The 72,089-nt window shown below is 38.7% G+C and overlaps 2 protein-coding genes, 1 long non-coding RNA gene and 2 pseudogenes across 3 annotated transcripts; 2 read left to right on the forward strand and 3 right to left on the reverse strand.

Moving 5' to 3' along the window:
- Positions 1 to 3,820: 3,820 nt before the first annotated feature.
- LOC125777592 (uncharacterized) lies at positions 3,821 to 8,820 on the reverse strand. The gene is made up of 3 exons (XM_049452682.1): positions 5,616 to 8,820; positions 3,949 to 4,016; positions 3,821 to 3,904 (listed from the first exon to the last, which is right to left on the reverse strand). The coding sequence occupies exons 1-3, from the start codon at positions 8,818 to 8,820 to the stop codon at positions 3,821 to 3,823; spliced, it is 3,357 nt and encodes a 1,118-aa protein (XP_049308639.1).
- Positions 8,821 to 12,442: 3,622 nt separating this feature from the next.
- On the forward strand, positions 12,443 to 12,572 carry LOC125777937 (small nucleolar RNA U3; annotated as a pseudogene).
- Positions 12,573 to 28,813: 16,241 nt separating this feature from the next.
- LOC125777162 (putative nuclease HARBI1) lies at positions 28,814 to 29,856 on the forward strand. The gene is made up of 2 exons (XM_049451422.1): positions 28,814 to 29,234; positions 29,329 to 29,856. The coding sequence occupies exons 1-2, from the start codon at positions 28,980 to 28,982 to the stop codon at positions 29,854 to 29,856; spliced, it is 783 nt and encodes a 260-aa protein (XP_049307379.1). The 5' UTR covers positions 28,814 to 28,979.
- A 447-nt stretch (positions 29,857 to 30,303) lies between these two features.
- LOC125777214 (uncharacterized) lies at positions 30,304 to 33,140 on the reverse strand. Its single transcript, XR_007422171.1, has 4 exons — positions 32,978 to 33,140; positions 30,878 to 32,920; positions 30,637 to 30,817; positions 30,304 to 30,581 (listed from the first exon to the last, which is right to left on the reverse strand). It is a non-coding gene; the product is annotated as an uncharacterized LOC125777214 (long non-coding RNA).
- Positions 33,141 to 43,068: 9,928 nt separating this feature from the next.
- Positions 43,069 to 43,198, reverse strand: LOC125777926 (small nucleolar RNA U3; annotated as a pseudogene).
- Between the last annotated feature and the right edge of the window lie 28,891 nt (positions 43,199 to 72,089).

Consider the following 72,089-nt stretch of genomic DNA (forward strand, 5'->3'; position numbering starts at 1 on the left):
CTTGTGGCATTTACTACAGTGGCCATATAAAGGAGCGCATGTTTGATGTGGGATTCGTGGTGGGAGAGAGACTCCGCCGCCGAGTACTATCATTCACTCCGGTGAATGAACGTCTAGCCACAATCCGCATCAAAACGAGGTTCTTCAACATATCGCTGATTTGCGCCCACGCCCCGACGGAAGAGAAGGACGATGTGACCAAAGATGCCTTTTATGAGTGCTTGAGCGCACTTATGAGAGATGCCCCCGCCACGATGTCAAAATCGTGCTTGGCGACTTTAACGCCAGGGTGGGCAAAGAAGGTATCTTTGGCACTACGGTCGGTAAATTCAGCCTCCACGAGGAAACATCCCTAAATGGGTTGAGGCTGATTGACTTCGCCGGGGCCCGAAATATGGTTATCTGTAGTACTATATTCCAGCATAAGAAAATTCATCAAGCTACCTGGCTGCCTCCGGATCGAAAAACTACCAACCAGATCGATCATGTTGTGATAGACGCAAGACACGTCTCCAGTTTTTTAGATGTGCGTGCGCTCCGAGGTCCAAACATCGACTCGGACCACTATATTGTTGCAGCCAAGATTCGCACCCGCTTCTGTACATCAAAAAACGCACGCCAACAAACACAAGGAAGGTTCAACGTCGAGAAGCTGCAATCACAACAGACAGCCGAACGATTTTTTACTCGACTTGCACTCCTGCTCTCTGAGAGCACTCGTCAACAACTCGGTATAAGGGAACTGTGGGACGGCATTTCAAACTCCTTACGTACAGCTGCAACCGAAACCATTGGTTTTCGGAAAGTGCAAAAGAACAGCTGGTACGACGAGGAGTGCCATGTCGCAGCGGAGAGAAAACAGGCTGCCTACCTCGCAACGTTACGATCGACCACAACACGTGAGGGATGGGATAGATACCGAGAGTTGAAGAGGGAAGCAAGACGCATCTGCAGACAGTAAAAGAAAGATGCCGAAATGAGTGAGTACGAAGAGCTTGATAAGCTGGCCGACAGGGGTAATGCTCGAAAATTCTACGAAAAAATGCGGCGGCTTACAGAAGGTTTCAAGACCGGAGCATTATTTTGTAGAACGCCCAAAGGTGATCTAGTCACCGATGCCCAGAGTATACTTAAATTATGGAGGGAACACTTCTCCAGCCTGCTGAATGGCAGTGAACGCACAACGCCAGGAGACGGCGAACCCGATACCCCAATCGATGACGATAGAGCAGACGTTCGATTACCCGACCATGAAGAAGTTCGAATAGCAATTGCCCGCCTGAAGAACAACAAAGCGGCAGGGGCCGACGGATTGCCGGCCGAGCTATTCAAACACGGCGGCGAAGAACTGATACGGAGCATGCATCAGCTTCTTTGTAAAATATGGTCGGACGAAAGTATGCCCAACGATTGGAATTTAAGTGTGCTATGCCCAATCCATAAAAAAGGAGACCCCATAATCTGCGCCAACTTCCGTGGGATTAGCCTCCTCAACATCGCATATAAGGTTCTGTCGAGCGTATTGTGTGAAAGATTAAAGCCCACCGTCAACAAACTGATTGGATATTATCAGTGTGGATTTAGACCTCGTAAATCAACAACCGACCAGATATTCACCATGCGACAAATCTTGGAAAAGTCCCGTAAAAAGAGAATCGACACACACCACCTCTTCGTCGATTTCAAAGCTGCTTTCGACAGCACGAAAAGGAGCTGCCTTTATGCCGCAATGTCTGAATTTGGTATCCCCGCAAAACTAATACGGCTGTGTAAGCTGACGTTGAGCAATACCAAAAGCTCCGTCAGAATCGGGAAGGACCTCTCCGAGCCGTTCGATACCAAATGAGGTTTCAGACATGGTGATTCCCTATCGTGCGACTTTTTCAACCTGCTCCTCGAGAAAATAGTTCGAGCTGCAGAACTAAATAGAGAAGGTACCATCCTCTATAAGAGTGTACAACTTCTGGCGTATGCCGATGATATTGATATTATCGGCCTCAACACCCGCGCCGTTAGTTCTGCTTTCCCCAGACTGAATAAGGAAGCAAAGCAAATGGGTCTGGCAGTGAACGAGGGCAAGACGAAATATCTCCTGTCATCAAACAAACAGTCGTCGCACTCGCGACTTGGCACTCAGACCACTGTTGACAGTCAAAACTTTGAAGTTGTAGATAATTTCGTCTATTTAGGAACCAGTATTAACACCACCAACAATGTCAGCCTAGAAATCCAACGCAGGATATCTCTTGCCAACAGGTGCTGCTTCGGAATGAGTAGGCAATTGGGAAGCAAAGTCCTCTCTCGACGAACAAAAACCAAACTCTATAAGTCACTCATAATTCCCGTCCTGCTATATGGTGCAGAGGCTTTGGCGATGTCAACAACGGATGAGTCGACGTTGCGAGTTTTCGAGAGAAAAGTTCTGCGAAAGATTTATGGTCCTTTGCGCGTTGGCCACGGCGAATATCGCAGTCGATGGAACGATGAGCTGTACGAGATATACGACGACATTGATATAGTTCAGCGAATTAAAAGACAGCGGCTACGCTGGCTAGGTCATGTTGTCCGGATGGACGAAAACACTCCAGCTCTGCAAGTATTCCTAATTATAATCAATCTCAATACGAAACTGATGAGGAAGAATTATGTAGCTATGGAAATAGACTGGATTTTAAAGAGCGTAAGACCGAAGTTTCACCAGAAGTGATCTTAAAAGAAAATACTTTTTCATCGAACGGTGAAAACCACACAGTTAAATATGAAAAACCGAAATATGAACCGCGGCCTCCACATATTATGATTTCGAATATCTGTAATTATAAAGAACTAAATAATAATTAATTAAAGATAATACTAAAAGCTTATTTGTATTTAAACTATTAAATAACGACATTCATAAAATAAAAGTTACATCAAGTGATGACTACAGATAAGTGACAAAAATGTTGTCTGCGTCGAGAGCTTCATAGTATTCCTTTGAAGACAAAAAAAAACGCGCCCAATAAAGGCTATTGTTTGGAGGACAATAAGCTTTTTTATTGACCGTGTAAATGATTCGAACGAAAAGAAAAACGAATTTAATTACTTTAGTTAAAACGATTTATTACGATTTAATTTTGTTGCCGATCGCGCTTATTTTATATAATATTTAACAATGATTAATTGCTTGCGCTTGCGCTTGCGGTTATCGCGACATTCTAATGCGACAGACTAAATTAACAGCTGTAACAAGTTGATTAACCTACAGCCTTTCTCCTAATTCATACGGTGGCTACGGTATAAAGATCAGCTGAGATAGTGGTACATGTTCTAATTCTATGCATTTACACTAATGTAGGTATGTATGCTTGCCTAAGCAAGTATGATAAGAGTGCGTTATCAAAGTCACTCAAATAGCCAAAACCGGTTTAGCGATTGCCGGCGCTCAGACTTAAAGCAAGCATATCTTTAGTTTAAACTATGTTGTTGTATACAATTAAGTGCTAAGAATGTTGGCACATAACATATGTATAAAAGTAGCAGTGATGATTTCTACTACTAAATTCGCAAATATAAACTATGTATCTATTTCTTAACATACTCCGCCCGTTGAAAGGTTTAGGCTATCAAGATATTATCATCGATTGGTAGGAGACACAGCTTGGAAACAGCTCGCTTGTACACGCCATTTGGTGTCTTTAGAACTGCGACTCGCACCACCTGGTCCTTTCCGGAAATGGTTTCGATGACTCTAGCCAAAGGCCACTTTAGCGGGGGATTGTTCTCGTCCTTTATCAAAACCACGTCCCCGAGCTTGAGATTCAACGAAGATGAGTGCCATTTATGGCGTTGTTGTAGAAGAGTTAGATATTCTGACTGCCATTTCTTCCAGAATTGTTGTTGCAGGTAGCACACTCGCTGCCATCTGCTAAGATGATTAATATTGAGAGGAGTGATGTCAGGCTCTACCACGGATGTGAAGGGTGCGCCAATGAGAAAGTGCGCAGGGGTAAGCACCTCGAGATCGTCAGGACTCTCTGTAATGGGACATAAAGGTCGTGAGTTTATAATCGCGGATATTTGGCACACAAGTGTGCGAAGCTCATCAAAGCTTAATTTAGAAAGGCCCACAACTCTATAAAAATGATATTTGGCCATTTTGACTGCTGCCTCCCACAAACCGCCAAAGTGGGGAGAGCGAGGGGGTATCACCTTCCATTCAATTTGATCGCTCGCACACTGCTCGTGAATCACTTTCGAATGCTCTTGGCTCAAAAATAGTTTTTTCAGTTCCGATAGCTCATTTTTAGCTCCAACAAAATTGGTGGCATTGTCTGACCATATAGTTTGAGGTCTGCCGCGCGTACAAATAAATCTCTTAAGGGCTGCGAGGAATGATGAGGTTGCCAAATCTTTTACCAGCTCCAAATGAACGGCCTTGGTGGCGAAACAAATAAAGATGCAAATGTAGCATTTAATTGGAGCTCTATTGCGTACGTCCGATTTGTAGAAAAATGGCCCACAAAAGTCCCATCCGGTAGTTAGGAATGCTCGATTGCATTTAACTCTTTCCGATGGTAAATTTCCCATTAAATGTTCCATAAGCTTAGGCTTGACATGAAAACAACGAACGCATTTGTTAATAATTCGACTTACGGTTTTACGCCCGCCAATAGGCCAATACTGTAGACGAATAGATGCTAATAGCGATTGAGGTCCAGCGTGTAAAAGTTTCCTATGAAAACTGCTGATGATTGCGTCAGTCACCGGGTGACGTTTTGGCAAAATAATTGGGTGTTTCGATGAAAAATCCAAATTTGAATGCTGAAGTCTTCCACCAACTCGAAGTAAACCGCGCTCGTCGAGAAAGGGAACGAGCGAACGAATTTCAGATGAAGACTTTATCGCTTCTTTGGATTCGAGTGCTTTGTATTCATCTCGAAGATGTGCCTTTTGAATCATTCGTATAAGTATAAAGGTTCCTTCCTGTAATTCCTTTACTTTGAGTGGTCCAGAAAATCTCATTCCAGCTCTTCTGGAAAACCGATAAATATATGCATATACTCTCTGTAATTGTTCAAATGAGTTAACAAATTTGCAACTTAAAGATATGTCTGAAGTAGAAACAAATACAAATGCACGCTTTCGGCCCTCAGGCAGGTCCTTTGTTGGTAGGAGAGGAGATTTAGGCCAGTTAGATTGATCGCCACCCAGATAAGAGGGACCGTATTTCCATAAATTCATGTTTAATAGTTCCTTGGGGCTAGCTCCTCTTGAAAGAACGTCCGCTGGGTTGGAATCTGTTGGAACATGGCTCCAAACCATACCTGTTGTGAGAGTTTGAATGCTGTTAATGCGATTTGCGACAAAAACGTTGAAATTAGCTGGTTCACTACGCAACCACGATAGCACTGTTGTGGAGTCAGACCAACAAAATACTCCTTTTGCTTTGAAATGCGCAGAATTGATTGCCTTTGCGATTAATTCTGCTAACAGTAATGCACCACTTAGCTCAAGCCTCGGTACCGTTAAAGGTTTTAGTGGAGCTACGCGAGATTTGGAGCAGAGAAGGTTGGTTCGGATGTGTCCGCCTCTTTCAGCGCGTATGTATATGCAGGCCCCATAGGCAGCCTCACTTGCATCACAAAATCCATGTAGTTGTACTTCAGCTTCTGGCATCAGCAAGTATCGATCAAAACTAAAACGAGTTATTAGTTTGTATTGATTGCATATTTCTAGCCATTCTGTTTGAATTCCTTGAGGTGGGCTTTCGTCCCAATGTAGCTTCTCTTTCCACAAATGCTGCAAGAATATTTTGGCTTTGGCCACCACAGGTCCGATCAGACCAAGGGGGTCGTAAAGCCTAGCTATAGCCGAAAGGATTGTGCGTTTAGTTACCTTAGCCGATGTTCCGAAGGGTGAAAAGGAAAATATGAATACGTCCAACTTTGGGTCCCAAACCAATCCAAGTGTCTTTGTTATGCTTGTACCGTCGTCGAAGGTTAGGAAGTCCTGTTTGTCATTATCTTCAATATCAATCAAGACTCGATCATCATTCGAACACCATTTCCTCAAGTGAAAGTTTCCGAGAGACAAACACTTTTTAGTCTCATTTAATATCACCTTTGCCTCACCCACCGAGTCTGCACCGGTAATCATGTCATCCACGTAAAATCCATGGTGTATCGTTTCGGCTCCAACGGGATAAACATGAGCTTCATCACGGCCAAGCTGCTGCATTGAACGAATGGCCAGAAAAGAAGCTGGCTTCGTTCCATAGGTGACTGTATCCAACTTAAAAATGCGAAAATCTTCATTAGGTTTGTCCCTCCATATTATACACTGCAGGAAGTTGTCTGGATTAGCTATCCTTACACAGCGATACATTTTACAAATATCTGCAGTAAGAGCAATTTTGAAAGTGCGAAATCGAAGCAAAATATCAAAAAGTGGAGGTTGAATGGTTGGTCCTTTCATCAGAATCGAATTCAACGAAAGTCCATTGCTGGTTGGCGCAGAGCCATCAAAAACCACACGTAGTTTTGTTGTTGTGCTATCAGCCTTTAAAACACAGTGATGTGGCATAAAATTCATTGGAATTTGCTTTGGTATAGTGTCAACGACTGACATATGGTTCAAATCAAAGTACTCCCTAATGAATGACGAATATTGTTGTTTTAGTTCAGCATTGCGCTGAAATTTCCGCTCTAAAGCCTTGAATCGATTGATAGCCTGCTGATACGACTCTCCTAGTTCGCAAGAAGGTGATTTTGTTGGTAATCGAACCGAAAACTCACCAGATTCTAATCGCTTATGGGTTTTTATAAAGTGCTCTTCACACAAATCCTCCTCTATTGTAGTCTTTTGTGTGAAGTCAATACAATTCTCTATTTCCCAAAAGCGTTGAACTAGGTTATGTAAGTCGTCATCTGTGTCATTTGCTAGAGCCGTGTCGATGGCTGCTAAGCAAGATAGCTTCGAAATGTTGTATGTTGTTGCGCCTGATACAACCCACCCTAGCTTTGTCTTTTGTAAAAGCGGTAAATTTTCAGCCAGGCGTATCTGGCCGACGCATAGCAGGTCAAAGAATAAACTAGCTCCAATGAGCATATCAACGCGTTGCGGTTCGAAAAAGTATGGATCTGCTAAGCGTATGTTTTGTGGTATATTCCAATTAATACCCTTTAAAGAACGAGATGGTTGAACATCGGTTATGGTGGGGGTGATAACCGCAGACAATTTGGCAATGTAATCGTTACTGCGCGAATGCAGGTCGAAATTAACGATATGATTAGCAACGAAATCATTTTGGCCTATACCAGAAATGAATTGTGAAGATTTGATCTTCTTCAATTGTAGTTGATTAGCGAGTCGATTCGTTATAAAGTTCAATTGTGATGCAGAATCTAGCAGAGCCCTACAGGGAATGAGGGAGCCAGATCGATTTTTTACATAAATTATGGCGGTTGCTAAGAGAACGAAATCTCTGTCAGCAACGCTAGCCTGAACTTCAGATGCGACGAGTGCAGAGGCTGAAGGACCGAAAGATGAAGAAGAAAGCGAATACGGGTTGAACGAACTAGATGTAGTTGGTTGTGATAGCTGCGTTGGTTTATCAGAAACCATTGGTTGTGAAATTGTAGGAAAAGAATTTGTGTCTTGATGAAGCAGACTGTGATGCTTCGACGTGCAATGTCTACAGTGTCCGGACTTGCAGTCTTTAAGTGAATGCCCGACTCGAAGGCAATTCAAGCATAAGTTTAATCGTTTTGCTTCTTTATAGCGCATGGTGGGCGAAAGGCTTAGAAACTGCTTGCACTTTGCGATTTTGTGTTCACTAGAACTGCACAATATGCATCCAGCTACAGCTGCCGTTAACAGAACCTTACGACTAAGGTGATTTGACAATTTCTTGCCTACCTGTTTTTCCGGAAGTCCAAGGACATACTCTACATTTTCCAGTTGCTGACAGCGTTGTTCCAAAAATCTAGCCATTGAATTCCATGTAGGTATTTCGCTTACAGGTGTTTGCTCCTCCCATTTCGCGCGAGATTTGACGTCCAAATTTTGGGACACTAGTTGAATGAGTAAACAGTCAGCAATCTGTTCCTTGGTTCCCATAGTTTGCAATGCCCGCAAGTGAGCGTTTACGATGTCGCTGAGTTCTCGAAGTTTGGCAACCTTATCACCCTCTACCCTCTTGAGCTGAAAAATATCTCTGATATGAGCCTGGAAATTTAAGCGTTTATTATCAAATCTAGCCTTTAGCAAATCAATAGCCTTATCATAATTTTGTTCATTTATCTCTAATGAACGAATGGTGTCCAACGCTGCATCATGTAGACTTGACCGAAGGTGCTGGAATTTCTCAATTCTTGTTAAGTCTACGTCCTGATGTACAACGGTGTTGAACATCGAGAAGAAATCTGGCCATTCCGAATATTTACCGTTGAACGTTGGAATTTGCAGGACCGGTAACCTCTGCTTTGGCTGAGAAACAATAATTGACGTTTGATCGCCAGCAAATGGCCGCGTCGTAGAGCTGTGAGCTTCGGAAGCCCCGCAAGCGTGCCGCTGACGTGTCAGTTTGGGTTTTACCTCAATGTAGTGGTTGGTAAATTCCGCTAAAAGATCATCAGTGTCGTTGTCCTCTAGTTGCGTGTAGAGAGCATCAAACCTTTTTTCCAGCCTATCCACTTGCTCGATACGTACCTCCACGGCAGCTTCGTCGAATTCACGCAAGACATCGAAAGTCAACGTGTTGTTGAGTACGGTGACTTGTTGGATAAATGAATTCAGCTTCTTCTGGGCTTCAGCTGATTCCATTTTCTTGGGTGCCATTTTTTGCGTCAACGACCGAAAGTTTTAAATAAATTTGCGAAAAATTACGAAATTATTATTATGTTAATTCCGCGATCACGTCGGGGTCACCAAAATGTTTGGAGGACAATAAGCTTTTTTATTGACCGTGTAAATGATTCGAACGAAAAGAAAAACGAATTTAATTATTTTAGTTAAAACGATTTATTACGATTTAATTTTGTTGCCGATCGCGCTTATTTTATATAATATTTAACAATGATTAATTGCTTGCGCTTGCGCTTGCGGTTATCGCGACATTCTAATGCGACAGACTAAATTAACAGCTGTAACAAGTTGATTAACCTACAGCCTTTCTCCTAATTCATACGGTGGCTACGGTATAAAGATCAGCTGAGATAGTGGTACATGTTCTAATTCTATGCATTTACACTAATGTAGGTATGTATGCTTGCCTAAGCAAGTATGATAAGAGTGCGTTATCAAAGTCACTCAAATAGCCAAAACCGGTTTAGCGATTGCCGGCGCTCAGACTTAAAGCAAGCATATCTTTAGTTTAAACAATGTTGTTGTATACAATTAAGTGCTAAGAATGTTGGCACATAACAAAATATGTATAAAAGTAGCAGTGATGATTTCTACTACTAAATTCGCAAATATAAACTAGGTATCTATTTCTTAACAGCTATGATTAAAAATCTCCACCATTCGTGTAGCATTAATGATATTATCGCTGATTTAAGGGAGAACCCTTAAACATGTTTTTAGCTACTTTTGATTCTAATGAAGACATCAAGAATATTTATGAAATCAAACACATTCCCCACACCGTTGTTCTCATCGAGCCTATTAGGAATTCTAAACTTATTCCACAATGTAAAAATTGCCAGGCATTCGGACACACCAAGAACTTCTGTGACAAAATGTCAAAGTGCGTTAAATGCGGTGGTAAGCACAAAACCATCGAGTGCCAAAAACCAAACTCAGAAAAACCAAAATGCTGTAACTGTGGCGAAAGCCATCCAGCAAACTCAAGAATGATAGAATACAAGATTACGACAACCGCCATTATGAAACGTCATAGTTGCGTGTTGAGAAGAACAAGAGTGAAAAACTGTCAAATGGCTTGCAAATTGTAAACAGAAAAGTGAACACTTTTGTAAATTCGCAAAATATTATTAATTCTTTCGATTTTAATGAAAAGTTTTAGTGATGCGATTGAATATTGTTGAGTGAAAAGATTTGAATCATTTCTAAAGAAATATATCGGCCTATTGATAATAAAATTGTCTATTAAGTTGTGATTCAAATGGAGAAGACGTTTCTTGTGTTGTATATAAATATATACATATATTATAAGTTCAGATGTATCAGATGTATGAAATTATGATAAGAGAATTGTGAATATATCATTTATTTTGCAAAATAACACCCATTTTTTGGCAACTTTTAAATCGGCCGAAAAACTGAAAAAACTCGTTTTCGATCCTTTAATTGCATAATAATTATTACAACAAGCCACTGCACATTTCATTTTAAAAAATTAATATATTTATGCTTAGAAATTTAAATAAATACAAGAGTACACTTTCACTGGTTTTCTTCATTTGAACAATTTCCACACATGCTACTCTATTTATTGTGGATGTGCCTAAAACTACTTATATATATCTTTTCTCGCAACAATAATCTAAACATTCCACTGAAATTTTTTCTACAAAGACGAATGAATTAATATTATTTTGGGGATTTCCAAAAGTGTTTACTTTTCTGTTTACAATTTGTATGCATTTCTATGCTTGTTCTTCTCAACGCAAGAGTGTGACGTCACGAAATTGTTGCACAATGTATTTGTTTTTGTAAGAATTGTCAAGAGCTAAACCGAAAAAAACTAACGGTAAACTAGTGTCGTAATCAGAGGATGTATTGTTGCCAAGGAGCTTCAAAGCATTCATAACAAAGCCTTGAAGCAACAAAAAGTATCCACAAATTTGCCCAGTACATCAAATAATCCACCCATTGGTAGTAAAAGTACTGTCAACAAGCAGAATCGTGTACAGACGAGTAAGCTCACTTTTTCTGAAGTACTGAAAAGCAACTCAAACGTGGTAAACGAAAAAAAACACAAAGATGATCCTTGAGATGTTAAAAACAAGAAAAATTCAATAACGATCTGTGCAGCCGTTTAAATAACCTCGAAAAAAATAAAACAAAATCTAAGGCATGAATGTTGCTCTCCGAATTATGACATGGAATGCAATTGGACTATTAAAGCACCAAGAAGAGCTTCTACTTATTTTACAAAAAGAGAAAATAAATGTATGTCTAATATCCGAAACTCATTTTACGAGACACAGCCATATAATTTTCAAAAACTACGATATCTATCATACAATCCACCCTAGTAATTGTGCGAGGGGAGGCACTGCTGTTATTGTTAAAAACAGCATTAAACATTATGAGGATAGAAAAATCAGTACGCACAATATTCAAACCACAACTATTACATTTAAAGCAATGAACCAACCCTTGTCAATTACTGCAATATATTGCCCGTCGAGATACAAAATCCTCGTTGAAGAATATAAAGAACTTCTCAATATGCACAAAGACAAATTTATAGTAGGGGAGCCCAAGAGGGGATTTTTGCAGTTACTTAAGCGTGCCAGAAAACTTTATGGGGAGAAACATTGCACCTTTTTATGTACCCCTACCAAATATGAGCCCTTAATATGGAGGCGTGCGTTGGGGGGAGTTCGTCAGATTAGAGAAAAAAAATCGATCCTTCGGGAAACTCGAGCGCGTAAGATTAAGAGATGGTAAATTAAATGCATGAAGATGAGTGTATATTTCAATATTCTGACAGTTTGAGGATGGCTTAGAGAAATAGCAGGGTGACAAATCTGTAAAAAAAAACGTCACATTGAAATACTCGAGCGCGATAGATTTTTTTTTTCATTTTAAAGGTAATTCTGTCAGAATCACGAAAATCATATAATCTGACAGTTTCCGTGGGGCGATACAGGTAAAATCGTCGAAAAAAGGTCAAGCGTACTGATCACCATACCGCGGTTGTTGTTAGTAAACGCTTGACACTTTTGTTTGCTTCGTTCGTTTACAGCGATCAGTTTTACATCCATTGTAAAAATGAGTGACGTTAGTCTCAAATGTGTTTACTGTAGCGAAGAAACGTATGAAAAAAAGTTTATTCCACAAACTCTAAATTTTTTTAAATTTTTTTGAAGTTATACTTCTTATATGACGCCGGAAAAGGTTGCGATAGATTCTGGTTGCGAAACCTTCCATATAAAAGTAACGCAAAGTTGCGCAACCTCGCTCCATCCATATGAATGTAACGCAACCTTGTCTGCGAAGATGTGCGAGCAGCAAGCGAAGCGGTGACAATCGGCGATCGTTTGTTCGTTTCTTTCGGCACAGCTCGGCCGACACGACAACACAACACAATGTTCCATGCTTATGCTGTTGTTGTTTTTGTAGAACAATGTTTCAATTTTTGGTTGGTGACATATTCACATGTGTGCGCATTGAAGTTATACTTCTTTTTCTTTCGTTTGTCTTTCATTTCTGCGAATTCTCAACTATTTTACGTATGTTTTGGTTGAAATACTCTGCGTTGGCCTTTCAGAATCACACAGAATCATTTCTGTGGTTTTTGAAACTGACCCACGAGGACGAGGTATATGGTTTTATCTGGGAGCGTGGCATTTAAGAAAATCGCTCGCTTACAAGGGATAAAACGACTTCTGAGTGGCTATTTTAATGAATAAATTCACAGAATCATTTCTGTGCTTTTGGAAATCTATGCTGATAAATATTTTTTTCTTACTAATAGAAAATAAATTTATCACAGCAATATACATATACATAATATTGCTGTGATAAATTTAATTTCTATTAGTAAGCAAAAAATTAAAAATAAATTTGTTAAGACTATACTTCTCAGGGCATCATAACAATGTTATGTATATGTATATACATATTATGTAAATGTATATTGCTGTGATAAATTTATTGCGAAAGCAAATGTTCTACAAAGTAGGTATATTCTATACTTAAACAAAATTATTAGAACCCATCGTATGTTTCTTGCATTCATAACCAAATCATACTTAAGTCAGCGCAACGTAATTATCAATGGTGGTGTTGGTGGTAAGCGATTGGAAGGTCAAGATGCTAACACAGGTCCCAGGTTCGAATCTGGACAGAATAAATTTTTAATTTTTTGCTTTTAACATCGTATACTATAAGAATATATATTTTTCTTTATTTTAATTTCTATTAGTAAGAAAAATATTTATTTGTATAGTATACGATGTTAAAAGGCATACATCTTCTATCCTATCTTGTGTATCTTCACATGCTCATATGAGTGTATGTATACGCATGTGCGCGCATTGACTTGCATGTTCATACATTCATATATACTTATATGTACATATATTTGCATACATTGCCGAACAAATAAATCACAAGCATACAAACATACATATGCGTACACATATGAATATGTCACCAACAAAAAATTGATCTTCACAAGTCAATCCGGCAGCCAAATTGGCGAAGAACAAAAGAGAGATGATTACGCTGCATATTCTCTTCCGCAACGAAGAGACGGAACTACTTTCTGAGTCAAAATTCATTCATTTAGACTTTGCTTTATTCTTCATATGCATTTCTGAATATCACTAAGAAGTATAACTTCATCCGCGCGTAGGGACTCCACGCACCTTTTTTTTTTTAATACATATAATATTGTATATGTATACACTGTTTTTATTACATCCTGTAACAAAAACAAGAACCAAACAGAATTCTTCCACTTTTAAATCGTCAGATTAACGATATGCCTCTATATAATTGTCAGATTATCTTTTGGGAAGACTCTGACATCAAGTTCATCCGCCTGTATAAAAATCTGACGCGCTCGAGTATCTCAAGGTCACCTTTTTTTTTACAAGTTTTAAAATCAATAAATTACTTTTGTCCACGTCGAAATTGTCAGAAATTGAAATGGTACACTTTTTAGAGGTTCATTAACATTCGCTTAGAAAATCTGACACGCTCGAATAACTTATTTTTTTTTTTGAACCTGTCATTACGGACTTCAACCCTGACTTGATTGTCAGATTAATATATATCGACTATCAGAAATACAATGCGCGTATATACCATAAATAACTGAGGCGCTTGAGTATTTTCATGTGACTGTTTTTTTTACATTTTTGAAACCAATTACCCGCTCTTCTCCCCACTAAAATGGAAAACTTCACCTAGACTTTCTTTTTTTTTAAACGTTATCTTGACAATCTAGTAAGTCTCCATGACGCTCCAGTAACTGCAAATTTAGCACTCCGGGCTCCCCTACTATTATTATGAGAGGCGACTTTAACGCTAAGCATATTTACTGGGGATCTCTCCTAATGACAGGTAAAGGGCGAGACTTAAGATAACCAGGAAGATGTCTTAGATCTAAGCTCTGATCACTCCCCATTATTATTTAACAGTAAGTGAAGCAGTCATTAAAAGAGATCTTAGTCTGAAGCCCCCTCACCACTCGACAAAACCAACCTTAATAAGGCAACAGCAGAATTAAACCGAGAAATTGCTCATATTAAGAATTAGTCAATTAATAAATATTTATCTCAACTATCCTCTGACAAAAAAGATGAAAAAGTACAAAGTATCTGAAACGTCCAACAAGTCACGTTGCACTACTAAAAGTTGCTTCCAATACATGGGATAGAAGTGATTGTGCTAAAGCTAATGCATTTGCAAAACACCTAGCTGAAACCTTTCATCCAAACGAGGATAGTGAAATCGTGTTCCTCAGTGGTATTCAACAGGATCATGTAACAATCTCAGCAATCACCATTTGTGAACTTAAAAGAGAAATGAAAAAGCTTAAAGTTAAGAAAGCAGCTGGTTTCGACTTAATTACAGCTGAAGTGTTAAAGCAGTTACCATACAAATGTTTACGGAAGCTCACCTATTTTTTCAATACAGCAATCCGTCTGACATATTTTCCAAGCTTTTGGAAAGTTGCCGAAGTTGTTATGGTTCCTAAGCCAGGAAAGGATCCTCACGTAGTCTTGTCATATAGACCAATTTCTCTACTTCCACATATCTCAAAACTTTTTGAAAAATTAATTTATCTAAGATTAAAGTCTATAATCGACGAAAAGCAGTTAATCCCATCGCATCAGTTAGGTTTTAGAAATAAGCATTCAACAATAGAGCAAATTCACAGATAACATCAGAAATAGAAAAATCCCTGGAGGAGGGAAACGCATGCTCAGCTGTATTCCTTGACGTAGCACAAGCGTTTGACAAGGTATGGCACGAATGCCTTATGCAAAAACTAAAATCATGTCTTCCGGCTGAGTATTGTGCTTTTTTAGAATCGTATATTACCATGAGATTTTTCCGTGTAAAACAAGGAATGAATTCTCCAAACTAAAAGAAATTGAAGCAGGAGTTCCTCAGGAAAGTACATTAGGTCCACTTTTATATTAGGTTGTCAAAAACGTCTTGCGGTATTTTTATTGAATCAATTCGTGTGGCACCCATAAATCGAGCTTCATAGTGACTCCAAGCATCTTCAAATGGTTTATAACGGTTTGATGACTGCTATGCCGGTCTCTTTCGACCAATTCAGCGATTTTATCGCAATTTTCGACGACAGGCTTTCCGGAGCCGTGGCGCATCTTCGACCACCTCTACTACAGAACGAAAACGTTGAAACCATCGTTGTGCGGTGGAAATGGAAACTGTATCGAGTCCATAAACTGCTCAAATTTTATTGGCGGCTTGAGATGCATTTTTGCCTTTATCGTAGTAGTACTGTAAAATATGCCGTATTTTCTCTTTATTTTGCTCCATGTTTGCGATCAATCAAACACGTGTTAGCGCGTGAAATTAGCTTTCCAAAAAGGTATAGCATGACCCGATGCGATGAATAAAACTAGAACTACGCGCTTTCAGCGCCAACTAGCGAAAATATCGGAAAACTTTTTGACAACCTAAAATATTCTGTATACAAAAGACTTACCGTTAGTACCAAACAGTATGACTTCCACTTTTGCTGATGTCACCGCAATACTATGCGTCGAAAAAACAGCAGAAAAAGCTGCGCTAAACCTGCAACATGCAATCAACTCTGTAGTAAGTTGGGCTAAAAAATAGAGAATAAAACTAAGCGGTGGCAAATCGGTTCATGTAAATTTTACAAACAAAAGAATCCCTTAACAACCAATAAGTATTCTAGATGTCTGCATACCATACGCAAATACAGCTAAATATCTTGGAATCACGCTCGATGCTAGATTACGTTGGAAAGAACATATTAAAATAAAAAGGATTGAACTTAATCTGAAATTGTCGAAAATGAAATGGCTAATTGGGCGAAGGTCAAACCTGTCCATACACAACAAATTACTTCTTTATAAACAAATAATCAAGCCGGTATGGTCATATGGTGCGCAACTGTGGGGATGTGCCAATGATGGCAGTATTAATATTATACAACGTTTTCAAAACAAGGGGCAGAAATGTCGCCGAAGAAATAAGGAGTCAGGCAGATGCCCACTACAAAAGGCTTAATGTACATGTGAACGAGGAGGCTAGAAATCTTATTTTAGACACATCCCGCTCTAGTCGATTATGTTGAAAAAAACCACATAGCTTAGTTGTAAGCTAAAATATAAAAGAATTATATATACCATATATGTATGAATATTACTATTAATTTCTATGTAATTTGTTTTCAAGTTTTTCAAATCAAACTGCTCGTTAGTTTTTGAACCTAGTTGTAGTGATATCAAACATTGTTAAATGTTTATAATAAAATAAAAAAATATACATTATACGGTCTGGATCTTTTAATGTTCTATTCTCCAGGGCCGAACTGCGGTTTCATAGGAGTGATTGAGTAATTTACATACAGTAGCGAGTATGAATTGAAAAATGTTTGATCCTTTTATACTTATCCGTTCTAAAGAATCAATTTCAACCAAAGAGAAAACATAAATTATAGTAATAAAAAATTAAATGCAAGGATTGTATTGCTAAAATATTGTACTGTACTGCATGCATTCAATTTTGCGCGTGTGAATAGTATACATTTATTAAGCAAATTTAGAGAAGAGAAGGAGAGAGAGGCAGTAGCGGTGTTAGGGTAGGGCGCGGTTGGGCGACCGCGCAGGGCGCCGGTCAAAAGGCTCGTGCTCATAGTTCGAGGTCTGCTTAGTCGTAAATTCCTTCAATTAAGCGGATTTTTTTATGTTAGCAACACTTGAATGGAACGCACTATCTGTTCAATGGGAGTTCATTTTACGGGGAATCCCCAATCATAGAAAAACACATTGTCTATCTCCTTTTAACTTTTTGGTTAAAAAGAGCTAGCGTTGTTTAAGCGAAGCGTAACAAACTCAGCTCATTTGCATTCATAAAATCGGTGCACATACAAAACAATTATTTTAAAACAAACAGACGCGAAGTAGTAACCAGACGGTCCATGTTCCATTGCGATGCTATGTTCGTCACTATCCGTTTCTACTATCGAGTGACATTAGTTTTATCTAAAAAGTTGTATGGTGTAAAAGAATATACTTAAAGAATATACTTATTTGTTTTTTTTTTGTCGGATTATTTAATTAGGTAAGTACTTTTATCTATCTATAATTATTATAATAAAGAGGTAACATTTGTTTGTTTAAATGTTTGGCGTGGGGTGGCGGAGAAATAAGTGGCTTCTAAAAAATGTAATATTGGTTATACATATTATTATAATTGCAATACCTATAATTTTTTTTAGAAAATCCATTATTTTATTTTACATTTTCTACGGAAATATCTCAGAAAGTATAGCATTTACATCTTGTCAACAAATATTTGTTGTTTGTAATTATGTATATTATTTGTCGATTGACGTAGGTTTTACGTACACCTATGTGTACACCAAAATATGACATTTCAGGTACTTAAAATTTTAGCCTATGCCAAGCTCCATAAAAAAAGTTCGAAGTCTTTTGAAAAAAAAAAACGAATAATAACTCAATTATTTTTGCATAAAAAACCTAATACACGATTTAAATTTGTTTAAAGTTGATTGATTTGTAAATTTTATTGTATTTATCTATTTTTAGAAATTATTGGACCTAAAGGTTTAATTTGTTGCAGATTTTATTGATTTACAAAAATTGATTAGTACAAAATGTCTGAAAACGTTGAGAAAAAAAAGAAACCATCTGGGTCAGAATATAGAAAACGGAAAGCAGAAAAAGAGAAGGAATTTCAGAGAACAAAAAAGTTCATGAATATAGATAAATATATCATAACAAAAAATTAAGACCTGAATATGCCATCTACATCTGGAATAGAAATTAATGTATCGGTAGTGGAGCCTCAATCAGACAAGTCAAATCAGATAACTGAAGATTGTGGACAAAGTTTCCCAAAGTGAGATGATAAGCTGTCGTACAATTACAAATGCTGCTCCGGATGACTCCATTGGTGATGTACAACCAATACAAATTCTAGATGACGTTAGTACTGTTGTCGCCAATATATCGGATCCTGCCACTTGGCCAGTCACTCGAACTGGCAAAATCATTGATCATATAATTACTAGTGGCCCAGTGCAAACTCACATTGATAATTATCCGAAGAATGACACAGGCCGACATTTCTCTAATTCCCATTTCACAAAAAATCTTGCAAACAAGGAAACAATTCAGCGCCAATTCAGGATCGAGTTTATTGTTTTTGTTGTAGACTATTAGCATTAGTAGCTCAACGTCGAACTTAGTATCTGAAGAGTATAACAACTGGAAACACTTGTCTGAAATGTTAAGTTTTTTTTACCTTTCATGGATTGATGCTGAACTACGATTAAAAATAGGAAAAACAATAGACTGTCAAAAGCAACACTTGATTATTAAGGAAACTACAAAATGGAATAATGTTTTGTCTAGATTGATGCATATCACACTTTATTGAGTCGAAAACAATATGGCGTTCAGAGGTACTTCCGACAAACTATATACGCCAAATAACGGAAAGTTCTTAGGCTTTCTACAACTACTGGCCAAATTTGATCTAGTCATGCAGGAGCACTTGCGATTAGCTATGAAGGCTGATATTTCAGACCACTACTGTGGAAAAGATATTCAAAATGAATTAATAGAGCTGATGGGTGAAAAAGTGAAGTCAGAAATCATATTACACGCAAGGAAATCAAAATATTATTCTATTATAGCTGACTGTACTCCTGACATTAGTGACGTAGAACAACTTTCGCCGACATTACGATTTGTTGATTTATCAGACGATAATGAAGAAATATCAGTAAAAGAGTATTTCTTGGAATTTATACCTGTCAATGAGTCAACTGGTGAAAGACTGACTGAAGTTATTATTAATGTTTTAAATAAATATGGACTAAAATTGAACGATTGCAGGTTATGACAACGGGGCGAATATGAAAGGAAAAAAATCTTGGGGTTCAAAGGAGAATTCTCGACATAAACCCCTTAGCTATTTATGTGTCGTGTGGCTGTCATCGCTACAATCTAGTACTATGCGATGCCGCTAAGTCATCCGTAGGATCAGTCACTTTGTTTGGGGTTCTTCAGAGGTTGTTCACATTGTTTTCAGCTTCTGTTCATCGATGTGTTGTGTGATATCTTTTTGCCTGATCAAAATGTGGTTACTCCCATTTTTGTTTTAAATTTCATCAAAGATTGCAACTTACAAGAACTGTATCCAAATGTATGGATAGCATTGCGAATATTATTAACTATACCTGTAACGGTTGCTAGTGGGGAGCGGAGCTTTTCAAAGCTGAAGCTGATAAAAACCTATCTTCGATCAACAATTTCTCAATCTAGATCAGTATTTCCCAAAGTGGGCGATAACGCCCCCTTGTGGGCGCTGCAGGTGTCAAGGGGGGCGGTAAGAGACCCAAAAAGAAAATGGGGGCGTTGTGTAGAGGCCTGGGGGGTTATTTGTAATTTTATTTAGCTAGGAGGCCTCTTAGACAACGACTACATGAGCTCTCGACTCTCAACAACAACTTGTGAACATCAACTAATATGAATTAATGGATTGTTCAAACTCGGTTCTATATCTCTCTACGTAGTTCATATATCTGTCCTATTTTATTGAATATAGAAAAAATGAAAATCATGTTAATCGGTCGCTCCGTTTCATAACGGGTCATTTCGACAGGATAGAATTTATAGAATACTAACTGTCAAACGTATTGCTATTGCCATTGCCAAATCTGTATGTGGGCATTTGCTATCATACGAGTAATATAATCATTTGCGCAAAGGTGTAGGGTCAGTAGGTTCGAGCTGATGTAGCGCATGCTTTGAGCTCTTGAACTATATTATCCGAAAAATTCCTTTGAGTAATAATTCTGTGCAAAGACGAATTGATGAAATGGCTGAAAACATTGAAGAATCATTGTGCGATCACCTGAGGACAAGCCAATTCTCAATTCAGCTCTATGTGTTCACTTTACCAACTAATGAAGCATTGTTGTTGTCTTACGTGAGGTTTATTAAAGATGAAAAAATATGTGAAAAAATATTATTTGCTAGAAAGAGACCGATACAAAAGGCGAAACCATATTCAATATATTGGAAAAGTTTTGCGATGAGAAAGAGATTCCTTTGAAAAATATTATTTCAATTGCTACGGATGGCGCTCCGGCTATGATATGGTGCCATAAAGGCTTAATAGCGCACTTAAAAAATAAAATTCCAGATGTCCTTGGTGTACATTGCGTTATTCATAAACAACATTTAGTTGCTAGAAACTTAAGTGAAAAACTATTTCAATCACTGCAATATGTCATCAAAGAGGTCAATAAAATCCACAACAGCTCTTTGAATGATAGATTATTTCATCAGCTTTGTGTTACTAATGACGAGGATTTCAATCATTTGTTGTTTCATACTGAAGTTCGTTGGCTATCAAGAGGCAATTGTCTGACTCGATTCTACAACGTGTTTTACTCTGTTATAGAGTTCTTGGAAACTAAAGATACAGAATTTCAATACAAGGTCATAACATCAAAGAAGTATATAGCTTACATGACAGACCTGTATAAATTGTTCAACGACATGAATCTCCAACTGCAAAGCGATAAACTAAATTTAATTAAAACAAAAAACGTCGTTGCTGCTTTCGCAGCCAAACTGCTTCTACACAAAAAGAATCTGGGTAGACGTGAGTTTCACAATTTTCCGAATTTATCAGTATCATGAAGTAACGGCGAATTGTTTGCCTACTGCCAACATTTGGAAAACCTCCACATTGACTTCACCGAACGATACCAGGACATTTTGAACTTGGAAATACCAGACTGGGTGTTGGATCCGTTTTTAAATGTCAACACAGCAATGTCACCTCAGCTGGAAGAAGAACTTATAGAATTGACAACAAACGAGGAAATAAAAATCAAGTTCAAAAATGGTTACCAGGAATTTTGACTACAAAAACCGATCTCGCAATTGTATCCTGGATTGTGGTCAATCGTTCAACGATTCCTGATAGCATTCCGATCGTCATATTTGGTGAACGTGGATTTAGTGATGTGACAACACTGTTTACTAAAAATAGAACTCGTTTGCTTGTTACCGAACGTGGCGACTTGCGACTGTTCTTGAGTAAATTAGAACCTGATATTGACAAACTTATTAAACAGCATCAGAGCCATTAGTTTTTATATACGGATCGATTATTTTAGTTTTATTTTTAATAAAAGATTCTCTGTTTTAATACTATAAAGTTGTGTTTCAATAATCATTCTTGCTGGCAGGTGGAGCCCGTACTGCGCTCAGGTTTCAAGTTGCTGGTTATAGTAAAAGTTTCGTTTAGAATTCTCCATTAATATACATATATACATAGGTCACAATAATTAATATGAAAGTAATAGTGGTTTTTAAATAGGTGAAAAAATGGGGGCGCTAAAAAATATTTATTCTCAAAGTGGGCGGTAGACAAAATAAGTTTGGGAACCACTGATCTAGATTGACAAACTTAGGAACTTTGTCAATTGAAAACGAAATTGCTGAAAACATCGACTTTGACAACCTCATAAAAGAGTTCGCTGAGAAAGGCCAGAAAAGTAAAATTTGATTAGTGTTTTTGTAACAAATGGTTATTTTTTATAATAAATAATTATTTCTTTTAATAAACGGTTATTTCATTAAATGTTTTCCCTTTTTTCGAATGGGTTTGAATTGCAGTTGGAGGGCGCCGTAGAAATCTCGCCCAGGGCGCTGCAGCGCGCTGGTTGTGTTAAAACCGGCACTGGGGAGAGCCACACAGCAAATGTTGATGCCGTCGTGACTGAAGCACGCACCTTGTATCCTCAAGAAACGCATACATATATGAATATTTCATAGCTCTTAGTAAGCGTTGGCAATTCTCAGCGCTTTATAAAAAAAATCTTATAGACAAGCTACCTTGTTGGCGTTAATATATGTATATGCGTGCTTGTATGTATGTTTGTTTTTTTTTTCAATTTTAACTCAGGGGTCGAATTGTTACATCCGTACACGGATCGGCAAACATACGAAAGAAAATTACGTGACATGTCAATCGTAAGCGGTGATTTTTATTAAATTCACAATAGTTTTTAAATTCCACATTGCTTTGGATCGTATTTTTAGGTCACAATATATGTGAAACTGTAAAAACTGTAGCAAAATTTTAATTTTAATTTTCTTTGTCGTTGTCGTTGTCGTTGAACAAATCATAGGAATCTTAAAAAGACGGTGAAGAATTTTAGGACATGGGAAGAGAGGAAGGTATCATTCCACAAAAGTGTAAGATTTGCCTTAACCTTGTTAATAATTTTATTTTTAATGTAAACTAAAATACAAAAATTTTGTTCATATAAATATTTTTTTTTTTTTACTTTTAATATACGAGCAATTAACCGTATACAGTTCAAAGAGTATACTGAATACCAATAATGAAACATTAAATAGTTCAATCCCACTTTAAGTTTTTTGAAAACAAAAGCAATATTTAAAAAAAAAAACTTAAAAAATATTACCAACTTTATATTCGCCGTAAATTATATTATATTGGCTATAAAATAGATTTGCGACATATTGATAAATTTTGACTATTCTTCTTTTGTTTGTTAAGAGCATGTTATTATTCTTTAAATATCGCTCTTTATCTAACAAAACCCATAAAAATCTTAATTTCAAACTTTGGGCAAAAAAAGAAAAACTCAGCAAAATTTCAGCTAAATTTAAAACTTTGTTGTAAGGATTTAAAAAAAAAAAAAATGTTGGTTGCTATACAGTTTTATATCTTAATCAATTTAAGTGCTATTAAGTGTAATTGTTAAGCTGCTGAAAATTACGGCTGATTTAAAATTTTTTTTTTTTGCTGGCAGTGTTAGGCATTTCCTTCCATATACAAACATTTTCAAATACACTTTGTATGGAATGCAAAACCTAACACTGCCAGCAAAAAAAAATTTTTTAAATCAGCCGTAATTTTCAGCAGCTCTACAATTACACTTAATGACACTTAAATTGATTTTTTTTTTTTTTTTTATTAACTTTCCTATTATTTATTGAATCTACCCTACTTAAGAGCCTAACAATAAGTTTTCGAATCTTAAACTACGCACTTAATTTACACCCTACATGGGTGATTATTTTTTTAAACTGGGCCTAAAATATATTACATCTGGGCTGGTAAGTCGTTTCTACGTAGTCTTGAGCTCCTGTTCACACGCAATAGCGATCTTGCTAGTTGGTTTGGGTGAACCGAAAGTTTCAATGCATACTTCGCGCTTCGTTGCTCTATTTCAGTTCGTACGTCTAGAATTCTTAAGTCGCGTTGGATGTTCTCATTTCGGATATACCACGGTGCTCCGGTGATTGTACGAAGAATTTTTGATTGCGCACGACGAAGAATTTCGATGTTGCTGCTACTCGCGTTGCCCCACAGCTCACACCCATAGGTCCAGATTGGTTTTAAAACAGTGTTGTATATAATGATTTTATACTCCAGACTCAGGGCTGAGCGAGAGTTAATAAGCCAGTGCAAAGAACGTGCCTTTAACTTAAGGTAAGTCCTTTTAGCCTCTATGTGGTTTCGCCAAGTAAGTCGCCTATCCAGATGGACCCCTAGGTAAGTAACATGATTGCTTTGTGGTATTTGTACGCTGTTCAGTGTCAAAGGCGAACAGCTGCTCTTGTTTAGGGTAAATGTAACGTGCTTACATTTTTGCTCGTTAACCTTTATCCTCCAGTTTGCGAGCCAGTTGGCCACAGCTACGATATGATTTCCTAGCAGCGCATTTGCATGAATTGGGCACTTGGAGCGGCTGATTATTGCAGTGTCATCGGCAAAAGTAGACATAGTCAAGCGGTCGCTTACTGGGATATCTGAAGTGAATAAAACATATAGCATTGGGCCAAGAACACTACCTTGTGGTACACCAGCTTCAATCGTTTGGGCTTCAGATGTAGTGGTGTTACATCGAACTACAAAATTTCGATCATAAAGGTAGGACTTAAACAGTTCGTGGGTGTTTTGCGGGAGAAGCGTTTTTATTTTGTACATAAGACCATCTAACCATACTCGATCAAAAGCCTGCGCGACATCAAGAAATATTGCAGAACAATATTCCCCTTTTTCAAATGCTGTTCGAATTTCAGATGTGATCCTATGTACTTGCTCGATTGTTCCATGCTTTTCCCTGAAGCCAAATTGGTGAGATGGTATTATGTTGTGGGTTTCAAGATGCGGCTTAATGCGGAGCATAAGAAGTCTTTCAAATAATTTCGACATGCACGATAACAAGCTGATGGGCCTATAGGACGATGGCTGCGTTTTGTCCTTTCCAGGCTTAGGTATCATCACTATAGTTGACTTTTTCCATTGTTGAGGAAAGTGAGCTTGTTTTGTGATTGCATTGAAAAACATACAGATACAGATTATAGCACAATTTGGTAGCTCAATAATCATTTTTGGAGTAATTAAGTCGTGCCCAGGAGCTTTTCTTGGATTTAATTTCTCCATAATTATTTTTGATATCTCTTCAGGTACGAATTTCACTGGCTCCGATTCCATCAAATAGGGTACGGTTGGAAGTGTAAAGTCATTAGTTTCTGGGTTTGGCTGGAAGACATTTTTTAGATGAGCAGCGAAAGTTGCTGACTTTTCTGCATCAGTCCGAGCCCATTTGCCATTATTGTCACGTATTGGCATTTCACACTCTATTGGCGCACTTAGAGTTTGATGTGCTTTCCACAATGGGTGCTTTGTACTAGTCGGTGACAGCTTTTGAATATACTGGTACTGCGCACGCTGTTCCTCACTTCTGAGCGCTCTCGTCAGTGCATGTGTGGCCGCTTTCAACAGTTGTTTTGAGGCTGGTGATCTATGAACCTGCCACTCCCTTCGTAGGCGTCGTTTTTGTAATACGAGTATTTCAATTTCCCTATTAGTTAAGCTATGTTTTTGTTTTGCATGTAACCTTTTTGAGGAGTTGAAATTTTGGCGGCTGTTATAATGGTTGATTCGAATGCTGCGATGGTATTTTCAATATCGACCGGTGTATCTAAATTTGGTTCGAGTTCTATGTGTGTGCTGATGTATTTTTTGTACTTTAACCAGTTTGTAGCTTTTGACGTGAGTATATAAGGTAGCTCTTTATAGTGTGACTGATGCCGCAAAGTGAAGAGAACTGGTGAGTGGTCTGATGAGAGGTCTGCTCTTGTTTCTGCAGTAATAAGGCTGTGAGGAATTTTCCTAGTTACTGCGAAGTCAATTAAATCTGGCAGCTTATTCGGGTCTGTCGGCCAATATGTAGGCTTTCCAGGAGATACGTAGTCCAGTTTGTTTCTTTTACATATAAGGGCGTTATATAATTGCTTGCCTTTAGGATTACATAACCGGGAACCCCAATGAGGGTGTTTCGCGTTATAATCACCTGCAGCAAAAAACACTCTCCCAGCGAGCTGAAGAAATCTATAAATTGCTTTTCTGTAATCGGGAAACGTGGAGGACAATAAACGGCGGACAAAGTAATGTCACCTTGCTTTGTCTGCACGCATATTGATGTTGCGTGCAGATAATTTTCAGCAGTTCCAGTTAAAGAATGGTGTTTAATGCGACTTCTGATTAAGATACCAGTTCCACCATGCGCCTTTCCATCTGGATGATTCGTACAATAGAAGGTATATCCCGATACATTAAAGTTGTATTTATTGGTTAGGTGAGTTTCTGCAAGAAGCATTATATCTATTTCCTTGTCGTTGAGAAATTTTGCCAGCTCCAGTTTATGGCGAGGTATACCATTTGCTTTCCATAAAACAATTTTAAGCGAGCTCATTATTTTGAACTTTGGTTAGCAAGCAGTTGCAGCAATGTGTTTTGATTTCGCATGAGTTCTTGCATTGTGTTCTGCATGAATGTTATGAAGTTCATCATGCTATTTGCATTGACGCTATCATTGCTTCGATATTCGATTGACTACCAGATTGAACGTGGGGCTGCTGTTCTTGCGGCTCAATAAGACTCGCTGTTGCTGTAGTTATGGGTCTTCCTAGGCCTGTTTTTAGGACGTTTGCAAACGATACGCCCGTGACGGTTTTTGATGGAGCTGTCAGCGGATTCATATTGGAGGATACAACGTTCGGTACATTATGATTGCGTTCGGAGACTTCACGTTGGTTGATCCGATTTTTTAGCTCCTTGTAGACTGGACATCCTCTGTAGTTTGCTGTGTGGTTTCCACCGCAGTTTCCACACTTTTTTGCATTTGGGTCTTTTTTGTTTGACGTGCAGGTGGCAGAATCATGCAACTCTCCACAAGCTACACATACTGCGCGAAGTGTGCAGTAAGACCTGGTGTGACCATACTCTTGGCAATTGGTGCATTGTACAGGGCCGTTTCTTTTATGCGGTTCCTCCACCGTGATCCTACGATGTAGCAAATATTGTAGTTTGTAAATGGGGTGCACACAATTTTTTTCAAGTTGTTTGTTTTCTGGTTCTAACTCAACTTTGAACATAGGCTGTGGGATTTTCTTTTTATTAAAAATATTTGCAACATTTTTGGGGTTAAAACCGTGATCCTTAAGTGCTTCGTGAATTTCCATGAGTTCTACACTTGGCTCAATACCTTTAATAACAACTTGCAGGCCTCTCGCACTTTTAAGTTGATAAGTGTAGAATTTAATCTTTTTCTCATTTAGGTATTTTGACAATGTACGAAAGTTATGTTCGGAGTATATTTGCACTTTCGTTTCTCGAATGTTTCCCTCCGACAGCGGAACTTTATGAAAGTTATTATTGCCGATAAGTTCAGTAAATATTTTAACGAGAGCGCCAGAGTTTTCCTCTCTTACGTATATTGGCGGAGGTTTGGTGACTTTTGCAAGACTTTCAGGAGTTTTGTTACTCTCACCGTCAACGGTGTCACTTAAAAGCGCAAATCGATTTGTGCTTAATGGCCCAGATGCATTTCCTCGGCTTATTTTTTGCTTAGCGTTTGTTGAGTTTTGCGGACTAAGCTTACGCTTAATGGTAATGTACCGATCCATTCCGGTCTGTATAGCCACTTTTTTAGGAGTTTGGGTTTTCTTATCTTGCGCTTTGTTGCCGGAGTCAGAGCATGCACCGACCTCAACTTGTAGAACATCAGCCATAACGAGCTCTGGCGTTGGAATCGTTGACATTGAACAAGATCGGGCTTTCAAATTTGGAGGGGGTTGAAGCGTGGACGATGAGTTTGATTTTGCGCTTTCACTGTCACTCTGAGACCTGATCGAAAAGTATGCATTGTTGCGCTGGACGGAGAGCCGGCGTGCATCTTGTTCGCGTTGTCTCTGGGCACGGATATCGCTTTGGCTCATGATCATTGAATCATTTAATTTTTATTTTTATTTTTATTATTATTATTTATTTATTTATTATTATTATTATTATTTATTTATTTATTATTATTATTATTATTTTTTTTTTTTATATATATTTTTAATATTTTTATTTATTTATTTTTTTAAGTTAAGTTATATGAACTGCCTTATCAACTGCTTTACCGACTGTGGGTGTAGAAATGATCCTGACCACTTACAACTCTGCGTAGACAGATGATTTGCCGTGTGACAGAAACAGCTGATAAGCACTTCTGATATGCGAAGGAGAATTTTTCCGCAAAAATTAATTGAGTTTTTTTTTTTTTTTTTTTTTTTTTTTTTTTTTTATAATTCTAAGATTTTACAATCAAACATTTATGGATTCCAAACACCAATGCACCAAGCAAATTGTTGTGCGCGAGGTGCCATCGATGAACAGGATCTCCAGCGAATCTGCCTGTAAGCTTTCACAGCCTGGAATTCACGTAAGTTAACACAAATTAAGGAGCACACTCGATTGTTGACCGTACACTTAGACTTCTGAACGCGAAAAAAAATTGATTAAGATATAAAACTGTATAGCAACCCACATTTTTTTTAAATCCTTACAACAAAGTTTTAAATTTAGATGACATTTTGCTGAGTTTTTCTTTTTTTGCTCAAAGTTTAATATTAAAATTTTATGGTGTTTGTTGGATAAAGAGCGATATTTAGAAAAAAATAATCAGGCAGGTTCTGGAATCCGAGTGAAAGTGAATTTGAAAATAAACCTCAATCCGAGTGAATTTGGATTTGGTGTTCTGAAATCCGAACTTTTTATTCATTATAGAACTCGTTTTTGATTCACCGCAAAAATGAACTTAACAGCTGATAGCTGTCAATTTACCCAAAATAAATAACAATCTTTTAAGAAAAATGAGTGCATTAGCAATATTGGCGGTAATTTTACGTGAAAATTAAAGGAATACAGAAGAAGTTTACAGTAGGAGGATACTACGGATGCAACCCATTGGATGTGCCTGAACAAGTGTAAGTATGTAGTTACTATTTGTAAAGTGCTTTGTTAATAAAGAATTTAATAGTTTCGTGTCGAACTATCGCGTCAACAAGAATGCGTTTCTTGAATTGTTGAACGTTGTTGCTCCACATATAAAGGGCTCATCAATTCCTGCGCAACTACAACTGGTAGCCACACTGAGGTTTTTGGCGGAAGGTGGCTTCCAAAAGGCAGTGGGAAAGGATGTTTGAATAACAATGGGTCGGAGCACAGTTGCAAAAGTCATAAAATGTGTGTTGAACATTTTGGAAAAATATATTTGCCCAAGGTGGATCAGCTTAATTATGACAACAGAAGAGCAGAATCAATCAAAAATACATTTCCATCAAAAATTTGGTATTCCCGGTATTATTGGTTGCATCGACGGTACCCACATACGAATTACAAAGCCGCATAAGGACCCCAACCTATTTTACAACAGAAAGGGATTTTTTAGCATCAATGCCATGATTGTAAGTACATACATACTTAATTATTTCTATCTACGCACTATGTACATATTTATTATTTAATTATTTCTTATATTTTGGTTATTTTTTTTTATAGATATGTGATTATAATATGGCAATAAAGGCAGTAGATGCTCGCCGGCCTGGCTCGAGTCATGATGCCCTTATTTGGAGTGTAAGTAGTGCTCGTTCATATTTTCAATCCTGCTACGAAAATGGCATACGTGGCTCTTGGCTTTTGGGTGATGCTGGGTATGCTCTTCAACCTTATTTGTTCACTCCATTCAGAGATCCCGAAATTGGGACACCTCACTACATATTTAATCAAAGGCATTCTTCGGCACGCAATGTTGTAGAGAGAACAATTGGCGTTTTAAAAAGCCGGTTTAGGTGCTTAGCTCGGTGTCTTCAATACCAGCCACAAAAGGTGGCGCAAATAACGAATGTTTGCTGCGCTTTGCATAATGTTTGCAAACATTACAAAGTGCAAGAAATAGTTGTTGCAGATCTTGTTCCCGAAGAAAATGAACTTGCGAGTTTTGAAATAGTAAACGATGCCATACCTGACAGTGAAGCTGCAATCATTAGAGAGGAAATCGCGAATCGCCTTCACTCACAAAGTTAAAAAAACATAAATCAAAACAATAAATGTACAGGCATATAAATTTATGCGTTAAAATAAGCGTTTATTTATTCCAAAAATTCGAAAACTAAAATAAAATGAATTGAAAGCAAACAAAAACTTGTTTATGTATCTATACTCGTATATTCTTTCTACGGCTGCTTGTTACAGTAATTTTGTTTCGCAAACACTTTAAACTCGGCAATTTCACTTCCTTTCAGCTTTAGCTCATTGTCTTCTTGCCGTAACTTTTCCATCTGGTAATGATGACGCATACTTTCAATGTTTCCTTCTTTTACGGTCACAGTAAGTTCTTTAACGGCCTCGCAAAGTGTAAATAAATTTGTGTTTATGTTTTTGGTTTCCTCCAAATTTTCTTTCAACCCAGCTTTCATGGCGTTTATCTGTTCGCTGATGTTTGTCATGCAGTCAGCTACAGCGGGTTCCCGGCTGCGAGACCGCCCCGCAGCGGCGACATTGCTAGTGGAGGGAAGAGGCTCTTCACCATCGGGAGTGTCAGAAGCTGAGTCATTCCTCTCTGATGGAACACCAAAGCTCTGCGTATTAGGCACGCCTTCTACCACTGTATATATGCCGCATAATTGGGCAATCACGTCTTCTGTCGGAGTAAAGACATGCTTATTGAACGGTCCTCCCCCGGTTGCTCTGGCCTCGGAAGTATTATGCGCCACTTTCTTTCTGATAAAGGCCTTCCAGTCCATCCAAACCTGTAAAAATATTTACAATTTAAATTACTTTGATAAGTTTTATTTGTTTGTTAACCTTTTTCCAGCCAGATACATCTTTTTGGGGGGGACCATTTTTATGTAAATCTGCCACTAAATCTCTCCATAGCGCGTCTACTTTTATTTTGTCGCCTTTGACAAATCCTCGGGCGATATTGCTGTGCTTCTCCATAAATTGAAGAAGGATTGCTTCTTGGGTTGCATTCTTGTGTTTGCCCCTTTAAAAGTTGTTAAAGTACGTGTTAAAACTGCAATATTTTTAATTTTTAATTACTTACATTTCTTTTATACACCAAATCCGCAAATTGAAACTGATGTGAATGCTAACCGAATTTTTTCTTGTGAATTCGTTTTCCAGAACATGCGTATTCACTCGGAATTCATTTTAGAAAATGTGTGGAATTGAAATTGTGAAAGTGAAACACAGAACACCAAATGCCGGATTGAAAACGAATTTTGTTTGATATTCACTCTGAAGTGAATTCCAGAACCTGCCTAATATACCCTTAACAAACAAAAGAAAAATAGTCAAATCTTATGAATAAGTCGCGAGTCTATTTTATTGGCTACTAGTGTATTTATCAATACATATTATTATTAATTATATTTTGTATTGCTTTCAGCAGCTTTTAACAAATTCGAGTCTTTTAAAAATGTGCTTAAGGCTTCATTACAGGCAAATGTTAAATTACAAGTTATAATCAGTTCATTTTTTATTAAGTCTGTATGAGATCTATTTCTTTCATCCCTCCATTTTGTGTTAGCAATTGAAAATATTCTTTAAAAAAACTGCGGAGGATGCTGGAATGGAAAGCAAAAGCGAAACAATTTTTAAATTTAAAAAAATCTCTTCTGAGTCTGAATTTAAAATTTGTTGCCATTTCTCAACTATGTAAAGATTTTTAAATTTTTCACAGTTTTTGATTTTTGAATAAATTTCATTTACGCTGATTATTTCAGAATACTGTACATCCATATCTATGTTAAGTTTAGTTTTTAAAAATAAAATATCGATAATTTTTTCTACATCTTCAAATTTGAGTTCTTTTTCAAAATTCAAATTTTTTATGTGGTACAACCAATTTTCCTCGTTAAAATCAAACCTCTTTTTAAGATATGCGAGACATTGCTCTAAAAATAACACAAAATTGTTCTCTGTTTCTTTGTGAAGAAGAGGATTTTCGCTTCTAATATATTTTAATAATTTATTGGTTTCGTAACCAAAATATTTATCTTGCTTCCTTTATTGAGCTCAAACTTCAATTTTTCCATTGCTCCATACAAATCAAGCACTGTTGTGTAATTTCTTTCCAGTTTTTTAATTGTTTTGTCGAAAACATTCAAAACGTGGCTGACCATATTTAAAAAAACTTACTTGTATATTTAAAATATCTTCTTCAAGCTTTAAAAGTTGACGAATTTGTGTTGGGCATTTATCATCCAGTTTGCGAAAGTAATTCGTTATGGGAGTCCAATTCATTAATATATGATCGACTGCAGGCAACAAAGAGAGCCATCTTGTTCCTATGTGACGCTTAATCTCATGCCATTGCCCATTCACTTCTGCCACGAATTTTTTAAGCTCCTCTCTTCTAGAGGCAGAAACAGAGAAGTGGCTATATATTTTAAGGATGATGTTTTCGACATCGCAATTTAAAAAGTTCATTCCGTATTTAACATTGTTGTGAACAATGTGTGCATGGCAATTGCATTTTATTAAATGTGGCACTATTTTCTCAATGTTTGTGAAAAGCGAATGGTTTTTTCCAAAATTAGCATTTACATTGTCGGCACTAAGCGCAATTATTTTATCAAGCGATAGATTATTACGCGTTAACGAATCTTTTACTGCTGTGAACATTCCATCTGCTGATTCATCTGGATTTTCATAAAAGTCTAAAAGCTTTTGCTGGATTCCTGCTTTTGTATCGAAGTACTGAATAACAAGAGGGAATAGTTTTACATTTTTTCGGTAACGTTAATTCACTTTTATTTTTTATATGTGTCAGAGCTTGTTTCAATGCACATTGGCCCAGAACATTTTCGACAACTGCTGCTTGTTTCGTTCGACCCAATTGAATGGTTTTATCGTTTTTAGATTCGGCATAAAGTAATTTATTAAGTTTGGCACCGCAATCTGCACTGTTATATGAAAGGTTGTGCTTTACTGTATGGTAAACTAAGGCTAACTCAGCAGCCGTTGTTTGTTTAGATTCGTTTGATTCAGCAGTACCCAATTGTAGAAAATTATTTAAGATTGAAGATTGTTGAGTAATTTTTAATTTACTAGCGTGCGTGTTAGATTCACTATGCTGTTTTATCTAAAATAATGATAACTTTACACAAAAAACCACGTATTAAACAATTTTGAATCTTACTTGACCTATGCCACTTTTATCAATTGAAAAAGTTATTGCATAGATAGAACATTTTGCTTTAAACTGATCTTCATCTTTTTCAAGCCATGGAAATTTACTTTTCCATTCGTTTTTAAACTTTTGCAGTCTTTTTACTTTAACTTTTCTCTGTTTTTTAGGTGTTTCATATAATATGCTGCAATCCAGGGATAATGGGATGCCCAACTTATTCCAGTGTGAGAGCGCCTCAAAATAAGCGTTTTTTATAACATTTTCCATTATGGCCAGATCGAACAAAATAAGAATTTTTGGGCATTTTAAATTAAAATACCCAACATTTATTACGATTACAAATTATTATATATTGGACTTTTAATATATGGCGAAACTACTTAATTCCTTTTTTATGACTTTATGATATATTAAAACAACTGACTTTCGATCTTTCAATACTTAATAAGGTGAATTAAGCCTGTTAGTTCTCAATTAATAAATGTTTTTAATCAATTGTAATAGAAAAGTAATTCTATTATGCATCAAATTAAAAAATGTTTCATGAAATATATTTAAATTTCGCATTTCTTTTGATTTTCATTGTTTTAAATTTTTATTAGCGATCTTGAACGGCGGCAACAAATTCCTCCGTTCACATATATTTGTGGTATAATTTCAATCTGGCCGTTCCAGTCATTCCAATTGCAAAACGTCAACACCTACCCAATCCAGTCAACTGTCAAAGTTCGGTAGGTGAGCGGCTCTCACATTTCCAGTGACAGGAGAGTTGGGGATCTCTTTATCTCTGCTGCAATCACTTGAAGACATTCTTAAAATTTACCTGCGAAAAACAGCTGATTGAGCTAGTGCCTAAAATGCTTTATCGATTTATCGATATGTTAGATATTCGCAAATATGTATGTTGATTTGTTCGATATCAACATCAGCAAGAATTGGGGACTTCTGTACAGTAGAGTGTGGCTAAATGAGCCTTAGTTGCCTGCCCCACACCACACCCACACCCATCTCTAACACGCACACTCACCTCGACATCACCACAGTCCACATCAACACCACCCACACGCGGCCAAGCACATACATACGTGTGAAGTAGACATGTTTTTACTGTGTTCCCGAAATTTCTTGGTAAATTTCTGGTTTTTTATATTGTATGAAGTGGGTTATTGTGTGGGACGTTCCAGGAGGATTAACCACCTAAGTGGACACCAAACCTACGGGATCAGATAAGTACACTTTGATTTATACGTAAATATATTCAATAGCACTTACCTTTTGTGTTTTCCAATTTTGCAAAATTGTTTGGTTTTTTCCCCTCATAACAAACGTGCAGTTAATTTGTGTTTTCCTTTTTCTGCCGTTGTTATTTTGATCCATCAGCTGTTCTCCTCCTTGTGTTTTCGTTTTCCTTTAGGTTTGTGCATTGCCAACCATCGAAAACACAAGTATCAGCTGTTTTCTTTCAGCTCTGGCATTGCCAGCCCTTTTGTTTTTAAGTTAAGCATAAAAGCTAGCGACTGAACATACACAGCGACGTACTAAGGGGTATTTGATGCAAAAAACTGGTCATAAGTGGTTTTACTAAATTTCGCCAAATGGTATTTACGCCGCATGTTTTACTATTTACAATAACCGCTCCAACCTGCGCACCCCTCCCCCGCCCGCTTTTTACCTCGCTCTCCACGGATCCAGTCGGAACCAAATCATTGAGTGTAACGCGTGGCTCTGTTCTCGGCGTTCTCGATTATTTACATAATTTCCCTTGGTTGATACGGCTGCGTGTGGAGATTTACTTAGAAATTCTTTATTGAATATGGAAGTAAAAGGTATGTACTTACGATTAAGACGTATAACAGTCAATTTATTCTTAAATTTAAGCATTTAAACTGTTGTTGTTACTTGCCTTTGCAAGAATGTAGTATTTTTACAAAAAAAGTATAACATTATTGTTTTTGATTATTTGTCGGGATTTGTCGCGCCAGAATTCTGGTACGGAAATGTAATTTGGACTTTCTTCTATCCGAAACAGAAGTAAAATTGTCCCCCAACCCACCCCATTTTTATAGGTATTTTTTTAAAGTGCACGGTGTAATTCTATACAAAATAGGATGTTATAAGGTTTTGTTTTTTTTCACAGATTCTGCAGCAATGGTGAAAAATATCACCCGAATGGAATTATACGGTATTTTAAAGAAGTACAAAGAAAAAAAAAAATGGACAAAAAATTCACCTTTCTGGAAGATAGAATTGCTCAGTTGACGTCATGCCCAACAGAGGATAGAAATGTTTAGTCTCGTTCTTTGAGGCATTTCAAGACAGATTTTAAACAAAAATGGTCAGCAGCTCGTAACACTGATGAGAAGTTCGTAAAAAATAACGTAGAATGGCTAAGAACATCATTAGAACTTCCTTCGTGGTCGCACAAGCCTGGTCGTCCAGTCAAAGAGTTTCGTGAATTAAGCGAAAGTAGTAAGCGGCGCAGAACTGTAGATTTACGGGCTCACGTACCTGTCGAGGAGTTGACTTTCGCTGTATATGTAAGTCAGGGCACTTCCGGAAACATACACACTTCAAAGATGATTAAGGAAATAGCTTCAACACGAGAGCCAAGAAGATCAGAAAAATAATTTCATCTAAAAAAGACGACGTAAAAATATACTATTGAAGAAGCATTATCCTTATTTGTTGAAGGTAATTTCACAAGAAGTCAGTGGAATTTATTACAAGGCGGACGTAAAACTATCTATCCTTGCTACTCTTTGCTGCAAAAGGCAAAAAAAAAAAGTGCTTACCCGGAGGAAGATAAAATAACGGTTACAGAGACTAGCTTTAATGTAGAACTTCAAGCTTTGCTGGATCATACGGCTTTGCGCCTCGTCCAATATTTAAAAGAAGTCATAGATACATTAACTGACGCCGAGAAGCAGAGCCTTCTTTTGATATCAAAATGGGGGTGCGATGGATCACACCAAACTCCATTTAAGCAAAAATTTGAAAATCTTTCTGGTGACGATTCAAGTATATTTGTGAGCTCGATTTTTCCTGTGAGGTTGGTTGTTACCTTCAATGGTGAAACAACAAAAACCATTTGGCAAAACTCTTCTTCGGTGAGATTCTGCAGGCCTATTAGAGCTCAATTTACTCACGAAACAAAAGATGTAACAAAACAAGAAATAGAATACATCGAAAATCAAGCCAGAGATCTGGAAGATACAAGAGACAGTGAAACATCAGCGCACATCATTCATAAAATATTACTGACAATGGTAGACGGGAATGTTTGTAACGCTGCAACGGATACAACCTCTACTATGCGATGTTATGTATGCGGTCAGACTTCAAAAAATTTTAATAAATTAAAAAAAAGGTGTCATAAATCAAGAGGCTTTAAAGTTTGGCCTCTCAGTACTCCACGCCCGAATACGGTTTTTTGAGTTGTTGTTGCATTTAGCATATAAAGAACCCATAAAGAATTGGCAAGCCCGTACAGAAGACAAAAAGATTATTAAGGAAACAAAAGAGACAATACAAAAATGTTTTAAAGATGAAATGGGTCTACTGGTTGATGTTCCTAAACCTGGTTTTGGAAACAGTAATGACCGGAATACATCTAGGAGATTTTTTGAAAATGCAGAATACTCTTCTCGCATCACCGGCATCAACATCGAAGTAATCAAAAGATTTAAAGTTATTCTTGAAATAATATCAAGTGGTCATAAGATTGATCCTCAAAAATTCGATGATTATGCCCAAGACACGGCAAAATTGTATGTGGAAATGTACGGTTGGTATCCAATGTCGCCAACTGTCCACAAAATCCTGATACACGGAGCGCAGGTGCTGCAAGAGGCAATTCTTCCAATTGGACAATTATCCGAGGAGGCTGCTGAGGCCCGAAATAAACATATCAGAAAATATCGGGTAGATTTTGCACGAAAGTTTTCGAGGATCGAGTGTAACAGAGATGTTTTGAACAGACTGCTTTTAACATCCGATCCACTTATCAGCTGCTATCGTCCAAAGAATAAGAAAAAACTCGTGCCATTTTCCAAAGAAGCAAAATCAATTTTAACTGCAGCAACTCCTAATCTCAATAGGTCAGACGAGAATACTGTCGAAGAAGAGGATTCTGATGTAATCAGCGAAGTAGATTATCCTGAAACCGATTAATTTTTTTTTCTATTCTAATCATGTATTTTTATTAATAAATGCTATATATTGATTCAATATTGTTTTTTATTATATTTAAAGATAATATAGGTCCCTAAATAATTATGACCGGTTTTTTGCATCAAATACCCCTTAGTGCGACGGGTGTTCCCAGGCTATCTTTTTTTCGGAGGTATGGCCTCTGAAAATAGTATTGAGCGAACACCGGATAATCCTTTCCAAAGGATTTCAAAAATAATGAGAACGCCGCCTAATGGAAAAAATGAGGAGTCCGCCGCTGCTGGACCAAATAAGGAATGTGATGCTGCCGATCATATAAGCAAAAGCGATAAGCCCGAGGAATCGCAAAACAGAGAAACGGCTAACATTTTTAGCAAACTAGGGAAAAAATTAAAGAGTTGGAAAACATGATGGCCGGCCAGAGGCATATTAACCAGGCGATGCGTGAACTTTTGAACAACATTGTGACATTACACGCCAAAGCTGAAAAAGTGGATATCCCAGCAAGAAGAGTGTTACTAGGAAAATCATCTCAAGCCGCTAGTGGTAGAGATGATAATACCCAAAAATGAATGAGAGAGGCATCAGGCATTCTACCACCCACAAAAAAGCCAAAAAATATAAATGGAAATGCGCATCTATCGTATAGTGGAGCAGCAAAAACAACCCAAAATGATACCACGACTCTTCAAAACAGAAATGAAGGATGGGTAGACGTGGTTAAAAAGAGGAAACAGGTGGAAAAGAAAATTAAAACAAAACCGGATGCCATCATTATTACGAAAAAGGAAAGGGCGTCGTATGCAGATATTCTGCGAAAAATAAAAACTGACAGCGGGCTCGAGAAGCTGGGTTCGAACGTAACCTATGTTCGAAAAACCCTCAAAGGAGACCTGCTTTTAGAATTGAAAAATGGAGTAGACATAAAAGCAGAATCCTTCCAAAGCGCCCTGGAGGGAGTGGTTGGAGAAATGGCTATGATACAGCCCAAAACTCACAACGTTACGATTGTATGCAAAGATCTGGACGAAATAACAACTCCCGAAGAAATCTGCGCAGCATTGAAAAGGGAGTGTGGAATCCAAAATCTGGAGATAACAAGTGTCAAAAGTCTGCGAAAAACGCGTAGTGCCACACAAATAGCACTTGTATGCATGCGCGCTCAAGATGCAATGGCTGCACTCAAACTGGGAAAAATAAAGATCGGGTGGTCGATCTGCCGCCTTCGAGAATACTCGCCTATTCCCAGGTGTTATAAGTGTTTCCATCTGGGTCACATGGCTCGTAAATGCTGCAGTTTGACAGACAGATCTTCCCTATACACACGTTGTGGAACCACAGGACATTTAGCAAAGTTGTGTACAAACGCTCCGAACTGCATGCTCTGCAAAGGGGAGCACTCTGTATTAAGCACGACATGCCCAAAGTACCTCGAGTCTCTGAAGTCTCTAAGTAAATGAAGATACTGCAGTTGAATCTAAATCATTGCGCAGCAGCACAAAATTTGCTAGATCAGATAACCATAGAAGAGAACATTTATGTCGCCATACTAAGTGAACAATACTCCCAGCGTCCGGAAAGCACATGGATTGCAGACAAATCTGGCAAGGCAGCAATATGCAGCAATAAGACCTGCCCCAGAGAAGCCCATAATTTTTTCACATGGGCGAATATTCAGGGGATTTATTTTGTAAGCTGCTATGCTCGTCCCAGCGCATCAATCACGTAATTCGTAGACTTCCTCTTAAGGCTGTCTTTAGAAACCAGAGGCAAAACACCTATTATAATAGCGGATGATTTTAATGCTTGGTCAACTGCATGGGGCAGCAGATGTACAAACCACCGCGGGCGGCTAATTCATGAATATCTGAGTCAAACTCACTTAACAATAATGAACACCGGAACTCGAAACACTTACCAAAAAGGCAATAAAGGATCCATAATTGACATTATGTTTGCAAACGATTCGCTGAGCACGCACATTAAGTGGGCAGTGTCCGACATATACACAAACAGTGATCACATGGTAATTATAGCACAAATTTCGTACTCCCGAGAGCAGGAGCTTCTTAGCAGAAACCCCTCCCGAAAGCGAAGTTGGAAAAAACAAGAGTTCGACCCAGACCTGTTTGGCCTAGTCTGGAGTGCATCAAAGGCATCTGGTGACAGCGCCGCCCACTTGGTATCAGTAGTTCGAAAATAACTGGTGGCAGCATGCGATGCAACAATGCTTAGAAGGTCACATAACCACAAGCGGCGGCCTGTATATTGGTGGAATGATGAAATTTCCATGCTGAGAAAGCTTTGTCACTCAGCTAGACGGCGTCTACAGCGTAACTGGGGCGAAACGAACGAAAATCGCCTTAGGGAGGAATTTAAAAGCCACAAGAAGCTCCTGAAGTCGGCAATTACACGAAGCAATAAATCATGTTTTGAGAAGCTGTGTGAGGAAGCAAACGTTGACCCTTGGGGTACTGCTTACAAAATATGCATGTCCAGATTTAAAAACAAGCAGCAGCAACCTAAAGATGCCTCTTTTATGGGAAAGGTCGTCGAAACACTATTCCCGAAACACGACTGGATTTAATATGCCAAGCGACGAAACGAAGCTGTAGAGTCACCCCCGTTAGTCACGGAAGACGAACTATTGGCAATAGCAAGGAAAATCAAAAACACCAAAGCGCCTGTATTGGATGGCATACCAAACAGAGCTCTGAAGGAAGTCATAAGCTTAAAACCCCGACTTTTCGCTAAAATGTATAACTCTTGTTTAAAGGAAGAGGTATTCCCCGACTCTTGGAAAGTACAACGTTTGGTTCTGCTCCCAAAACCAAAGAAACCACCTGAAGAACCTTCATCGTACCGACCTCTGTGTATGCTCGACACAATGGGTAAAGTGTACGAAAGTATAATACGAAACCGCCTGGAGTTAGCAATCCAAAAAGCCGACGGATTATCAGAGAGACAATACGGCTTTATAAAGAAGAGATCCACTATTGACGCACTACGAGAAGTCGTCGATACTGCGAGACGTGCAGTAAGTGGCAAAAAATGGAAAGGTGGCACAAAAAAATACTGCGCGCTGACTACCCTGGATGTCAAGAATGCGTTCAACTCAGCAAAATTGGCACACATAATCAAAGCCCTGGATGAAATACGGGCCCCTGAATACCTCATAAACATAATAACGAGTTATTTTAAAAACAGGAGGCTGATTTTTGAGACGGACGAAGGCACCAAGAGCTACTCTATCTTGAGTGGTGTACCCCAAGGCTCAGTGTTAGGCCCACTATTATGAAATCTTATGTACGATGGGGTGCTAAAAATACAGCAACCAACAGATATTAAACTAGTAGCTTATGCGGATGATTTCATGGTGGTAGCAGTAGCCAAACAATTAGCCGACCTGAGAAATAAATGTAAAGAGTGCATAAATGGTCTACGCCAATGGTTCTCTTCTGTGAGTCTGAAACTGGCGGAGGAAAAAACAGAAGTTTTACTCATAAGTACTAGGAAGATAGAAGAACGAATAGAGCTCACTATAGGGGAGTGCGAGATTACCTCGCAGCCGCAACTGAAGTATCTGGGAGTAATATTGGACTCCAAATTAAAATTAAAAGAACACCTGGAGTATTCTTCCGCGAAGGCAAACAAAATCTATAATGCCCTATCGAGAATGGTGACCAATAGAGGCTGTGTGCGTTCCAGCCGGCGATTCTTAATAGCGAAAGCAATGAGCTCCGTAATACTGTATGCGGCACCAGTTTGAATACAGGCAATGGATATAAAAGCGTATGCTAAACAAATAATTGCAGTGTATAGGCTTTCTGCAATTCGAGTAATAAGTGCTTTCCGGACTATATCAACCGACGCTGCTGAAGTACTAGCCAGCATGCCGCCCATTGACATCCAGGGAGATGAACTCGAGCGTTTATATCATCTATCAGTGCCTAAAACAGTATAATGACAAAACTGAGACTTTTTGAACAATTTAGGCGTCCGTCAGTCCGCACGATAGAGGAGACTTAAATGTCTTGTCCCTCCCACGAAGTAATACTTAACCGGTGGTTCCGTGGGAGAGTCTTGAGGTGGGAGCGGGTTAGGTTTAGCGGATTAAAGTTCCGCACTCCGGCTTTCGATGCTTCCCCCTACTATAAAAAAAAACTACTCGAGAATCGAGTTTTCTCGTAAAATAATCGATTTTTTGAATGTCAAGAACCGATTCTTAATCCACTTCGACTACTGAAGATCGATTTTTAAAAATCGATTATTTAACGAGAAAACTCGATTCTCGAGTAGAATCGGAATCGAGTTTACCATCCCTACTGGCAGCCATCGCGTGCACATTAAAACCTCCTCACAATAACCACCACAAAAAAAAATAATTTTTTTTCCATGTATGGAAAACAGAAAATTTGAAATAGCCACCTCTTAATATTAATATTAAGAGCTCATCTTTTGATTGACTTTTTTTTTACACATTTTCTAAAGTTTTGAGCCTGTTTTTCAGTTGAAAAAAAGGTTGCCTCAGAATGACACACCCTAGTATATATGTATGATGAAGAAAAACATAAAAAAACAATAAAATATACACGAATATACCTACACGTAAATACAAAAAAAGGTGCGTGGAGTCCCTACGCGCGGATGAAGTTATACTTCTTAGTGATATTCAGAAATGCATATCATTTTATATGAAAGAAAACTAGAAAACTTAAATTCACATTTTATAAATTTATTATGCACATAAAATGAAGAATAAAGCGAAGTCTAAATGAAGGAATTTTGACTCAGAAAGTGGTTCCGTCTCTTCGTTGCGGAAGAGAATATGCAGCGTAATCATCTCTCTTTTGTTCTTCGCCAATTTGGCTGCCGGATTGACTTGTGAAGATCAATTTTTTGTTGGTGACATATTCATATGTGTACGCATATGTATGTTTGTATGCTTGTGATTTATTTGTTCGGCAATGTATGCAAATATATGTACATATAAGTATATATGAATGTATGAACATGCAAGTCAATGCGCACACATGCGTATACATACACTCATATGAGCATGTACAGACACACAAGATAGGATAGAAGATGTATGCCTTTTAACATCGTATACTATACAAATAAATATTTTTCTTACTAATAGAAATTAAAATAAAGAAAAATACTTATTTTTATAGTATACGATGTTAAAAGCAAAAAATTAAAAATTTATTCTGTCGGGATTCGAACCTAGGACCTGTGTTAGCATCTTGACCTTCCAAGCGCTTACCACCAACACCACCATTGACAATTAAGTTGCGCTGACTTAAGTATGATTTGGTTATGCATGTAAGAAACATTCGATGGTTCTAATAATTTTGTTTAAGTATAGAAAATAAATTTATCACAGCAATATACATATACATAATATGTATATACATATACATAATATTGCTGTGATAAATTTAATTTCTATTAGTAAGAAAAATATTAATTTGTATAGTATACGATGTTAAAAGCAAAAAATTAAAAATTTATTCTGTCGGGATTCGAACCTGGTACCTGTGTTAGCATCTTGACCTTCCAAGCGCTTACCACCAACACCACCATTGACAATTAGGTTGCGCTGACTTAAGTATGATGTGGTTATGAATGCAAGAAACATACGATGGTTCTAATAATTTTGTTTAAGTATAGAAATATACATACTTTGTAGAACATTTGCTTTCGCAATAAATTTATCACAGCAATACATATGCATAATATGTATATACATATACATAACATTGCTGTGATGCCCTGAGAAGTATAGTCTTTACAAATTTATTTTTAATGTAATGTTTATGTATATTGCTGTGATAAATTTATTTTCTATTAGTAAGAAAAAAATATTTATTAGTATAGATTTCCAAACGCACAGAAATGATTCTGTGAATATATTCATTAAAATCGCCACTCAGAAGTCATTTTATCCCTTGTAAGCGAGCGATTTTCTTAAATCTCACGCTCCCAGATAAAACCATATACCTCGTCCTCGTGGGTCAGTTTCAAAAACCACAGAAATGATTCTGTGTGATTCTGAAAGGCCAACGCAGAGTATTTCAACCAAAACATACGTAAAATAGTTGAGAATTCGCAGAAATGAAAGACAAACGAAAGAAAAAGAAGTATAACTTCAATAATGCACAAGCATACAAACATACATATGCGCACGCATGTGAATATGTCACCAACCAAAAATTGAAACATTGTTCTACAAAAACAACAACAGCATAAGCATGGAACATTGTGTTGTGTTGTTGTGTCGGCCGAGCTGTGCCGAAAGAAACGAACAAACGATCGCCGATTGTCACCGCTTCGCTTGCTGCTCGCACATCTTCGCAGACAAGTTTGCGTTACATTCATATGGATGGAGCGAGGTTGCGCAACTTTGCGTTACTTTTATATGGAAGGTTGCGCAACCAGAATCTATCGCAACCTTTTCCGGCGTCGTATAAGAAGTATAACTTCAAAAAATTACAAAAAATAGCACACAAAAAATCGCATGCCTGGTAGAATAACATGAATAACAAAGAAAGTTGCAAAAAGTTGCAGCTGAAATCAATAGCATAGACTTAGAAAACATTAACTAAAAAAACTTGATTTATTTGAGGGCGAGACAGGGATCACAACTTTTTGTATACCTGAAATCGATCTATAAAGAAAAACATAGAACTTAAAAGGCTCTTATAAAACAATTGTTTTAAAATAATAAAACAATATATTATTATATAAAAACTACTTTTTTATATAACATAGACCTTTATTCTTAACACACATTTCAATTTATGGGGATTAAGCACGATTTTATATTGCAATTTAATTTATTATAAGAGATAATTTCTAAGCCATTTTCACTGCACAGTGCGCGTGTTTCTATTGTCTCACTTCTCGCGCTTTTCGTAGCCCTTACGAATGGGATAGAGCAAAAATGTATTCACCGTTAGTTTTATTGGTGTTTTAAGAAATAGCTTTGATACAAACAGTGGTAAATTTCAAACTTTTATTTTTGGCCTATGAAATCGACCAGTGTGCACCGCTACGCAGCGTTCCATCGTGAAATATTAAGTTTTAAATTGAAGTTCCGTATACTAAGTGAATTTAAGTATATTGTAAAACAGTGGCGCTCAACGCAAAAAAAATCCAAACACGCGTGTTTGACTGATAATTCTGCTACTGCGAAAAATATCTCACGCACACGAAAGCGAAGGATGGAGTCATATGTAGAAGTTCACGCAAGTGAGGAAAGTTCTCTGATCGCCATTCACTTGGGAGTGGCCAGAAACGATTCTTTTACATATGACTCAAGCAGCTCACGACTTCCGGTCTTTGACCAAGTATCCTCTGGGTAGCCTAAGAACATCCGTTTGAAGGCGAGCTAACGTGAGAAGGCGAAATATCCCCTACATAGGGTTGTGCGCAGGGTTTGGGACCCGCCACGTAAAAAAAACAACCCCAGCGAATAGCAACAACCAGCCTCGGATGAGAGACCCCCCTTTTGATGACGACCATGGAAAACGAAATAAGGACTACGAATTGAGGGCATGCACCTGGAATGTCCGGTCCCTTAATTGGGAAGGTGCCGCTGCCCAGCTGGTTGATGTCCTCGTGAAAATAAAGGCTGACATCACCGCCGTCCAAGAAATGCGATGGACGGGACAAGGACAAAGACGAGTAGGTCCTTGTGGCATTTACTACAGTGGCCATATAAAGGAGCGCAAGTTTGGTGTTGGATTCGTGGTGGGAGAGAGACTCCGTCGCCGAGTACTATCATTCACTCCGGTGAATGAACATCTAGCCACAATCCGCATCAAAGCGAGGTTCTTCAACATATCGCTGATTTGCGCCCACGCCCCGACGGAAGAGAAGGACGATGTGACCAAAGATGACTTTTATGAGCGCTTGGAGCTCGCTTATGAGAGCTGCCCCCGCCACGATGTCAAAATCGTGCTTAGCGACTTCAACACCAGGGTGGGCAAAGAAGGTATCTTTGGCACTACGGTCGGTAAATTCAGCCTCCACGAGGAAACATCCCCAAATGGGTTGAGGCTGATCGACTTCGCCGGGGCCCGAAATATGGTTATCTGTAGTACTAGATTCCAGCATAAGAAGATTCATCAAGCTACCTGGCTGTCTCCGGATCGAAAAACTACCAACCAGATCGATCATGTTGTGATAGACGGAAGACACGTCTCCAGTGTTTTAGATGTGCGTGCGCTCCGAGGTCCTAACATCGACTCGGACCACTATCTTGTTGCAGCTAAGATTCGCACCCGCCTCTGTGCAGCAAAAAACGCACGCCAACAAACACAAGGAAGGTTCGACGTCGAGAAGCTGCAATCACAACAGACAGCCGAGCGATTTTCTACTCGGCTTGCACTACTGCTCTCTGAGAGCACTCGTCAACAACTCGGTATAAGGGAACTGTGGGACGGCATTTCAAACTCCTTACGTACAGCTGCAACCGAAACCATTGGTTTTCGGAAGGTGCAAAAGAACAGCTGGTACGACGAGGAGTGCCGTGTCGCAGCGGAGAGAAAACAGGCTGCCTACCTCGCAACGTTACGATCGACCACAACACGTGCGGGATGGGATAGATACCGAGAGTTGAAGAGGGAAGCGAGACGCATTTGTAGACAGAAAAAGAAAGAGGCCGAAATGCGTGAGTACGAAGAGCTTGATAAGCTGGCCGACAGGGGTAATGCTCGAAAATTCTACCAAAAAATGCGGCGGCTTACAGAAGGTTTCAAGACCGGAGCATACTCATGTAGAACCCCCCAAGGTGATCTAGTCACCGATGCCCAGAGCATACTTAAATTATGGAGGGAACACTTCTCCAGCCTGCTGAATGGCAGTGAACACACAACGCCAGGAGAAGACGAACCCGATTCCCCAATCGATGACGATGGAAAAGACGTTCCATTGCCCGACCAAGAAGAAGTTCGAATAGCAATTACCCGCCTGAAGAACAACAAAGCGGCGGGGGCGGATGGATTGCCAGCCGAGCTATTCAAACACGGCGGCGAAGAACTGATAAGGAGCATGCATCAGCTTCTTTGTAAAATATGGTCGGACGAAAGCATGCCCAACGACTGGAATTTAAGTGTGCTATGCCCAATCCATAAAAAAGGAGACCCCACAATCTGCGCCAACTACCGTGGGATTAGCCTCCTTAATAGCGCGTATAAGGTTCTATCGAGCGTATTGTGTGAAAGATTAAAGCCCACCGTCAACAAACTGATTGGACCTTATCAGTGTGGCTTCAGACCTGGTAAATCAACAACCGACCAGATATTCACCATGCGCCAAATCTTGGAAAAGACCCGTGAAAGGAGAATCGACACACATCACCTCTTCGTCGATTTTAAAGCTGCTTTCGACAGTACGAAAAGGAGCTGCCTTTATGCCGCAATGTCTGAATTTGGTATCCCCGCAAAACTAATACGGCTGTGTAAACTGACATTGAGCGGGACCAAAAGCTCCGTCAGGATCGGGAAGGACCTCTCCGAGCCGTTCGATACCAAACGAGGTTTCAGACAAGGCGACTCCCTATCGTGCGATTTCTTCAATCTGCTGCTGGAGAAAATAGTTCGAGCTGCAGAACTTAATCGAGCAGGTACAATCTTTTATAAGAGTGTACAGCTGCTGGCGTATGCCGATGATATTGATATCATCGGTCTCAACACCCGCGCCGTTAGTTCTGCTTTCTCCAGACTGAACAAGGAAGCAACGCAAATGGGTCTGGCAGTGAACGAGGGCAAGACGAAATATCTCCTGTCATCAAACAAACAGTCATCGCACTCGCGACTTGGCACTCACGTCACTGTTGACAGTCATAACTTTGAAGTTGTAGATAATTTCGTCTATCTTGGAACCAGCGTAAACACCACCAACAATGTCAGCTTTGAAATCCAACGCAGGATAACTCTTGCCAACAGGTGCTACTTCGGACTGAGTAGGCAATTGAGAAGCAAAGTCCTCTCTCGACAGACAAAAACCAAACTCTATAAGTCACTCATAATTCCCGTCCTGCTATATGGTGCAGAGGCCTGGACGATGTCAACAACAGATGAGTCGACGTTGCGAGTTTTCGAGAGAAAAGTTCTGCGAAAGATTTATGGTCCTTTGCGCGTTGGCTACGGCGAATATCGCATTCGATGGAACGATGAGCTGTACGAGATATACGGCGACATTGACATAGTTCAGCGAATTAAAAGACAGCGGCTACGCTGGCTAGGTCATGTTGTCCGAATGGACGAAAACACTCCAGCTCTGAAAGTATTCGACGCTGTACCCGCCGGGGGAAGCAGAGGAAGAGGAAGACCTCCACTCCGTTGGAAGGACCAAGTGGAGAAGGACCTGGCTTCGCTTGGAATATCCAATTGGCGCCACGTAGCGAAGAGAAGAAACGACTGGCGCGCTGTTGTTGACTCGGCTATAATCGCGTAAGCGGTGTCTACGCCAGTAAAGAAGAAGACACGAAAGCGGCTGAACACGTACGCTAGGTCAACACAAAGAATTGGCATTTAGTTTCTGTTGAGCAAGCAACATCGCATCGCGCATTTTTTTAAATACACTCACAGAAACACCTCGAGTTTTTAAAATTTTTTCGAGCGAATGGCAAGAAAATTATTTTTTTAATAGAAACTGATGAAGGGCAAGCGCAATGCTTATTGTGTTACAAAACGTTAATTCGTTGCAATGTAGTGTGGAACGTCATTACACTACTGTTCATAATGTATACCTTGCAATTCAAGGCAATGATAAAAGAAATCTTCTTCTTGAATTGAAAGCAAAATAAATTTTCAAGAATTACACAAAAAGAATTCAATAAACATTTCTGATATTTTTTCCAAATTTGCCAATAATTTTTTCCCTGAATGTAAATAAAAAAAAATACAGTAGAAATTTATTGGTTGTACAGTTTATTTCAGACTGAAGGGTAAACTAATGTACACATCCATATATGTATGTATATAAGAGAAACTTGTTGCTCGCAGGCAACAGGATTTTACAGTTACGAATATTGCGTTGTATGTTAGTACATATGTATGTAAATGTCTTGAGTATTTCTAACAAAATTTGTTCAGTGTACATGGCAGCGAAAATCTATAGCAATGTTTGTGCAGCGCAAACGTAAAATGTAGTAGTATTGAGGCGCCCCCACTAATCGAGTGTTCAACTCATATTATTAAAGATTATACTAAGTGAATTTATATTATAAAAGAAAAAGAAATATATATATGTATAGAAATATATTATAAAAAAAAACAACAAATCAAACTCTGTGACATAAACATTTATACAAAAATTGTTCGAAAAAAAAGTGCGGTGAGGTTAGCCTACAAAACTTCGTGTTCAAAATTTAAATGAGGCTACACATACATACATACATACAATATATACAAAAATTTATTGCATACATATACCAAATTTATTGCAAGTGAAATTAAAGTGCAGTGGCAAATACATAAATACATACAAAAAAAAAAACAGCAGTTGAAAACGGAAAACAAGAAGCGGTTCCGTACCGTTGTATCAAAAAAAAAAATTTAAATACTATAAATTTACAATAAGACAAAGAACACATAAATATCGCGAGTGAAACTATTCCTGCGTTGCCATTAAGCAAATTAGTGACTGCGTTCACTCCATATCTACCCTTCGAGATGGTAAACTACTTCTACTTGTCAAGAATAACGATATTGCAAAAAAATTCCTGAAAGTAAAAGAACTGCCCAACATATGTTCAATATCATCCACTCTACACGAGTCTCTTAACCAAGTGAAAGGAACGATATAAGTTAACACACCATAGTAGCCAACAACAAAAGAGCAAGAGCAACAACACGCTTCCGGACAACATTTCAATTCCACCGAAATCGCTGACGATGCGTCTGGAGCTGAGCGTGCGGAAATTATTTTTCAAACTGCAGAAGCCAGGTACTCCACTGCCAACGATATTGCTGACGACGCGCTCAACGAATTGCGCGTGACAACAATAAACACCTATCGCTGCTACTGCGCTGGCAAGTCACGCGGCAGAGCGTGTTCAGTTTATTCAGACAGGTATTTAGGCGTAGTCGCCGCTGCAATAGTTTTAGAAAGTTCAGTTGTATTTACTCGCTCAACCTTTACGGCTGCCCTTGCTCCGAAGCAAGGGAAATAAAGAACATTATAAACTTATAAACAACCGGTTTTGTCATTGGCGCCCAACGTGGGGCCACAACAAAATCCTTGTAAAGGATAATTTCGTGGCCGCGGTGCTCGGACGCACGCCAAGCCGAGGCGTAGCCATCGAGGGACTAAATTATTACTATTACTACAATATGAAAGAATCTATGTAAGTAGAGTGCTCGAGATATTGACATATTCGTTGAATTAAAGCATCAGCTTAAAAAATATTAATGTAAATATTAATTTAAGTAAAAATTGTTTTAATTTGAAAATAAAAAATTTTAAAGTGAATAAAGAATAAAAGGAATATCAAGGAACATGGACGAAAATATTCTTCGCGCCGTGCTGGGTGCCGCTGTGCGGACAGCAACGGAGCAGACGAGACGAGACTTCCAAACGACTATTGACGAACTTACCGCTAGGTTAACACTAATCGAAAGACCGGTTCAGGTAGAGGAGTATAGGCAGATTGCAATTGACCCCACTGTTAGGTGCGATGAGTCGCTGGATGTTGTAAAGTCGTTGCCAGAGTTCAATGGTGACCATTCACGATACGTGTCGTGGCGCCAGGCGGCTCATACCGCGTATAAAATTTTTGAAAACGCGCAGGGCAGCTCGAAACATTACCAGGCAGTGGCTATTATTAGGAACAAAGTAGTTGGATCTGCGGATGCGACACTATTGTCGTTTAACACAATTCTCAATTTCAAAGCCATAATAGCTCGATTTTACCTACTCAGACAAAAAACCCGTCTACATATTGGAACAAGAAATGTCCATCCTCCGGCAGGGAAGACTATCTATTACAGCATTTTACGATGAGGTGGGAAAGAAACTAACGGCTATTATCAACAAAAATTTGATGACCTACGAAAACAAGAAGGACGTCTTGGAATCGCTTAATACCAAGTATCGTCAGGACGCATTAAGGGTGTTCTTATCGGGTCTTAACCACCCGCTGTGCGATATTCTATTTTCGTCTAGGCCAGCTGACATGGCATTGGCCTTGGCACTCGCACAAGAACTGGAATCCAACCAGACGCGCTCATTATTTGCTCAGAGGTTTTCAGACACTAAATTCCCAGCCAATGGCATGCAATCACGCAATTTCACCGGAATGCCGTTAATAAGCCCTCACTTCTTTAGGCAGTCAGGCGGGCAACCGCAACAGAGACCTATTTCCAGGTCCACCCCAATGGATGTGGATCCCAGCCTCTCTAAACTCAGATATCCAACGCAGAATATTTGTAGGTTCCAATTTTAAAGCAGAACTACAAGTGGTACAACCATCAACTTCCTCTCCTATCGCAAGGAATTTCCCTTCAGGAAGAACAGCCTTCGGGAACCAACACCCGAGAAATATTATAACTTCTGATATTCAACAAGCACAGAAAAGACAACGCGATAGTGACCGTGCTAACCTAAATAAGATACAACGCTTGAACCATTTAGGACAAAGTACCGTGAAGGACGATATTAATGGGGATCCCAAGTGTTATTACCAACCCGAATATTTTGATGACTATGCATACAACGAGAACTCTTATACTGACTGTCCACCCCAAGAAGAAACTACAGACGAGATAAATTTTTTAGGAGTAGATCCCTGCTACCATACGTACCAGGACATTCGGAGGAAAGCAATTAAAATTATTGATAGATACAGGTACGTCCAAAAACTACATTAAAGAATTCAACTGGAAGGGTATCAAACATGTAGCATCACCCTTCTTTGTTACGTCAATTCATGGCAAGAACGAAGTCACCAAGAAATGCACCATAAATATTTTCAATACAAATACCTCATTTTTCATTTTACCGACCCTGCATACTTTCGACGGTATAATAGGCTATGACCTTCTACGAGAAATAGACGCCAGACTGGACATAAAAAAGGGCATTATTAATTATAGGGGCTGTTCAGAAAAACTAATGTACTTCTATTGTAAGGATGTTAACAGCATCATTGCCAATGAAGACATCGAGCAATTGAAATTAAAACACGCTGCTGTTTTTTCCGACCCAAATGAGTCCTTGCCATACAACACAAATATCATAGCCACCGTACGCACGGAAGATAACGAACCAGTTTACGCCAAGTCGTGCCTATACCCAATGGCAGCTTCCGCGTTCGTGAACGAAGAAGTGAGTAATCTGTTGCGCGATGGCATTATAAGGCCATCACGATCGCCTTATAACAGCCCAGTGTGGGTGGTGTACAAAAAAGGAACAAACGAGGCAGGGGAAAGGAAGATGCGTATGGTAATAGATTTCAAAAAACTAAATGCGAAAACCATCAGCGATAGATACCCCATTCCCGATACTTCGGTCATCGGCCAACCTGGGAAAATCATCACTTTTCACCACTATAGATTTAAAATCCGGTTTCCACCAAATCACGCTGGCGGAGAAGGATAGAGAAAAACCCGCATTCTCCGTAAACAACGGAAAATACGAGTTTTGCAGGTTACCATTTGGTCTGAAAAACGGCCCCAGCATTTTCCAGCGCGCCATCGATGACGTCCTCAGAGACGAAATCGGTAGGAGCTGTCACGTCTATATAGACGACATAATTATATTCTCCGGTGACTACGAAACACACCTGCAAGATGTGAGCCGAATTCTTGAAAAATTGTACTCGGCCAATATGAGGGTATCCTTGGAAAAAACTCAGTTCTTTAAATCTGATGTTGAATTTCTTGGATTTGTTGTTTCCAAAGATGGCATTCGAACATCAAAAGAGAAAGTGCAGGACATTGTGAACTACGAAGTTCCGAAAACGCTGCGCGCTTTGCGCTCATTCCTAGGGTTGTCCGGTTATTATCGGCGCTTCATTAAAGACTACGCGCAAATTGCCAAACCCCTAACAAAATATTTAGGGGGTGAAAATGGAACAATTGGCGCAAATGTTTCTAAAGAAATAGAAATTGTATTTGATGATGAAGCCCATAAAGCTTTCCAGAGAATTAAAAATATTTTGTCCTCAGAGGATATCCTTCTTCTCTACCCAGACTACGATAAACCCTTTGATTTAACCACAGATGCGTCCTCTCATGCCTTAGGCGCGGTGCTTTCACAGGGAGGCAGACCTATTACTATGATATCGCGAACCTTATCTCAGGCAGAGAAACATTATGCAACCAATGAGCGAGAGCTCCTCGCAATTGTTTGGGCTCTTCAGAAACTTAGAAATTACCTATATGGTGCGAATAACATTAACATTTATACGGATCATCAACCCCTCACCTTCTCGATTTCGGACAAGAATCCGAATGCTAAGCTAAAGCGATGGAGGGCTTTCGTGGAGGAATTTTCACCTAAATTCCACTATAAGCCAGGTAAGGAAAACGTTGTGGCGGACGCATTATCGAGACAACATATAAATACCTTAGACCCTAAAGCAGATCCCCCATCAGATGACGAGACGGCTCATAGCGAGGAATCGTCAACGGACGTTATCACCACGTCTCCGAATCCCATCAATTCCTTTAAAAATCAGATGATCCTTGAAGAAGGGCCCACAAGCTCAAAAACCACCAAAATTTTGTTCAAGTCACAAATCAGGCACCATATAACCTTTCAAAACATAAATGCAATCTTTGAGCAGATAAAGGACTGCATTAACCCCAATACTACTAACGGATTACTTTGCGAGCTTTCTGTCCTTGGGAAAATCCAAAACAAGATTAAAAATGATTATCCAGCCGTGAAGTTCGTCCACAAAAAGTTTTTGGTCACGGACATCTTTAATGAAGACGACCAAAAGGAAATTCTTCATACAGAGCACAGCAGAGCGCATCGCTCCCTTAAGGAAAACGTGCTGCAAGCCTTGAGAGATTACTATTTTCCGCATATGCGCAAAATGCTGAAGGAAATAATCGTAAACTGTAAAATTTACCAGGAAGCAAAGTTCCAACGCCATCCATCAAATCCCGAAATAGGACGCACACCGATTCCTAGCAAACCTGGTGAGATACTCCATATAGACATTTTTTTCGACGGACGGCAAACACTACTTGACCTGCACAGACAAATTTTCGAAATTTGCCTTAGTCCAATCAATTGCTTCTAGATCAATAGCAGATATAAAGGAACCTATAATTCGTATCATAAATTTTTTCAAAAATACCAAAAGTTTTGCTTGCGACAATGAGAAATCTCTAAACTCAAATACTGTAAAATCCCTACTGAAAGATCATTTCAATATTTCGATTTTTACAACACCGCCTCACCATAGTTGAAAATTGGGCCAGGGTTTAAACGACACGAACGACCTTATACTGCTCGCCGCATATAAATACAATAGAACAATTCATTCAGTGACAAGACAACGGCCCATTGACATTATTCATTCTGACACACAGAAATTTCTAGATGAAGTCAAAGACAGCTTGATCAAAGCACAAAATTCTGACCTTAACTACCACAACCGAAAAAGGGTAACAAAAATGTTTAAGCCAGGTGAGAAGGTCTTTATAAAGGCCAACAGGAGACTTGGTAACAAACTTAGCAAATTATACACAGAAAAAGTAGTTCAAAAAGATCTGGGAACAACCGTTCTTATCGACGGAAAACAAATTCACAAAGGTAGTCTGAGATAATTTTGTTTTATTATTAGGCTCCTGATTTTGATGGCGGCTGCATTATCGCGGTCAGAAATTCACTGAGTCACTGAGTCCGTCTACATTCCTATTTCGGACGGAGAGGTTGCAATTTACCGCCAGTACAAACACATCATTCACCACCTGAATTTGACCATTTACGAGAACATAGCCGAAGAAACGCATAATCTTCTTGAGAATTTCCAGCAGTCTCACATTAGGAAAACCGTTCAACTGGACATAGACCGCATATTACGATTAATAGATTCATTAAGAATTCATCACCGACAATCCCGTAGCATAAACTTTCTTGGCACCGCTCTCAAATACGTAGCTGGAACTCCCGATTTCGATGACTTTAACCAACTTCAAACACGGGCAGAATCCCTGATTGAAGCAAACGAGCAACAGATTTACATTAATAGCCAGCTCCAAGTTAAAATTAACCAGTTAACCGACACCGTAAACAAATTGATTAGCTCGACCAAACAGCATGAGATTGACACTGGATATCTTTTTGACTTGATATCAGCAAGAAACAGAGCGTTAATAGACGAAATAGAATCAGCTCTTTATTCCGTCACTTTGGGTAAGATACAATTAATTAACCCAATATTGTTAAATAGTGATGAGGTTAAAAATTTACTAACTAACGAGCACTCTATAGGTATTACAATAAGCGATTTACTAACAGTCTCAAAATTAAAAATTTTGCAAAATTATAACAACATATATTTCGTAATTAAATACCCAATGGTAGAACAAAATTGTAAGAAAATTAGGATTAAACCCGTTGTAAAAAATTTTAAGTCAATTATGATAGAGACCAGTGTAGTATCTAAATGCAACAATACATATCAACAACTAGCGAATTGTAAAAATTCTTTATCAACAATGTTTTGTCAAATGTCAAACATGAATAGCTCTTGCGTGTTGAATTTGTTAAGCCAGCGCCTAGCGTCCTGCCAGACTATTACAGCTGATCATATCGAAGCGGTGGAAGAAATTGACGACGGTTTAATTATTATAAATGATAAATTGGTTGAAGTTCGCGAGGGAAACTCCCCGCCAGTAATTTTGAATGGGACATTCATGATAAAGTTCACAGAGAATGCTACCATCAATGGCACTACGTACACCAACTGGGTGAAGATTGTGCGCGCGCATCCCGAGGCCGCACCCGCACAATTTGTGAATCTGACTAATCATACCACACTCTTGTCGCTTCCTTACCTGCACAACATTAACCAAAAAAATTTGCGACACATTGCATCGTTGAGGGGCTTGTCGAGGCACAGTTGTCACAGTGGCTTATAGCCTACACCTTAACAATAGTATTTTTATTGTTTGCATATCAGCCTACATAATCTACAAAGTACGGAAGCGCAGTGCTAATGTTGCAATATTGAGCAGCGTTCTTAAGGGATCCGTGGACGCCCCCTATTCTAGCAGTTAACACACCCTAGTAGCCAACAACAAAAGAGCAAGAGCAACAACACGCTTCCGGACAACATTTCAATTCCACCGAAATCGCTGACGATGCGTCTGGAGCTGAGCGTGCGGAAATTATTTTTCAAACTACAGAAGCCAAGTACTCCACTGCCAACGATATCGCTGCTACTGCGCTGGCAAGTCACGCGGCAGAGCGTGTGCAGTTTATTCAGACAGGTATTTAGGCGTAGTCGCCGCTGCAATAGTTTTAGAAAGTTCAGTTGTATTTACTCGCTCAACCTTTACGGCTGCTCTTGCTCCGAAGCAAGGGAAATAAAGAACATTATAAACTTATAAACACCCGGTCTTGTCATTTATATGCTCCATTTCTAAACAACGTTTCAGAGGAGGATATAGTAAACGAGCTCAGCTCTCAAGGCGACGTATCAGTATTTAAATTCAATAAGTTTATTGAAGGAAAACCGTACCCCTCGGGGGTTTTGTTACTAACCTTCAACCTCTACAAGCTACCAAATAAAATTGGCGTTGCCTGGGGTAAACTTTTGGTACGTCAATATATCCCTTCGCCAATGCGCTGCAAAAATTGCCAAATTCTCGGTCATACAGCAAAGCGCTGTAATCGTTCCCCTCTTTGTGTTAATTGTTCACTCCTGCCCCATGCCCCATCTGACTGCGAACGCATTTTTTGCATCAACTGCTACCAACAACACATCATCTTCTAAAGACTGCAGCAAATACTAACAAGCAAAAGAGATAATAAAAATTAAAACAATAAACAAATGTTCAATGCGCGAAGCACTAAAAATGCATAAGGAACAAACAACACCAGCATTTCTATCCAATAACACATATGCTTCAATAGCGTCCAATTCCAACGAAAATATCGAAACAACAAACACTAACGTTGACTCTTCCACCACCATAAACAATAACAACATTAGTTCTCCCAGCAACATTCAAAGATCAAATTTACCAAAAATCACCAAAAATAGCACTCAACCTAAAAACATTTCTCCTTTACAGCAAACCAATTTTTCCAAATCGCCCATAGTGGAATCCACTCAAGCATTAGAAAGGAACATCTCAACGACTCTACGGACAAACGGAACTACCCTCTCTCGCCGCTCTATAAACTCTGATAATCCGCCAAGACTCTCTGCCTGTAATGATTTCACCACTAATAATCACCCTCATCATGCATTCCGACTTGAAATTTTCTCCGTTTGGCAACTTTGGTATCATGCGTTCCGTTCCCGTTCAGTTCAACTTCGAAATTTACAATTCTGCTAAGTTGCAATTTTATTGGCGGAGAACTTTTTGTGTTTTTATTTTGCTGCAGAAATTTGATTATTTGCGTGATTTTTTTTTGAATTCCCTAAAAATGTAAGTAAAACTTGTATTTAAAAGTTGTAAAACACACGATATTTCCAGTTTTTGCGCTCTAATGATGTTTTTTGATATGCTTTCAGGTTAAAAACAACAACACCAGAGCAATTTGGAAAATTGGCAGATATGATGGATAGTAAGCCAGATATAGCCAACGGTTTCCACCAGCGTCCTAAGGAAGATAGGCAGACTTTTTGGAAAGAGGTAGCATCAAATTTAAATGCACTTGGTCCACCATCAAAAGACTCAAATGCATGGAGAAAGGTAAGGTATTAATTGAATTGAAAACGAATTTTTAAGATCTAACGTATTGTTACAGGTTTGGATTGACTGGAAGTGCTATGTCAAACGCAAACTAACTAGCAATAAAAAGGAAATGATGAGCACAGGGGGAGGCCAATGTCGTTTACAACGTATAAGTCCACTTGAGGAGAAAATTGTGCGCTGAACGGGGTTGGAAAGGAGTACAAGTGGAATAACGATTACGTACGATTATGGTGATAGCACACAAGACGCAGTCCGAACTTCCGAAATGGACATTTCGACACATTCAGACGATGTGCCGTCAACCAGCAGAGCTAGGAGACGATCAGCCATAACAGAGAGAGACGATCAGAAAAGGAGAGCGCTGCATCGTTACTAAGGGAGCAACAAGATCTCCAGAAAGAGTTTTATACCGAAACAAAACTTCATTATGAAACTATAGATGGCAAAATGAAGGAAGCAGTGACATATTTACGGTGAATGAACCGCTCTCTAGTAGTGTTGGCAGACACTGCAGTAAAGCAGCTTCAAGAGCAGCAACGACACAACAAAGTAAAAAAACAACTGCTAAAAGAAAAGTTGGATATAAAAATGCAAATGCTAAAATTAGATCCCAACTATACAGACTGATTTTTTTTTATTATCTTTAAGCAACCTGAAAATGAACTGTGTTTTTATGTAACAAAATGTGATATGCACTGAATTTTATTCTTAAATTAACATAGATAAATTTTTAATTTAAAGAAAAACATGAAATATTGAAATAAAATTTTATACACTTTAAAAAGAAGAAAGTAAGTTGTCACGAATACGATTTGCTGTTGAAGTAAATTCAGGGTCATTGGTTTGTTCCTCTTACTCTTCCTCTTGACGGCTTTCATTATCAAATTCTATCGGGTTCAAATCTTCTACTTTGTAGAAAATACAAATATTGTGTAGTGCACAAGCAACATTTATAATGTGACTCGCTTTTTGAGGCGAGTAATGCACCTCTCGAGCTCCCAACAAACAACGAAAGCGGTTCTTTAAAACACCGATCGTACGCTCTATAATATTTCTAGTTTTGGAGTGCTTAATGTTCTAATCACTTTGTCGGCTGCCTTGACTTCCGGAACGATACGGAGTCATTAGCCAAGGTTATAATGGGTATCCAGCATCGCCTCGAAAAAAAGCAAATAACTATTTTAAATTGTCTAAGAAACATACATACATATATACCTAAATACCGAACAGCCATGTGTTCCTTTCACCTTCACGATATCGTCGTTCCATATAGCACCTCAGCTTGCTCAATCCCCATACATGAGCGTCGTGATTGCACCCAGGATACCCAACACACTTAAAAAAATAAATTTTCAATTGTGGAATTGATTTCATGAAATACAATCCTCAGCACCATAGCATTGATGCTATAAAATCCTTTTCTATTGTAATAAAGGAAAGGTTCATCGGATGGCTTGATTAGCTTTATGTGCGTCCCATCAACGCACATGATAACACCTGGGAAACCAACTTTCGTAAAAAAATCTTGTTTTGCTTCCTACTTTTCCATTTCATTTTGCTCAAATTTTATCCCCCGTGGGTATAGCTTTCGCTGCATTCTTTCGAGAAAATTTGACAGCCACTTTGACACGGTTGACTGTGCCATTCCAACATTGTGGTCTGCGCCAACTCCATGCTGGTAACTGCCTTCCGCAAAAAATCTTAAAGCGGATACTACAATGTTAAGCGGAGATAACGAGGACAAAGTACTTGCCGTCGTTTCTTTCGCAAACGTATATAGGACATACTTGAATGCGTCCTTATTCAGACGAAAGTCTTTTTTGAATCTAAATAAGTAAACAAATTGTAAGAAAATTGTCTACTTTCACGTGCAATTACTTACAGCCCGTCATTCATCTGGAGGAGATCGCACATATCTCGTAATCTTCTCCTTTTAATTCTCACCCAGCATTCTGAGTTGCGCTGCTCTCCTCCTCAACCAGTAATATCGCCGCGGATAAAGATTCCATAATTACGTTTAATAAAAATAATAACAATATAAAAACTTTACTTTTATTTATTTTCTTCGAACAGCAGTAATTTGTGTATTTCTGCTTTGTTATATTCCAGTTTCACATATTTGAAGGCAAACAGCTGATTTCGAAAGAGTTATAGCTCTTCCTCTTCTTCTTTCAATCCAATTGCAACGCATGATACCTAATTTCGACTCCGGCGTAGCGTAGAGCGGGAACGTAATCGAAATGCATGATAGGGGTGAATAGCTCACCTCTTTCACTATACAAGCCATCCACTCAAATTACTTCACCATACCAAACAAACCCACCATTCTCTCCGTTTCCTTAATTCCAATCCCTACCTTTGGAACCCCTTCCTTCCCTTCCACAAGTACTTTCCAACACTCAAGAATTAATTACATTATTTACTTATATACAGTTAAACAAAATATTTTTTTTTCTCTCTGTCTTATTAATGACGCTTAAAATCATCCAGTGGAACATAAACAGGTACAACAACAATTATGATGAACTTTTATTACTCATAAAAGAGCAAAACTGAGACGTTATTTGTATTCAAGAAACACATATCTCAGTTACTCCCAGTAACAACATTTCCTGTCCTAGGCAATAAAGCGGTTATTTTTCGAATTTACATAACATCCAAAGCAATAAGCAAGACGTTTGCATTTTAATAAAAAAAATTATACCACATGAAATTATCGATTTGAATTCCACACTATCAACAATAGTTCTTAAAATCAACTTAAATTTTAGCTTTACTATCATTAATACATCTATACCACCCCAGCAAGTTTTTAACGAAACTGATTTGAAAGATTTACTTTCCCAACTACAACTTCGGTTTTGTGGACTGGGGACACTTTGGCGTTCCCGACAATCAAACACAAGGTGTGTAATCATAGAGAATTTCTTATTGGACAGCAACCTAATTCTTCTTAATAATGGCGCCCCCACACATTTTTTTAGTGATCACTTCCCTATATCGATCTCACTTCAAACAAACTTCCACTTTGAAAAATGTAAGCATCTCCCAAAATGTATTATTTCACGTGCAAACTGGAATATATTTGAAAGTGAAATTTTAAAAAGTTTACCCACCACTCCAATCGACAACACCAACCAAGCCACATCGGCATTCACAAAACTGATTCGTTCTGCGGCAAATAAGTCGATTCCTCAAACCAAACGCAAGTCTTCAAAAGTTTTTCCGATTTGGTGGACCAAAGATCTTGGTCATATGCGTGACAAAAAAAATGAATACTGGAATACTTTCAAGATATCAATGTCTGATTATAATCTGAACAATTATAAAAAAACAAATGCTCTCTTTAAAAAAAGCTGTAAAGACGGCTAAAAGGAAAAGTTTTGAAGTACTCACTGCTAAAATCTCTCCTGCGTCAACTGCCAAAAAGGTATGGTCCGACATTAAACTTTTGACTGGAATCGCTCACAACCGTATTAATTTCATTAATACAAATCAAAGTATTCTGACGAATACAGCAGATATTGCAGCAACCTTCGCCAATATTTGGTCTACATATTCGCAAGATAGTAATTTTTCTGCAGAATATATCGCAGATAAACAACATTGGATATCTGCCACCTATACACCAACGAATCTCTCTGCATCAGCAAGAAGACTAGAGTGCGATATTACGTTCCGCGAACTAGAATCTGCATTACAAAATGCTAAAAGCAAAACACCAGGCATTGATAGGGTATCCTACCCGATGCTTTCAAACTTACCTACAGCAGCCAAAGAAAGACTACTCTGCCTGTACAACACAATTTTCCTCTAAGGTTCATACCCACAAAACTGGCGGATAGCCACCATTATCCCAATTATTAAACCAAGTAAACCGTCGAACCTAACTACTTCTTACAGACCAATTTCCTTGCTATCCTGCTTAAGTAAAAATTTCGAAAAAATTATTGCGAGGCGACTTTCATGGTTTGCTACAAAAAATAATTTTATAAATCACAACCAAACGGCTTTCAAACATCAGCGCAGTACAATGGATTCACTTATTCAACTCCAACACTATGTATCTGACACTCTCTCCTCCAAATCCATGCCACTATCCTGGTCACTGATTTCGAGAGAGCTTTTGATCGCATAGGAATTCACGCAGTGCTAAGCCAATTAGCAGCTTGGAAGACAGGTCCAAAAGTTTTTAGAATAGTAAAAGCTTTTATGATCCTAAGGAAATTTCATGTTCGCATAAACAATGTTCTATCTTCTTTGCATCCTCTCAAAAATGGTATACCGCAAGGCTCGCCTCTATCGGTGATGCTTTTTATTATAGCTTTTGATAAAATAACTGAGATATATCTTAAAACTAAAGGCATTAAACTCACTATGTACGCGGACGATGCTATTATTTATTGTAATATAAAAGATACCCAAATTGCTAACAATATTTTTAAGAAAATAGTACTAACAGAGTTTAAGAAATGGGGCATGAAATCTGGTGCAACAATTTCGATTCCAAATATTTGTAAAAAGACAAAATGTATATATTCACAGCTAGTTTTTGAAAATATTATAATAGAATCCGTAAGCAATTTAAATATTTTAGGAGTATATTTTGATAAAAGATTTAACTTTCGGTATCAATGTCTTAACCTTGGAAATAACCTAACAAAAAGGCTACACATAATTAAATATTTAACTAGTAAACGATCTTTTATTCATCCTAACTCTCTAATAAACGCTACAAGAGCTTTAATACTTGCTAAAATCGACTACGGTTTACTTATTTTCGGATGGTGCGCAAACTCTAATTTGAAACTTTTGGAACCTCCTTATCATGCAGCGAGCCGTCGGAGTATAAACGCTTTCCCTACATCACCTATTAAATGTATCTTGCCAGAATTTGGCCCACCAACAATAAAAGAAAGGGTATACGAACGAACGATGCAACTAATTCCAAAACTGATATACTCTCCAAATGCCAGCTTACATAATACCGTAATTTACGCGTCACGACATAAACGAAACTTCAGGCTAAAATCCCCTTTACGTCGTTGTATCAAATACGGCAAAGACTTAAACATTTACCCGCCTCCAAAGTACAAGAGAATCAACAAACAGCCGGAGTGGTTGTTAAAAAAAGAAACTATTACTCGTAACACGTTCATGGACTCCTTTAAAAAGAGCAACACCAGTAATTTAGTATTTCAGAAACTCTTCTTAGAGTTAATGAATACCTATGCAGAAAACAATTGGACGGCAATTTACACAGACGGGTCCAAAGCGATAAACACAGCTTTTGCTCTCACCAAACCAAATGGAGAAGTTATTACAGGCGGGATTCTTCCTTGTTACACGTCGATATTTACAACCGAGGCTTTTGCTGTTTTCAAAGCATTAGAATAAGCGATACATAGGAAATTTGTTATTTGCTGGGACAGCTTTTCTTGTCTATCTGCTATTTGTAACATTCGCAATACTGCCTCACATATCTCGAATATTCGTGACCTGTGCGTTAAATACAGTCATAAAGTTGCACTATTCTGGGTACCAGGACATGTTGGTATTATGGGAAATGAACATGCAGACCACACAGCTTGATTTTTTGAATCAGCGCCAACCCTACAATATGAGCCACATGACAGAAACGATCTTTGTAATATGCTGGACCGCTACGTTCACGAAATTAAACACACGGAATGGAAACGGATGGAGTCATGTGTAGAAGTTCACGCAAGTGAGGAAAGTTCTCTGATCGCCATTCACTTGGGAGTGGCCAGAAACGATTCCTTTACATATGACTCATGCAGCTCACGACTTCTGGTCTTTGATCAAGTATCCTCTGGGTAGCCTACGAACATCCGTTTGAAGGCGAGCTAAAGTGAGAAGGCGAAATATCCCCTACTTAGGGTTGTACGCTGGGTTTGGGACCCGCCACGTACAAAAACACCCCCAATGAAAAACAACAATCAGCCTCGGATGAGAGACCCCCCTTTTGATGACGACCATGGCAAACGAAATAAGGACTACGAATTGAGGGCATGCACCTGGAATGTCCGGTCCCTTAATTGGGAAGGTGCCGCTGCCCAGCTGGTTGATGTCCTCGTGAAAATAAAGGCTGACATCACCGCCGTCCAAGAAATGCGATGGACGGGACAAGGACAGAGACGAGAAGGTCCTTGTGACATTTACTACAGTGGCCATATAAAGGAGTGCAAGTTTGATGTTGGATTCATGGTGGGAGAGAGACTCCGTCGCCGAGTACTATCATTCACTCCTATCAATGAACGTCTAGCCACAATCCGCATCAAAGTGAGGTTCTTCAACATATCGCTGATTTGCGCCCACACCCCGACGGAAGAGAAGGACGATGTGACCAAAGATGCCTTTTATGAGTGCTTGGAGCGCACTTATGAGAGATACCCCCGCCACGATTTCAAAATCGTGCTTGGCGACTTCAATGCCATGGTGGGCAAAGAAGGTATCTTTGGCACTACGGTCGGTAAATTCAGCCTCCACGAGGAAACATCCCCAAATGGGTTGAGGCTGATCGACTTCGCCGGGGCCCGAAATATGGTTATCTGTAGTACTAGATTCCAGCATTAGAAGATACATCAAGCTACCTGGCTGTCTCCGGATCGAAAAACTACCAACCAGATCGATCATGTTGTGATAGACGGAAGACACGTTTCCAGTGTTTTAGATGTGCGTGCGCTCCGAGGTCCTAACATCGACTCGGACCACTATATTGTTGCAGCCAAAATTCGCACCCGCCTCTGTGCAGCAAAAAACGCACGCCAACAAACACAAGGAAGGTTCGACGTCGAGAAGCTGCAATCACAACAGACAGCCGAACGATTTTCTACTCGGCTTGTACTCCTGCTCTCTGAGAGCACTCGTCAACAACTCGGTATAAGGGAACTGTGGGACGGCATTTCAAACTCCTTACGTACAGCTGCAACCGAAACCATTGGTTTTCGGAAAGTGCAAAAGAACAGCTGGTACGACGAGGAGTGCCGTGTCGTAGCGGAGAGAAGACAGGCTGCCTACCTCGCAACGTTACGATAGACCACAACACGTGCAGGATGGGATAGATACCGAGAGTTGAAGAGGGAAGCGAGACGCATCTGCAGACAGAAAAAGAAAGAGGCGGAAATGAGTGAGTACGAAGAGCTTGATAAGCTGGCCGGCAGGTGTAATGCTAGAAAATTCTACGAAAGGATGCGGCGACTTACAGAAGGTTTCAAGACCGGAGCATACTCTTGTAGAACCCTTAAAGGTGATCTAGTCACCGATGCCCAGATCATACTTAAATTATGGAGGGAACACTTCTCCAGCCTGCTGAATGGCAGTGAACGCACAACAGCAGGAGAAAGCGAACCCGATACCCCAATCGATGACGATGGAGCAGACGTTCCATTGCCCGACCATATAGAAGTTCAAATAGCAATTGTCCGCCTGAAGAACAACAAAGCGGCAGGGGCCGATGGATTGCCGGCCGAGCTATTCAAACACGGCGGCGAAGAGCTGATAAGGTGCATGCATCAGCTTTTTTGCAAAATATGGTCGGACGAAAGTATGCCCAACGATTGGAATTTAAGTGTGCTATGCCCAATCCATAAAAAAGGAGACCCCACAATCTGCGCTAACCACCGTGGGATAAGCCTCCTTAACATCGCAAATAAGGTTCTGTCGAGCATATTGTGTGAAAGATTAAAGCCCACCGTCAACAAACTGATTGGACCTTATCAGTGTGGCTTTAGACCTGGTAAATTAACAACCGACCAGATATTCACCATGCGCCAAATCTTGGAAAAGACCCGTGAAAGGAGAATCGACACACACCATCTCTTCGTCGATTTCAAAGCTGCTTTCGACAGCACGAAAAGGAGCTGTCTTTATGCCGCGATGTCTGAATTTGGTATCCCCGCAAACTGACGTTGAGCAGCACCAAAAGCTCCATCAGGATTGGGAAGCACCTCTCCGAGCCGTTCGATACCAAACGAGGTTTCAGACAAGGCGACTCCCTGTCGACGACATTGACATAGTTCAGCGAATTAAAAGACAGCGGCTACGCTGGCTAGGTCATGTTGTTCGGATGATGAAAACACTCCAGCTCTGAAAGTATTCGACGCAATACCCGCCGCGGAAAGCAGAGGAAGAGGAAGACCTCCACTCTGGTGGAAGGACCAAGTGGAGAAGGACCTGGCCTCGCTTGGAATATCCAATTGGCGCCACGTGGCGAAGAGAAGAAACGACTGGCGCGCTGTTGTTGACTCGGCTATAATCGCGTAAACGGTGTCACGCCAGTAAAAAAAAAGAAGAAGGCTACGCTGGCTAAGTCATGTTGTCCGGATGGATGAAAACACTCCAGCTCTGAAAGTATTCGATGCAGTACCCGCCGCGGGAAGCAGAGGAAGAGGAAGACCTGCACTCCGTTGGAAGGACCAAGTGGAGAAGGACCTGGCCTCGCTTGGAATATCCAATTGGCGCCACGTAGGGAAAAGGAACGACTGGCGCGCTGTTGTTGACTCGGCTATAATCGCGTAAGCGGTGTCTACGCCAGTAAAGAAAAAGAAGAAGAATGGAAACGTTTCGACCATTGGTACTCTACCTTCAATTCCACAAAAACAAACGTTGTATATCCTAGGAATATATCTCGCCTACAAGCTATCATCTTCACACGTCTAAGGATTGGCCACACATAACTTACACATCAGCACCTCCTTACTAGCAAAGTACTATCTGCGCAAGCACGCTGTCACTGCATCACATCTTTAACGAAAGTTCGGCTTTAGTGAGTATTAGGCAAAAGCACATTTTTTTTTCAAACCATCAAGAATTGTTAAAACTTCCTTCGTTTGCAAATATTATAAGCATTTATAATTTTATTACTGATTGTTACTTACAAAATAAAATATAACTTTATATTTAGCTCGTACTCTTTTATTTTTAATATGTATTAGGTTTAATATTACTTTGTATATATCTCCTAATAAATAAATAAATTTCTAGCAAATCACTTAGTAACAAAAGGATAGTAAACTATTTTTCTAAGCCGAATTTAAGCTAATCTAGGATATTGGTAGCAATTTATTTTTGAAAGGTCTAGACTTTTGATATTTTCCAATTACAATAGAATCGCGGAAAAGTTAACTCGCGAGAAAGTTAAACCTTCGGCTAAGTTGATCGATTGAGCGTCCACGTATCGCTCTAAAAAGTTAACATTTTTGAGCTTATCTTTTTTTCAAACTATGTATTCCCCGAATTTCTATGTAAAAATTGATGGTCAGTGGTGCGAGTTATGTACATACGAAGTTTGTCATGAACGTTTGAACTTGTGAATTGTTTATAGTTAGTGTAATATATTGGGTTGTCAAAAAAGTCTTGCGGTATTTTTATTGAATTTTTTTTTTTATTGAAATTGAAATGAATTTTTGATGACTCATGCCCACCTCTTGATCGATGCTACGGCTGCTACTATGCCGGTCTCTTTCGACCAATTCAGCGATTTTATCGCAATTTTCGACGACTGGCCTTCCGGAGCGTGGCGCATCTTCGACCACCTCTACACCAGAACGAAAACGTTGAAACCATCGTTGTGCGGCGGAAATGGAAACTGTATCGGGTCCATAAACTGCACAAATTTTATTGGCGGCTTGAGATGCATTTTGCTCCATGTTTGCGACGCTATAACTCACGAACGACTTAAAAGAAACGGCAATCAATCAAACACGTGTTAGCGAGTGAAATGAGCTTTCCAAAAAGGTATAGCATGACCCGATGCGACGAATAAAACTAAAACTACGCGCTTTCAGCGCCAACTAGCGAAAATACCGCAAGAAAACTTAATATTAAAAAATGCCAAAAAATTTGTAACGCAGATGAATCTGGATTATTTTATCCTTTTCTGCCCGATAAAATATTTGTCGCTGAAAGCGAAAAGACGGCAGGCACCTTGCCGAAAAATATGCAAGGATAGAATATCATTTATGTTGTGTGCGAACACAGATGGTTAGCATAAGTTGAAACCATTGATATTTGGCAAATCCGCAAAGCCCTGTTGTTTCAAAGGGAATATGCTAAAACTCGCAAAAGACTTTCATGAATTCAGAGCTTTTCTTCCTGAATTCTGGTTCCATCATTCGTAAGCAGGTAAATTTATTTCTTTTATCATTTTAAATTTTTAAGTGTGCCAAAATATTTTTCAGGTTCGCAAATTTTCTGTAGAAAGGAAAAGGAAAGGAAGATGGTTCGCATAAGTTGAAACCATTGATATTTGGCAAATCCGCAAAACTCCTGTTGTTTCAAAGGGAATATGCTAAAACTCGCAAAAAACTTTCATGAATTCAAAGCTATTCTTCCTGAATTCTGGTTCCATCATTCGTAGGCAGGTAAATTTATTTCTTTTACGTACATATATCATTTTAAATTTTTAAGTGTGCCAAAACATTTTTCAGGTTCGCAAATTTTCTGTAGAAAATAATTTGCCACTAAGAGCATTATTGCTTGTTGACAACTGTACTGCCCATAAGCCAATTGACAAGTTACAGTCAGGTGATGGAAGCGGTAATACTTTTGCCACCTAACGTGATAGCTATTTTGCAGTTCATGGATCAAAATCCAATTAGACTGCTCAAGTTAGGATATGTGCTTATAAAAGCTTGGAGAAATATAAAACAGTGGGACGATGATCAATACGACAGTGAAGACGAAATTCCACTGCTTACACTGATTAGATCAAATAGTTCTCACGATGATACACTTCGAGAGGTACAATCGTTATTGTCCAAGGTGGGTGGTGTTGACGTCAGCAGTGAAGAAACGAAAATTAGAACGATGACCAAAATACGGCAGATAATGAAGATTTCGAAATGTCTGACAATGAAGTTGAAGAACCAGTTATCGAGGAAGATATGCAGCAACAGAAAGGGAGTTTTTCGAAAAACTTAATATTTATGCAAATAAGATATCACATCTTATTAATATGCGCACGAACATTGTCAGGAGCTATTACACAAAAAAAAAAAACAAGCAAGTCTCGACCACTTCTATAAACCAGCCCTCACATATTAATACATATGTTCATAAGTATGTATGTATAATGTGGAAAGTACAAATTAAATCCAAGTTTCTGTTTCGTCATGTGTAAAAGTGAGTCATGCAAATAAATTAAACGTATTATGTCACCGAATTTATGTACATATACATATTTCCGTATTTTTTCTAAATGCGAGAGCCCTTCTGAATAGGAAAACACTCTTGGGACACTTTGGTTAACTTATTCGCGATTCTACTGTACTTGTAATTTCTTGCTTCCCGAAGCATTGCCGCACTTTAAAAATTATTATTTTTATTATTATTTTATTACGCTCTGAAGCTTGTTCATACAGTAGATGACAGTTTTTCGCCACTTTTTTTAAGAAGACGTATTCCGAATTAATTCATCCAATTATTATTATTTCCTCGATTTTAAATTTATTTTTTATAGTACAAATTGATGACTTTGGAAGTCCATATTGAGGGGATTTCGCCTTTATTAAAATTCCCTTAAGGGGGTCCTCTTATATAATTGTGCAAAAGGTACCTAATATTTAATTTTTTTAAGAAGTAAACCGACATAGATACGTGCGCTATTCTGCAATATGTTTATTCAGGTTTCATCTATAAAATCAGTTTTTGAGTGTCAGGTGTCAAAAATGACGACTCCAGTAAAAGGTGTTTTGAAAGCCGACCTCATTAGCGGACACGATACAGGTCGTAATTCGTTGTCTACAAGCAGAAAATCAAACGAATCCTAATGATAACAATCCGTAGAGGCGCCCCAATCTATAAAAATTCGTTATAGAAACAAAATGGCGACCACTTGAAAATAAAGTATCGTTTTTTCGCACGATTTTTCCACTTTGACCCGTTGTACAAAATCGTTCATAATAAAAATATTGCGATTTTGTAGGTTACTGCGCCGGAGAATTTTGTCTTCTTATAGGTGGGCAAAACGCGAAGATAATCCGTTCAATGGTTCAAAAAAGAGAATGCCCGCAGATTCGAAAAATCTTGTTTCGAGGGAACGCGTGTCAAAGTTTCAAAGCGTCCGTCAATGCTCAGGACATAAGTTCGTTCAAAGTCGTGATGCGACGGAACTAATTCACGGATCGAAAAAACATTTTACCAACATATTCTAGACAATTTAAGCCTTCGATTTGTACAATAAAAAAAATCAATTTTGTAAAGAGATTTTAAAAGAGGACCCCGCTAATGAAATCATACAAAATCTTTAGTTTATTTTTCAATCATTCATTACTATTTGACATTAAGGGGCTATATCATTGTAACACATGAAAAATTTGGCGATTTTCGTGAATTCTTTTAAAATAAAGTACTCGGTGAATATTTCGAAGGTTATTAGACTTAAAAATATTTCCTATACAATGACCTACGATCTTTTGAAAATTATTAAAAATTAACAAAATGGCGCAGTTTAAAAAAAAAAATCGTTTTTTTATGCTTTCGTGTATAATTCAATTAATTTTAATTTTCTTTTTAATTGTTGATATGTTTAAAATACAATGCAATTTAAAATACATACATCTAAATAGAAGGAATGATGTTTTAAATAATCACAGTGCGAAGTTGTTGTTGAATTTTATATAATGAACGAAAGCTGCTCACAGGAACCGGGTTGAGATGAGATCTAGCAAAAGTCCAATTGAATTATGTATGTGTCGACGCAGCGCAATGTATAACCGGGAACGAATGTTGATGATCGATTTGTATGTGATGAATTGTGTCGAACGAATTGTGCTCGCTATCCTTTTTCCCATCCTTTTTGTTGAGGGGGTTGATTTATGTAGAAGTGTGGTGAGTTGTGTTGTGTGGTGATGTATGAGTATGTTGTCATCGGACGTGGTGAACTGAGCTGTTACATTAGGATGTGCGAGTTTTACCGAGTAGTTTTAATTTGATAATTTCTCGTTGAGCTTGATAAGCTGGCCGACAGGGGTAATGCTAGAAAATTCTACGAAAAGATGCGGCGGCTTACAGAAGGTTTCAAGACCGGAGCATACTCTTGTAGAACCCCCAAGGTGATCTAGCCACCAATGCCCAGAGCTTACTTAAATTATGGAGGGAACACTTCTCCAGCCTGCTGAATGGCGGTGAACGCACAACACCAGGAGAAGGCGAACCCGATACCCCAATCGATGACGATGGAGCAGACGTTCCATTGCCCGACCATGAAGAAATTCGAATAGCAATTGCCCGACTGAAAAACAACAAAGCGGCAGGGGCCGATGGATTGCTGGCCGAGCTATTCAAACACGGCGGCGAAGAGCTGATAAGGTGCATTCATCAGCTTCTTTGCAAAATATGGTCGGACGAAAGTATGCCCAACGATTGGAATTTAAGTGCGCTATGCCCAATCCATAAAAAAAGGAGACCCCACAATCTGCGCCAACTACCGTGGGATAAGCCTCCTCAACATCGCATGTAAGGTTCTGTCGAGCATATTGTGTGAAAGATTAAAGCCCACCGTCAACAAACTGATTGGACCTAATCAGTGTGGCTTTAGACCTGGTAAATCAACAACCGACCAGATATTCACCATGCGTCAAATCTAAGAAAATACCCGTGAAAGGAGAATCGACACACACTCTTTGTTCGTCGATTTCAAAGCTGCTTTCGACAGCACGAAAAGGAGCTACCTTTATGCCGCGATGTCTGAATTTGGTATCCCCGCAAAACTAATACGGCTGTGTAAACTGACGTTGAGCAGCATAAAAAGCTCCGTCAGGATCGGGAAGGACCTCTCCGAGCCGTTCGATACCGAACGAGGTTTCAGACAAGGCGACTCCCTATCGTGCGACTTCTTGAATCTGCTGCTGGAGAAAATTATTCGACCTGCAGAACTTAATCGAGTAGGTACAGTCTTTTATAAGAGTGTACAGCTGCTGGCGTATGCCGATGATATTGTTAGAGGCAAACTGGTTACAGATTTGAATTCAGCGCGCCCAGTTTCAAGTGTTGTCAATACTGGAAAAATAGTGAACCTGATTGTTCGATGAAAAAAATGCTTTGTGACATCACATTTCAAAATTTGTGATGTACAAACGTGAAGTTTATAGGTAAACAAAAAATATTAAACAATTATAAAGACAATCTTTGTTTTTTAAGTTTACTTAAGTTGTAACGAAGCTTTTTACTGCCCCTGCTTCTTACAAGTATATATAACTTGCTGAGGTATATTCGCCGTGTCCAGGGTTCGTTACAATAAATTTGTAAACATTTGGGCTCTTCTGCGAATCGTACTTTATTTTATTTTATATTATAATTTTAATCAAAGTTACAAAATTGTCCCCCGTGTTATAGTTTCAGCTTTACAACATCTATATAAATCTATATAAATAAAAATAACTTTTATACGACTGAACCAAATTTGATAATTCTTTTTTTAAAATGTTCGTTGAGGTTCAGAGATTGTTTTTGCGGAGAAAAAAATTCGAATAATTGCCTGAAAACCCCTAAAAACAGCCCTTTTATTTTTCCCATACAAACGAATGAATGTTTGTTTTTTAGTAACGCCAAGAGAACGGCTGAACCAATATTGATGAAATTTTCAAAAGAATGTTCTGTGTGAATCGGGGATGGTTTAGAAATAAAAAACCTGTATGTCTTTCATGAGGAAAAGTCGGAAAATTGAAAAATTCCAAAAAGTTAATTTTTTCCATACAAATTTTTTCATTCAATTTTTTTGTTTTGTTTTTCAATTATTTAAATCGTTCAAATTTGGCGTTTGCTTCAAAAATTTTTGAAAATTATTCAGTGAAAATGTTATGTGTGTTGCAAACAAAGTGATCAATTACAGATTGAAATTTGTTACGATGCCATGAAGAGGTCGCGCTAATATCGGTCGGCGTTCTTTTTGGCATCAACATACATTAGCAGCCCAAGGGACATGTACGAGTACTCCCAGAATGCGATGCCATACGTGCGGTATTATGCATCGCGGTCAATCAGCAAGCGATCGTCACGATGTCAGAGCAAGACTTTTCAAGCAACAG

The sequence above is a fragment of the Bactrocera dorsalis genome, chromosome 3 (genome assembly GCF_023373825.1).
Source record: "Bactrocera dorsalis isolate Fly_Bdor chromosome 3, ASM2337382v1, whole genome shotgun sequence".
Classification (NCBI taxonomy): Eukaryota; Metazoa; Arthropoda; class Insecta; order Diptera; family Tephritidae; genus Bactrocera; species Bactrocera dorsalis.

What these genes read in the sequence shown, in the direction of transcription:
- LOC125777592 (XM_049452682.1), bottom strand. Translation starts at nt 8,820, where the DNA reads ATGGCACCCAAGAAAATGGAATCAGCTGAAGCCCAGAAGAAGCTGAAT. An exon ending in ACATGGATTTTGTGATGCAA is followed by an intron (nt 4,017 to 5,615) that starts GTGAGGCTGCCT and finishes GTCCCATTACAG; the next exon opens with AGAGTCCTGACGATCTCGAG. An exon ending in GCGCACCCTTCACATCCGTG is followed by an intron (nt 3,905 to 3,948) that starts GTAGAGCCTGAC and finishes TCATCTTAGCAG; the next exon opens with ATGGCAGCGAGTGTGCTACC.
- LOC125777162 (XM_049451422.1), top strand. Translation starts at nt 28,980, where the DNA reads ATGGGTCGGAGCACAGTTGCAAAAGTCATAAAATGTGTGTTGAACATT. An exon ending in TTAGCATCAATGCCATGATT is followed by an intron (nt 29,235 to 29,328) that starts GTAAGTACATAC and finishes TTTTTTTTATAG; the next exon opens with ATATGTGATTATAATATGGC.